The 72089-nt window shown below is 31.5% G+C and overlaps 4 protein-coding genes and 2 long non-coding RNA genes across 6 annotated transcripts in view; 2 read left to right on the top strand and 4 right to left on the bottom strand.

Moving 5' to 3' along the window:
• LOC128195411 (uncharacterized) overlaps positions 1-123 on the bottom strand; it is a 3958-nt gene extending 3835 nt beyond the window's left edge. Inside the window, exon 1 of the long non-coding RNA XR_008246861.1 lies at positions 1-123. This exon is cut by the window's left edge and continues 901 nt beyond it. This is a non-coding gene — a long non-coding RNA (uncharacterized LOC128195411).
• Positions 124-1133: 1010 nt separating this feature from the next.
• Positions 1134-2946, bottom strand: LOC108328042 (GEM-like protein 5). Its single transcript, XM_017561819.2, has 3 exons — positions 2351-2946; positions 1793-2067; positions 1134-1494 (listed from the first exon to the last, which is right to left on the bottom strand). Exons 1-3 carry the CDS (start codon positions 2700-2702, stop codon positions 1261-1263), a joined length of 861 nt encoding a protein of 286 aa, XP_017417308.1. The 5' UTR covers positions 2703-2946; the 3' UTR covers positions 1134-1260.
• Positions 2947-21186: 18240 nt separating this feature from the next.
• Positions 21187-25590, top strand: LOC108328564 (uncharacterized). The gene is made up of 2 exons (XR_001832122.2): positions 21187-22424; positions 25268-25590. It is a non-coding gene; the product is annotated as an uncharacterized LOC108328564 (long non-coding RNA).
• A 2065-nt stretch (positions 25591-27655) lies between these two features.
• Positions 27656-30950, bottom strand: LOC108329149 (protein AUXIN SIGNALING F-BOX 2). The gene is made up of 3 exons (XM_017563210.2): positions 29731-30950; positions 28609-29104; positions 27656-28522 (listed from the first exon to the last, which is right to left on the bottom strand). Exons 1-3 carry the CDS (start codon positions 30183-30185, stop codon positions 27755-27757), a joined length of 1719 nt encoding a protein of 572 aa, XP_017418699.1. The 5' UTR covers positions 30186-30950; the 3' UTR covers positions 27656-27754.
• Positions 30951-63070: 32120 nt separating this feature from the next.
• LOC108328179 (uncharacterized) lies at positions 63071-64053 on the bottom strand. The gene has a single exon (XM_017561999.2). The coding sequence runs from the start codon at positions 63928-63930 to the stop codon at positions 63316-63318; it is 615 nt and encodes a 204-aa protein (XP_017417488.1). The 5' UTR covers positions 63931-64053; the 3' UTR covers positions 63071-63315.
• A 7844-nt stretch (positions 64054-71897) lies between these two features.
• The window catches only part of LOC108328256 (B3 domain-containing transcription factor FUS3), a 4327-nt gene continuing 4135 nt past the window's right edge, over positions 71898-72089 (top strand). The window contains exon 1 of the mRNA XM_017562088.2: positions 71898-72089. This exon is cut by the window's right edge and continues 1070 nt beyond it. The gene's annotated coding sequence lies outside the window, so the exon portion shown is untranslated.

The raw sequence follows: 72089 nt of genomic DNA, 5'->3' as shown, positions 1-72089 counted from the left end.
TAAATGTAAACTTAAAGAGAAATAGAGATGCAAAATTAATTAGAAATAATTTATTCAACATGAATATCCCATATTATCCCACATGTTTAAGAAACGGCCAAGAATACATATACTTTAAATAATTTATCTTTTAAGTTTATCATATTTCAAGAATTTCTAAATTAAAATTTCAATAACTACTTTTTAAATCTATTTATTAAAATGATTTAAATAATAAAATACAAAATATAACATATACTTTCTTCCTCATATAAAGATAATATATACAACACAAATATAGTTTGTCCCAATAATTTTAATTAGAAATATTTGATGCATATTATCACTTTTATATTTAATCTAGTGTTAAAGCATTTAAATTAGTTAAAAGTTTTTGAAAAAAGAAAATAATTGCTTAAAAAAAAAAGAAAAAAAAAGCTTTATCATCTGTCACTTAAACTTAAAGTAAAGCATTGAAATAAAAGCAATTGTCACAAAGAGAAATAATTTTATCATATTAACCATTACAGAAGTCAAGGGATCCCAGACTCTATGCTAACTAAACCAATAGGAAGGTAACAATAGTAAAATTAGGGAGTTGGTTTGAATGAGAACTTCCCTAAATAAAATCTGACACAAGTAATTGAAGAAAAATACCCACATAGAACAAGAGAAGTGTATAGATATGGAAGGATACAGAAACAAAAACATATCATGTTAAGTCAATTTACAAAATACTGCAACATGAGTTAATTGAAGAAGAACACGTTTTTCTCAATTAGTTTTGGAAGGTAAAAGCTTTACCATCTACACACCACTTTTCTTGGAGGGTTTCACACAACAGATTTGCCACAAGGGACTATCTAAATAACAAGGGACTATCGTCATGTATTCTTTTTACCCTATAGAGATATGTATACAGATTGGAGAACTCCACACTTGGCAAATTGTTGATTAGAAAATGGACTCGAAAAAAAAAGAACTTGGAATGAAGCTGCTTTGAAATGTGAAAACTACTCCTTCCTTCCCACTTCAGAATCTCTTCTAATTAATTGCATTTTGATTAGTTTGCATTATTATATTTTACAGATCATTGAAAAATGTAAGATCACATCAGAGGGAGAAAAAAGAAAAGATGCAGAACAGACATCATATTTTAACTGTGTATTATGAAATATATAGCAGCATTCACTCATACAAAAATTTACAATAAAGTATTGGTCCAATGCACTACAAAAAATTTTAAGCAAAATTATACACGAAAATAATTCAATACAGAAATCACTGAAAGTTCTTTCCATTTTCTCCGGAACCAGTGGCTGGCACAGCCACTCCTGGCACTACAAACTGTGAGATACCTTCTGAGAGGTTCTTCACTGCTTTGTCAAAATTTACAAAACCCATGAACCAAAAATCATGTCCATCCACAGTCACAATCTGAATGTACTTTTCTGATGGGTTCTCTCTCATGACCACTGGGTTGACTGTTCCAACCTTCGCCAGAGGCACCATTACCTGTGACGCAGTAACAATTTCATGTCATTTCATGAATTTTGTCTCTGATCAAATCAACATGAAGTATTCCACCAGAGATAACATTTACCACATTTTAGAATTATGAAGAGTAAAACTATCATTTTTAAAGTTTAACTGAATCAAATTTTAATTAAGTCTTGAAGGAATCAAAACCAGTGTTGATCAAATCTTGAGAGAACTAAAACACATAATAACCTTCATGTAGTTTACTCTCTCCCTCTTTCTCTCTGCAAAGATGAACAAATCTTTGATAAAGTATTTTGATTAAAATAAGTACCTTGTAGTAGGTCCAAGTTTCCTGGCCAGAGGGTGCGGTGAAAGACAATGGGCGATCACTGCAAAAGGCTACATGAATATTGGACAGGTAAAGGGTTCCTGCAACAGGACCTGTTGAAGTTGAAAGATAACAAGCAAAGCTCTTCTTGAGCTTCTCATTTTGATAGGTTGAGAATGTTTGCTTGTAAAGGGACTCAAATCCACCCTCTGATATTGCTTTCACAGTCAGATTCATCTTCCCCAGTGCAGCTGAAGACACTGATGGACCAGTTCTAACTGCAAGTAACAGTAGCAGACTAACAATCACATCAAATGAAAAAAAAAACCAACGAGAGATTAATTTGGATCTATGAATCACAATGAAAAGTTCATACAAGGTGTACTTTATAACTTTTTACAGTTTAGTAGGATTTTGAGATGTTCTCATTACTAAAGGAATGAAAGTCTTCTAGAGACAAAATCTATAATAGATTTTTCACTAACAAAAAGATAAAAACATTACTAAAAGCAAAAGATTCCCTATGTTTGAATTAATTAATATAGAGGTTGAAAAACTCACGGTTGTGCCAGACGTTGTGGGCAGTTGCTTCAGCCTTTTTGCTCCACGTATCGAACATGTGAAGGATGGACTCCATGGGACTGTTGCTGGGTTTGTCCACAGGGCTGTGTTGGACGTACGGATGTTGTTGGTAGTATTGAACTGGCAGAGGTTGTCCGCCGGAACCACCGCTCTGTAAAGCTGCTTTTTTGTTATCTGGGTGGCTGCTGGGAACAGCTGGGGTGCCCATGATGTGAGTTCCCCAATTCTCGGTGCTAACGCTGGGCGGAGAAGACGATGAAGATGATGCCACACCTTGTGCTTCTGGAACCGGCTGGTTCTTCTGGGTGGTGTTTTCGCTGTTGGTGTTCATGTTGTTTTATGTGCAAGAGAAAGATCAATGGAATTGAGTTTTTGGGAAATGAGGTGTTTGGGTTGGTTCAGAATGATACATACATAGGAGGTATCATATTAGTAGTTGAGTTTGGAAGGAAAGTTTTACGCGCTTACGCTTTCGAGAAAGATAGTAGTCCTACACCGCCATCGAAACCGTGGGAAAAAGAAAGCTTAGTAACTAAGATGTTAATCAAAGTGAACATACGTGGACCAACTTTGTCGGTCTACTTCGACATATTTTAATGTTGGGTCTTATATATTTTTTTTTTCAAGGAAGATTGCTCTTTCAAACACTTTCTTTTCTTCTACCTTCTTTAAGCTTCTACAAGGCAATTTTAATAATATTTCAAAAATTAATATTTGACAAATATTTTTCTTTGTACATCCATTTTAAACTGTACTTTTATAATAAAATATTATATTAATAAATAAAATAAAACATTATAGCAAAATAATAATTTACTAAATCTGTAATTTAAGTGTAAAAGACAAATTCTCTGTCAAAGAATCAGTTCTCTTATATCTATTTTATTAGATTGTTTAAAAAGTTAAAATTACCTATAACAAGGTTGTAATTAGACATTATTTCTGAAAGGAATGAACCTTATAACGTGATTTTAACATAGAAAAATATCAATATACATTCATATATATATATATATATATATATATATATATATATATATATATATATATATATATATATATATATATATATATATATATATATATATATATATATATATTATTTTTCTTAAACTTGTTTTTAAATTCACATAATAAAACAATAATTAATCTTTTATGATTATGGATTTTTTGCATTTCTAATCATATATAATATAAACTTAATATTTATATTTAGAAATAATATTTGTGATTACAAAATTTCAGCATGAGTGATTATTAATAAAATCAATCAAATTATTATATAGTTTTTATTTAATTAAATGATCATTGAAGAGTATGATAATATTACAATTTTATTGAAAATATGTTAAAAGGTTCATAATATAAACAATAATATATAAAAAATTTAATGTATTTTATTAATATTTGATATCACCGAAATTTTATCTATTACGGGAAAATACAATGATTTTAGATAATAGAAGACTAGTTAGTCTCAACAATATCTTTTTTTATTATGATGACAAATACTAATACAAATTTTCAACTAGCATAAATATATATTATATATAGCAATTGTTTTAACAATGTCAGAGGATATAGATAAAACTTGTAATATCCTATATATGTATAAAACTACTAAAATAAGACATACATAAATAAAAATTGAAAATTTACAAGTAATTTGAGCTATTAGAATAAGAGATTATATCTTTAAAGACCAAAGGCTATCTATTCTATTATTTTTCCCTTTTAACCAAAAGTTGAATCTCTTGAAAGATGTCCTCCCTAAGCTCACACCAGTTAAGATGATCATTGCAAAAGAGAAAACAACACACAACATACAACAAAGAAGCAAGGATAAGCTACTTTACAATTGAGAAACGATATATATCTATAAACTCCTGTAAAACATGTTACATACAACAAACATATCACTCCACAATCATCAAACACTTTATGCAGGACACTTGTTATGAATGGACTGTCTGGACTTAGAATGATTGTCGAGCTATGGCGGGTCGTGCACTCGTGATGGCTTTTACTGCTTTGCAAAGTCATTGCCAATTGGTTTCACCCTACCCCACTCACGAGGTTAGTCTGTTCCGAGCCTTGGAGCATACTAGTTGCCTCCAAGACTAAGACCTTCTGCTACTCCTCACGACATGGATCAATCCTCTCTACGTGACAATGAATAAAACATACTTGAACCTCACCAAGAGGATTCACTTTTGGAACTTACTTTGAAACCAACACCAAGAAGTTCCTCCGTGGAACCCATTTGAATCCATATGAAACCATATACATATAATCTTTCACTTTTACATTGCATACAAACATAGATATAATATTAATTATACTTCAAAAGACCACAAACAACTTAACAAGTCATCAAAAATCACATGAAACCATTCCATGTACATTAATAGACAATAACAGTCCAAGAAGAACCACTAAACAACACAAAACTCCTTAAACTCATACTAAGACAAGGAAAACAACTTTGAAACCATCACCAACAGTTCCAGAAAGGTGCAAAACCCCCTAAAACAACCTAAAGAATGTCCAAAAATGGTACTTGGAACCCCGAAAACCACCAAAAACTGTCGTGGATGATTTTCTGACAACAATAATCGATTATCATATGTGATAATCGATTATTTGCGACCTGATTTTTATGGTTTTGGTGCATCTTAGACATATCCAAATAATTAATTTAGAATCTATAACACTAATATTGATACGAAAACATGTTTATAGATGAAATAGAGTACTATATTGCTCATTTGAATAGGAATTAGATGCACCAAACCAATTCAATAACTCAAAAGTGTCTAAACTCAATTTTATCATGCTAATATCTACTCTTATCTCTTCCACACCAGATTTAACTTATTTAAAAGTCTAGACACATCATAATAGGTCTAACAATACACTCTAAACTTCCCGAGACCGTTCACAACCCTTTCCTCAATATCTCATTACTCAAAACCCCACTTTTACACTAAAAACACTACAAAATTTCCCCAATGAATTACTCCTCTTTATCTCATCTCATATTTAAATCAAAAGATACCTCTAACAAGTTTCAAATGACATAAAACAAGACCTGAAATACCATGTATACAACTTAAACCCTTATCTTTCAAACTTGCCTGTCAAACCTCCACTTTTAACTACACAAATTCAGAACTTTGATAACTCACTGCACCTTGAACATTTTAGTCAAATCACAACATCAACACAACTTAATAACACACAGTTCATCATCACAATAACATCAATATCACATATTATCATAAATCAATCATCAACTAACCAAATATACCCATTCAAATGAACCAACGCAAACATGCAAGTGAAATTCTAATTAAATCAATTTATCCTACATGCAAGCACCAAAATTATACAACCAACATAATTTAAAGATACAAAACTAGCTTCCCTTACCTAAAACTCTTCTTCTTCACGGCAACACTCAAGATCACGAGACGTGGAAGGAAACCCTCTTTGAAACCCTAAACCCCAAATCACCACAAATCAGAAAGAGGAAAGAAACCCCAAATTCAAACCTTAAAACGATCGGGAAAGAACGACGTGTTAGAGTCACCAGAAAATCACCGTGAAGAAGTCGCAACTCCGCTGTCGTGAAGAGAACGCTGTTGTCGTCGCACCCCCGAACGGAGACAATTGCATTGCAAAGAGGAATAAGTTTCCTCCTACAACTCATTTTCCCTCAAGCCCACATCCTTCTATGACCTTAGGGTTTTCAGAGAAATGAAAGAAGAAAAAGGGAAAGTGATGAGAGAAGAGGAAGACAGGAAGGAGAGTGACAGAGGAAAAGAAGAAAAGAACGGGTCTTTACAAAACTAACTAAAATTTGAAAGAAATTAAATTATTCTATTTAAGTTATTTTTGCTTTTTTTTTACTTAATTGACTCACGATTATAGTTGTGGTTGTTAGGATAGGTGATGGAATTATGTCATTAAAGAATATTGGAGAATATTATAGTTCAGAAAGAAAAGAAAATTTGGACTGAAATAGATATTTAGTTGATAAAAAAGATATAAAAAAACAATAATAAGGACTGAATTATTAATCAAGTCTTTTAAAAACATGGGATGCTTATAATGTGTTTAACATGTTTGACATATAAAATTGTGTATTTCTTTCCCTTTTGTGATAATCTTTAGTCCATCATTTTGTGACCATGAAGGTGATGGTATAAGTGGTGTTTTCAATGTAGGAGGTGATGTGGGTATAGGGAAAGATTTAGCATGGGTGTTACGCCTTGTGATTTAGCTGTGTCATTAACCTTTGAAGTTGTGACAAAAATGTTTTCACAAAATTAGTCATTACATTTTTCTTTTGTTCCATCTCAAGTAATTAATTAAGATTGAGTCTTTTTGCGTTATTCTTAGATGGTTTCTTATTGCCAACTGAATCAAGTCTAATATATTCGTAGATGTTACACAATCTACAATGATTTAGTATGGGTGTTATGCTTTGTGATTTAGATGAAGGAGCATATAATAGTAGCAAGTATTACATATGGTTTGTAACAACAATATCTTTCACTTAAGTAAGAGTTTATCTTTCAACTTTGGTTTTTGGCTTCACCAGGAGTGTTTACGTTAGTATTAGCTCTTGAATCAACTTTCACTTTGGCTTCATCTTTGACCTTTTCAATATTTAGCTTTTGATACTCCAACATTTTCCTTTCATGCTTATTAGCTAGATGCTTGTCCTCTAAAGAAGCTTCTATATATTTTCTACAATTAAGAGCTTATTATCTAAGGAGGTATCAAATAGGTAATAATAACCTTGGACAACTACACCTTAGGGTTCTTATGAAGCTCCTACTATAGATAGAAACTAAATTCCTAGAGAAAAAAAGGTGGTAGTGTTGTTGTGCAAGTATGTCTAAACTAGTAGAAAAATGTAGAGATTTGTCAATGCAACCATGTTCTTCTTAATATGAGAAGACTTTGATGATGATTCATTCTTCAAATAATTATTCAGTAATGTATGACAACTTATTATGCCTGTATAATCCAACCAGCATAATAAGTGATGTGGTGGAAAAAATGTAAATATAATAAGACTTTCTATGCTGGTTATCACTAGAACCGATATAGAAAGGGAATGTAGTGATAATTTCATAATAAAGTAGAAGACTTTGTATGCTGGTTAATAATCTGTTTAATTTCCTTCTTCCCCAGCATTCTTGTTTTGCACTCACACTTTCCTCCTTTCGCTCCGCAACTCTCTTGTTTAATGAGTGCTTTCCTCTCATTTAGGGTTCTTTATTCCTATTGAAATAAATGTAGATGTAATAATGTGTTTATTGTGTTTGTGATGTTAGAGCCAAAGTCTTACACCTCCTTGGCGAATAAGTACGCGACGATAGTAGTATTGAAAGCAAATAAAGGGGTGGTGAGAACATAGACCTCGCAGATCTAAACGAAGAGGCGAAGAAAGTATAGTAGAGAGTGAAGGAAAGTGGTGAGCATGAGCCTGTGGTAAAGCACATTGCCTATGAAGAGGCGCGTAATGAAGGCAAGGACATCAATAAGGGCAATTATGGAAAAAAAATGAGTTCTCGTTGCTTGGTCTTGAGCTTTAGGGTTTTGGGGAATGAGAAGGTGTTGGGGGATGGTTTAAGATAAAAAAGTGAGATTTTCTATGTGTAAGACCCAAGAAATATTTTATTTAGTAAAATACAATTAAATGAAACATATAACTATTTATTATATCGTTAATATAACAAGAAGATGAGGTAGTTTAGTTGGTTATATTTATAGGTAGTTGAGGTCATGAGTGCAACTCACTGATAACTCCCAAGTTTTCCCTCTTTTTCTAGTCTTAGAAGTCTATTTTAGTTTCTTAAGATTCTAGAATTAGGATAGTTTTGAGTTTTTCCTTTAAATCTTTAGTTTTGTAAAAATGTAGTTAAAAAAGTGTTTTTAAATATATTTTAGAACTAATAAAATGTCCTTCTTCTTTAGAAAGTGAAAAATTAGTTTTGAAAAAAATGTTTTTGATTATATAGGTTTCTTTTTGCATTAATTAATTTTCGACCCTTATTTCTTTTTCTTATTTGTAGAACAACCCATGGTCAAAGGGGCTGAAATTGGTCAAAAGAGAAGAGCTGAAGTCCTAAAGAGAAATGCCAGTTAATGGAACACAACACTTTAGTGTAAAAGCTACTGGAATGCAAATTGAGGGAAATGCTTGAGCAAGTGGATCTTTCCCCAATTCAATACCCTTCGAGCTAGGGTTCATGAGGGTTGAGAGAAATTGAAAGAGGGTTTGTGAATATGCTAGGAGAGCTCACGATGGAGTGACTAGACCTATTTTCCAAGGGTTTGAAGTTGATCAGAGACTGTTTATAAGGAGAGGGGCTCATGATTAAAGCCAAAGGCTCGAAGGAAAAGAGATGTTTCTCAAGAAGAGAAGATTACAAAGCTTTTAGGATTCAATTTTTCCCTTTTTCCTTTAGTTTCTTTTAAAAATATAATTGTAAAGATTTTTTGGGAGGTTCTATTTTGGCAGGCCAGTTAGAGAGTTTTTCTTTAAAGGGAGTTAGTTAGTTTTCTCTAGGTTTTCTTGATAGTCAAGAAATTAGTTAGGTAGTTTGAGAGTTCTAATTGTAGAGAGACTTCTTCTTTCTAGATTTTTCTGAGGAACCTCACATAAGTGATAGACCATGAGCCTTCTTTGGTGTTTCCAATACCCATTTTGTAATACTTTCTTTCAGTGCAATAAAATGTCGATTTCCCTTTTTATTTCTTGTTCAATTTATAATTTCTACTCTTTACTTGTAGTCTTTGCAATCTTTAATTTTCTAACACTTGTTCTTGAAAGTAAGGATTCATCATTCGTGAAACATTCAGAGGAGGTGTTTATCCCTTGAGGATTTCAGGGGAAGTGAGTTTCATTTCTTGGTGTAGGAAGAAAGTTGTTCTAACCTTAAACTGTGTTATTTTCTTTGTGATTGTAATAGTTTGTTGGTTTGTGATAGTGAAGCGTTAATTCTCGCTTGATATTAACAATTGGATATAAAAATCACTTGTGCAATTTTCTCTCTTCCTTACTCTTTATTTTGTTTAAATTGTTGTTAAGAAATTTATATTTTAGGAGAAATTTACTAAAAGTATTATTTGCGATAAGAAATTAATTCACTCCTCTCTTGATTTGTTGTACACGCTAACCATTCCGCTGCACCGCTATGAAATATCGTAAATTGTATTTTATGGATTCTTTTACTCATAGCTATATTGTTCTTTACTATTCTTGAGTTAGTGCTATTTCTTTTCTTTCACTTTCTTTATATTTCCAACTTTAGATTGTTCCCATTTTGAATTCTGAATTTGTGTTTCTTATTATTCTTACTTGTTATTGTCTTTAATTTCTATCATTGCATGAATTGTCTCTTTCCAACATTTATTTTCATTGCCTATTACCTTATGGAGAATGCATTTTAATTTCCTTGTTCATTGTGTGCCTTGTTTCTATTTACTTGCTTGAGGTTAGATTAGGAAAATGGTTCCTTACCTTTGTTAAACATTGTTGAGTTTAGGTTATGCTATTTTGTTTTGGGTAATTTGTTTACTGTATTTTAGATGTTCTAGTATAGTAAAAAGTGAAATTTTGGTAATTGGAATTAATTTGAGTATTATAGGGAACCATGCACATTTTCTGCATCTGAATCAGATGCCATAAGACTCCAAAGAGGGCCTAACTTTTCAAGATGTCTTCTTGAAGACATGTTATGCTTTAAGTAATTAGGTTAAACTCAATGTCAAATCTGGACTTGGCCGTTTTTACCTTTTCTGAATTGTTCCACTTGTTAGGTGATTAGGATTGGTTTTTTAAATTTTGTTTTCAGTTGCTATTTGATTTTGTATACCTTTTCTGTATTTTCCCCATTTTTCTATTATAAGATTCCTCTTGTAGATCCTTTTAGTCTATAATTTTCTAGAAATAATAAGATAGATTAGTGTAAATAGGATAAAAATAGGTTTTTGATAGAAATAGAGTTAATTTTCCCTTTTTATTTAATTAAATAGGGTTTTAAATAAATAGGTCATTTTCCTTTTTAGAAAAATATTCAGAAAATAAAATTAAAATTCTTTTTGTTGTTATAGGCTTTTGCTTTTTCATTTTATTGTTTAACCTTTCTTACATTACTACGGTTAGATTTTTCATTCATGTATGAATTTTAATGTTGCTTTTCGATTTACACTGTGTTCATATGGACAGAATTTACTGTTGAGAAGAAATTGAGAGCAATAAAATGAGCTAATTTATGTGTTCAAATGAGAAGAAATGGGAGCAATTATTTGATACGATTTGTGGGAGACATAAGTTTTTTATCACCTGCTAAAATGAAGAGATTTGGAAGGATTTACTGTGGAAAGCCTTATTTACCCTTTGTGAATAGTGTTGAGTGTATTAAGGATAAAGAACAACGCTAAGACGGTTCGTTCTTTATCCAATTTTTTTGTTGTTTTTGAGGTTGCAGGGTTGTAGAGTAGGACCAAGAAGGAGCCTTGTGTATCGTAGACGATGATGAAGAAGAACAAAGTGGTTAAAAGACGAAGACAAGTTTTGAAGCTGAAGAAGATAAAAAACAGTGATTTGTTGGAGATGTATTCGGTTCCCACAATACTCGTATTCGGTTCCAATCTTAAGAGGAATTTACATGCAAGCTATATTCGGTTCTCACTTGGTTTTATTCGGTTCCATCATTACTCAAAACCTGCGTATTCGGTTCCCAACCATGGACCACTTTATGCACAACTAAAACAACACGGTGAGATCTTATTTCAGCTATTGCAAATTATGCCATGGCATGGTCTTAATTGACGTGGGAAAGGGTCGCTTTCAGTGTGTGTTCTTGTGTTGTGAGAGTGATGCAAGGCAAGGAGATCCATTTGAGATGAGTTGACAGAGACACCTTTCTCTTTAACGTTCACACTTTTCTCTGCCAATCTCCTAACAAATCCTCTTTCCATGATTATTTTTGAGTTTGTGTGTTTCTATCCTTCAATGCCTTGTTGTTTATTATTTGGAAGGAGCTATCTTTCTTTGCTTTCTTGAAAAGGAATAAAAACAGAGAGAATCATCTCTTCCATGTTCATGTAGTGACTTCAATTAATCCTCCACCACCAGGGTTTCAGTTTTTGTTTCTTTATGGATTGTTGTTTTCTTTTCTTTTTTTATTTTATTATCTATCTTGTTACAAATATTTCGTATGTTTAATGTTTTGATGAAGGAAAGTAGAGGATTGAAAGAAATAAAAATGAAATTATTTAAGTATATATGAGTCTTGTAAGTTATATGAGTGGATGTTATCTTACTACAATTTTTTTAATAACATTAATTTTAAAGCAACATATTTTTTGTATAAAAATTATAAATATTAAATTTCACTTCAATAACAAATAAAAACATACTACTTGGTAATAAATTATATTTAAAAAAAATATTTCATTTTACTAAATTACAAATTTTTAAAATTATTTTTAATAATTAATTTTAATTTTTTTTCTCTTTATAAATATTTTTAAAATTAAATATAACATTAACAATTATTATTTTATATTACTTTTATTACTAAGGACATTTTGGTAATCTTTAATTTTTATTAATTAAATATATTTTTTTATCTATCACATTAATCAAATTTTACACTAATTTTCAAATTTCATTTCCAAATTCATTCTCATTCACCTCCAAATTCACTCAAATAAACAACAAAAAATTTACCCTCAAATTCACTCACTCACTCTCTCCCAAATCATCTCCCCAAAGTAAACACACCCTTAGTCTTGTTCCTTTATAATTTCTGCACTTAATATTGATATTGTTTGATTAGGAATAGCACTTTAGAGATTTTGTTAGACTTTTATTGCTTTGTTCCAGTTTTAACTCAATTTGTTTCTTGCTTCCCTTTACTTGCATTTTCGGAATAAATTTAGCCTTGGATTAGTGTTAATATGAACCCTAAATTTGTGTTGCTATTCTGTCCACTTCCAGTAGCATTCCTTAGTGTCCATTTCTTTTGAAGATCATTTGCTTTGTGTCTTTAACTGATATAGTATAGATAGGAAATCTGTTTAGACATTTTAGAGGTGTTAGAGTATTGGTAAGTGTATTTTTGCAATTGACTTTGACTTGAGACTTAAAGAAAACCATGCCCACTATTAGTGTCTAGGTTAGATACTATAGGATCCAAATAGGTCTAACTTTTCAAGATGTCTTTTTGAGATCATGGGTTGCTTTAAGGATTCAGGTTTAATTCAATAATAAATTTGTGCTTGACCTATATGTTCTCTTTTCTCTAAAATCTTTTATGAGTTCTTTGATATGCCATTAGGATTAGTTTTCAATTCTATTTCTTGGTGTTATTAGTTTTTTAAACTTCCATTCACAATTATTGTTTTAAGTTCTTTCAATTCTGTTCACAATTATTGTTTCTGAGTGCTATTAATTGATTGATGACATTTTCCTTTATTTTCTTTTATTTGTCCATTTACATTTACAATTTTATATTGTTTTGTTTCATTCATTTAGTGTAATACCCAATTGGGGTTTCTTTATAGTAATTGTTCTCCACATTGTGTAAATTGAATTCTAAGTTTAGGTTTTGTTTTCCATTAGTCGAGATTATGTTGGTTGCATTAGTATAGGATATATATCATGCATTGCTTTCTTTCCATTCATTCATTAGTTTTACTTAGATATATGCATTACTTATTAATTACTCTCTTTAGATACCATCTAATTTTTCTTTTCTCCACCTAGCTTTAGTTTTAATAAATAACAATTAGGTTTTAAATCTATAATTCCAGCCTTAACAAGTATCAAGTCCACGAATTAGATCCTAGGTTGCTCTTTATTATATTAGTAAGGAATTTAGATTTTGTTGGTTTTAATGCGACTAAAAGTTCTTCAACACTCATCTTAACCTTTGGCTTGAGCAAACTCATCTCAACTTAAGTCAATGTGACTCAACTTAGCAAATTTTCCTCAACCTTACTTCATCAATAACTATACATTTTATAAATTAATGTCATCTATGTAAAACTTAATTGTTACCAAAATTATTTAAAGTTGTAGAGGGTCATTCACAACTAATAATAATTATTTCTTAACAATCTCTTATAGTTCTTTTTGTGTTCATTGTATAAAAAAACAAATATTTTATCAATTAGAAATATATTAGATGCTTAAGTTTTTAATGAATCAATTTCTTGTGTAATATAATTTATTTTATTAAGTTTAGTAGTTAATGAATGTACATTACTTTTTATAGAGCAGCGAAAGCTCATTTGGGGTTGTAGGGATTTCCACAAGTTGTTAGAAAGAAATTATAGTATGTTACACCAAATATAATTAGTTCATTTTACTACTATTCAACCACAGTGCATCAATTATATTATATTATTTATATTTAACTTCTTGTGTTCATTAACCGAAAAATTATGAGTGTGATATTATGTGATGAAACATATATATATATATATATATATATATATATATATATATATATATATATATATATAATTATATTCACGAATATTATTGACTCATGGAAGGAAGTAATACACCGTTAACTCAAGTATATTAAATATCTAATGTTAATTTCATCTAAATTTATATTACGTGGATTTTCAATAATGCATTTCCAACTCAGGAGCTGTTGACATAATTTCTTTTAATTACTACACAAAGGATCATATATTATGTAATAGATCATTAAGATTGTATTAAAATATCTGTACTTGAGAATTATAAATATTATGTTGGATATATATATATATATATATATATATATATATATATATATATATATATATATATATATATATATATATATATATATATATATATATATATATATATATATATATATATATATATATATATATAGGTTAAGAAATGAATATATCATGAAATTAAAAAAAAAAATACATACATTTTATGATGGTTAAAACTCTAACCATCATAACTATCATACAAAATAACACATTATATGACAATTTAAACTATAAGAGTCATAGAAAGCGGACGCAAAAATATGAATATGAAAAAATTTATAATTTCTTTATCATTTAGCATTGATAAAAAAAGTAGATTTTTTATAATAATTATAAAACATCATAAAAAAAAGTAAAATTTTAGAATTATAACAATTCAATATAAAAAATCTATTTTAACAGTAAAAACAATATTTGCACCAATAAAAAATATAATAAGTCTAAAAGAAGAAAGAAGTAATAGATTTACTACTATGTAAAATTTAATTAAAAATTTAAAAATTATTCAGAAAGATCATAATGATAATAATTAATTAAACTGAATGACTAAATTAAAAATGACACTAATTACAATTATATCTCACGATAAAACTTTGAGACACATTTTTCTCTTAAAAATAGTTGTGCAATTTTTATACTTTTAAATTTTTATTGATAAGAATTTATAAAAACAAAATTAGTTATTTATCCTCCTCCCAACAAGCTCTAGATAAGTTTGAATAGAATAATTATGTATTTTGTAACATCCCAAAAATACAGTAAACAACCATATAAATAAATAATCACATATTAATAATATTACAAATTAGTCTTACAAAAGATCGGAAGCACAGTTATGGTCGAACGACCTTACAAACTAGCAGGGAGTTAAAACTGTACAATGGTTACAACTAAAACGAACGGTTTACAAAATAAACTTATACCGAACGCTATCTACAAAAGAAGAGGCCAATAACTGACCGAACGGTCCTAAGGTTCAGTCTTCACTTCCACCTCTTCCAATGCTTCTTCCAACAACTCTTATCCTTCTTCTCACATTCACACGGATGATCATTGCAACAGGACAAACAACCGAACGTACAACACAGACAAGACAATAAATAGGGTAAGCTTATATAATTTAATTAATTCAATAAAACATACAATTTTCATGATTAAATCAAACAACAACCAAATCATAATTCATACATCATGACATGCAAAGAACGACCACTTGACTCTGACTGTCCAAACTGTATGAATTCTGTGTAGCTACGAGTTTCGTGCACCTGGGTGATGTAGTAACTAGGATACCCTCAACAGTTGTCACCCGAGGTTAATCCATTCCGTCCAAGTTAACCTTATGGACTAGGACCTCCTGCCATTCCCACATATGACTTACTCCTCTCTACGTAAGAATGAGTAATCATGGAATATCAGGATAAACTCCCGCTAAGCTTTGCCCACATTCATACTTTACCATTCAATAATCACTTTATGAGATATTCCTCCCTGAAATATTCTTTCATAACCAAATTATTTCATTCATATCACATTTTAAATTCCCTTATACTTCATCATCAATATATTGAACTGAATAAGATCACACTTTTTCATCATAACACAAGTCCGAAAGGAATAACACTCCTTAGAAACTAACATGACCGAGTTGTATTTATGAATTGATCTGCTTCAATGAACTAACCCTTAAGAGTTCAAATCGAACACCACGAAGCCTAGGCCGAGTACTAAGACTCTAGGCCGAACACCATTTAGAGATCGATATTGTTTGACAAACCGAAGTACTATGAAGAAAACAAACGCTATTGAGTTTGGCCGAACGCTCTTATTTTAAAAATTGTAATAATAGATTACTGAGACGAGACCCAACATTTGGTTTAAGACCGAGCACTGTAGAAACCGACACTATTGAACGAGCGCTGGTCCAAAACCAAGCACTTATCAAGAACGAGCGCTACTAAGATCGAAAGCTTGGTCCAAGAACGAGCACTACTAAACTTAAATTAAAAAAAAAGAAGGAATATATATATATATATATATATATATATATATATATATATATATATATATATATATATATATATGTATATATATATATATATATATATATATGTATATATATATACAATTACGCCACTCTTATTTTTAATGAAAAATAACGATAATATCTATGACTTTACGTATTATAGAATACATTAACTAAATTGTTTAGGAAACCTAAAGAAGGACTATACTTGGAACGAACGCTCATTTACATATATCTAATAATATAAAACGATCGTCATTAACTAAATTCTCTACAGAAGAAGAATTTAATTTAGACGAACGCTCAAAGGAAAACCGAATGGTCAATACTGACTCTCGGTTACAGTTTACATAATTCTGTAGAGTATTACAGAATGACTCTCAGACAATATCACTAAAGCATGAGAATTCAGTTAAGACCCTACACTTCCATGAAGAATCGAACGATCACGAATGACGCTCGACCACAATTACAAAATTTACTCAGAATACTGTAGTTTGAAGATCAAACCCTATTTCCACTCAGTTCACACCATTTATCAATCGTCCACCCACACATCCAAACATGCAGTAACACGAATATTTCATATTCATCAAATAATCAAACAAAGTATCATACAAACATACAACCATTCAGAACAAGAATCTTAATCAAATTATATAAGTTTCCCTTACCTCTAATGTAGCCGAACGCTCAAATGATGCAAGTTATAGCTCACCACTACCAGAGACCTTAGCGTTCTACAATCACGCTTTAAGAAACTAAACCAAACAGAAGACCGGAAATACTCAGAATGAGATAATACACTCATGTAACCAGAAATCTGGGTTTGCATGTGAAAGGAAACGAACGTTCTAGGGAGAAAGTAACTCACCGGCTTGAAACCACAATGTGATCGGTTTAAACGAAAGCTCTTGACGCTGGGAGAGTTCAAACGGTGCCTGAGGGGTGATCGGAAGAAGAAAAGATGAGAATTCTTAGAGAGAAGGTGGAGATGGTAGAGAAAAGGAGGAGATTCAGAAGGTTGAAGATGAAGGGTGCATGTAGAGAAGTGGCACAAAAATTTGAAAGTTTAAGTTTTTCTCCTATCGTCAAAACTGTTCGTCCAATCTGCATCACACACCTGTCTTCCACTTTCTGAATTTCAGACACCCTTTCGCTTACACATGTACTCCACTAAATTGGAGTTTTAAGGATTATGACATATTTCAATGTTATTCTTTATAAAGTTCTTTTAATTATCAACTATAATAAATGTTGAAAAATATTTGATTTTCAAAATATCAATCGCATGTTTTATTTTAAAAGAATAATAAGAGGAAGAAGTTAGGAAGAATATTAACAAAAGAGAATGGTCACATCACATCAATGATCTGTGAATCAATTGACTTGTTACGTGGCAAGCTAACATTGCAACAACGTGAACGTGAGGAATAACGTTGTCCCTTCAACAAAACAGATACATTTGGTTTTTGTCGTTGTTCAAATTTCCGCTCTCACCCAAAAAAAAAATAAGTGTCCTTGATTGCAATTCCCAAATAATGACTAATTACCAAAGAGACCCCTATTATCCTCCTCCGGGTAAATTATTCAATTGGTTTAATACCTATTTTGGTCCCTCTTTTTGTAGGGTCTGTTCAAAGTTGTCCTCCTTTTTTTCAAAAGTTCACTAACATCCTACTTTTCGCAAAAACGATGCACGTCAGTCCTTTTTGGTTACGGCATTAAAAAGACTAACGACACAGCTGCCCAAGTGGCAAAAAACTGATGAGTTGTACAGTTTTGGTTGAGGTGGCACTATGACTTCATTATATGTGTTAAAATAAAATAATTTAAAATGATTTAAAATAATTTAAAAGATAGGGTTAAAAATAATTATAGGATTAACTAATTACATTTGGGGTAAAATCAACTCGCGGTTTTGGGGGATTTAGGGATGTCTAACGATAGGTTTGAGGTAGTGGTTCACCACGGTGAGACCTTGATAAAGGAAGTGCCCTTTAATTATATAGGTGGGGAGATATGTTATTGGGACATTGACCCCGATACATGGAGCTATTTTGGAGTAGTAGGTTCACTTAAAGATTTGGGTTACATTGAAATACATGAGTTATATTACGATATTGAACATGTTTTATATAAGCTATATGACGATAAAGGAGCTTTGAACATGATGAATGTGGAAAAATTGTTGGGGAAAGTCAACTTGTATGTTGTACATAAAGTGAGCGAAGTAGTGGTTGTAGAAAATGAGAATGAAATTCTTTACCTTTGCGAAGGGCCTGTAGAGAGTGGTGAGGGTAGTGGGGTTGAGGTTGGTGTAGAAGGTCCTGTTGAAGTGCAATAGGAGGTTGAGGAAGGTCCTCTTGACTGTGGTTGTGACTTGGAGAGAAATGATGGAGTGCAGATTGACACAGAGGGTAGCGTGAAGGTGCAGGGAGTGGCTGCAGTGGAGGTGGAGGATCTGGGTGGAGTGGAGGAAGAAGTAGAACTGCACAGTGAGGAAGAAGTAGAACTGCACAGTGAGGAAGAAGTAGAACTGCACAGTAAGGATGAAGTGGAAGTGGATACTGAGGATGAAGCACATATTATTGGTGAAGAGAACTTGGAGGAGGTAGGTGATTTGGGTATTGGTTTGGACAATAGTGATTCAGAATACAGGATGGAAGACAGTGATAACGAAGCACAAGGACATGGTAGGGGGTTGTCAGATGATGAATGGAAATCAGATGTGCTGTTAACTCCAGATAATAGTGGAAGTGAGGAGGATGAAACTGAGGACAGACCAAGTAGAGGTCCCTTTCCTACATTAAGGAAATGGAACACCAATGTATCAATTTCTAAAGCAAGAAGGGCGAAGTTAATGGCATCAAGTCAACGTGAAGGGGATTTTAAAGAACAATTTCGAATGATTTATGACTACGCACATGAGGTATTGAGAAGTAACCCAGGGTCAACGGTTAAGGTTAAAGTGAACAGTGATAATGGTCAGTCCATATTCGAGAGATGTTATGTTTGTCTTAAAGCATGTAAGGACAATTTTATTAGTTGTAGGCCCATCATCTGTTTAGATGGGTGTTTTTTGAAAGGTCTTTATAAGGGAGAGTTGCTTACTGCTGTTAGGAGGGATCCAAATGAGCAAATGCTACCCCTTGCATATGCAGTAGTTGAAGTCGAAAATAAAGATAGTTGGTCCTGGTTTTTGCAATTATTGGTTGAAGACCTTGGGGGCAATGAAGTTTGTGGGGCGTACACGTGGACGTCTGACCAGCAAACGGTACATGCACTACTTAAATTATTTTATTATTCATACTTTATTAATCATGTGTGTTTGATTAAAAAATTGATGTTGGCAGGGGTTGGTGCCAGCTATCCAAGAGCTTTTGCCTAGGGCAGAACAAAGATTCTGCATCAGGCACCTTTATGCTAACTTTAGGAAAAGATTTTCTGGTCAGATATTGAAGAATTTGATGTGGAGGGTTGCCACAAACACATACCCCCAAGCTTGGGAGAGAGAGATGTTGAATATCAGAGCAGTGAATGAAGAAGCATATAAATACCTCATAGCCATTCCCCCAAGGTACATTTTTTCCCTTACATGCACAAAGATTCTGCATTACTCATGTTTGGTAACGTATTTTCTTCATTCTTGTGCAATAGGTATTGGTCAAGAAGTAGGTTCAGAACTCAAGCAATGTGTGATACTCTGGATAACAACATCAGTGAAGGTTTCAACAGTGTTCTTGTTCAGTCCAGAGCAAAACCTATTATAACCATGCTGGAGGATATTAGACTGTATTTGATGAAAAGATGGGCCACGAACAGAACAAAGGTGGCATCTATGGATTTCGATGTCTGTCCAAAGATCAAGAAGAGACTTATGAAGGAATGTAATTTGTCAAGATATTGGATCCCAAGGTAATATTGTTCTTCTGCCTTATTTATGTTCATATCCAATTGTTGATGTGCCTTATTTATGTTCATTTATTCAACTGGTCTGCAAGAAGGATTTTTTAGGTTAGGCATGTATCAGTCATTGGGAACAAGTTCACAGTGGACCTGGACAATGAAGAATGTAGCTGCAGGAAGTGAATGATTAGTGACATCCCATGTTGTCATGTAGTTGCATCAATGAACTATTCAAATGTAGATCTAGAAACTTTTATACCAATTTAGTTCAGGAAATCCACATATGAAGAGGCATATGCGTCCATCATCTATCCTGTGAATGGCCACCTCCTATGGGAAAAACCTAGTTCTCCTTATGTACTGCCACCACTTAAGAGGAACATGCCTGGGAGACCAAAGAAAAAAAGAAGAATGGAGCCATGGGAGCTAACGAAGGATGGGACCCAAATGAGTGTTGGTGGGCAGCGAAAGAAATGTAGCATCTGCCGTGAAGTGGGGCACAACAAAAAAGTGTGCCCTTTACGTCCAGCCATCATAGAACCAACAGAACCAGCACATGCACAAAGTTCACAACCTCTTGCACCTTCACAACCATCAAGTCCCCAATCTCCTCACCCACCACAACCAAGTCAAGATTCCATCCGAGATTTAAATATTAGAAGAAAAGATCCATAGATTTAACTAAAAATTTGGATGTATTTGGATGTATTTTGTACTCTTATTAAGTACTTTAATTGTGTATGTTGAATTCTTATTAAGCACTTTAATTATGTATGTTTTACTCTTATTAAGCACTTGAATTTTGTAGTGCTATTAAGCACTTTAATTAAATATGCTATCATAGTTGTAGTGATATTATGTTGTCATATTTGGAAGTAGTGATATTATGTAATTATATATGTTTTTTGCCAGGTATCCTTAATATGTATTACAGTCATATACGTAAGGGACCATCTTGAACAATTTTTAAAGGAAAGAGGGACCATCTTTAACCATTTTTAAAGGAAAGGGGATCATATTTAACATTTTTAAAACGTAGGGGGGACTAAAACGAACTTTATTGCACGAACTCAGATTGTTCACTCATATTACAACACCAACTGATATTACATCAACAAAACATGAAGTTAAACACCTAAGCCATTACATGAACAAAACATACATTGCACATTGCACACCTAAGATCAAGCTAAACACAGCCACAATGTCATAATGTTCAACACAATAACAGCAAACACAACTTCAACTAAGAACTTTATCCTTCTCTGCAACTCTTTGACATTATTTTCCAGATCACATACCTTGTTGCTTTATCTCACAATTGTACCATCTCTATCATCAGCGTTGTCCTCAGAACACCACTTGAAAAAATTACATGACATCCTAGTTGAAAATTCACCCTATTATTCGCCAAGAACACAAAAATGTTAAAACACATAAAATCCAATACACATAAAAGTCACTACGGTATTCAAAACACCTTGTAATGACGACATCCCCAAAATTTCCTCCCAGCATTCCTTGAAATTCTGGCAACTTTCATTACAGCAATATCACCACAGTGGCAAATAGGGGTTATCCCAACTCCCCTCGAAACAGCACTGTGTGAGGATTGTGAAAATCCTTTGGACGTTGCCTTCGAATAGGAAGAACAACTTTGTGATGAAGTCATCCCTAACCTTAACCCTTTGTTTTTAAATTTCGGAACAACAGTAGCACGAATCTCCAACAATCCTAACCTTTACTTTTAGATTTGAGAACAAATGTAGCACGAATCACCAACAACCCTAACTTTGCTTTTTAATTTGGAAAAAACAACCATGAATCTCTTTGCTTTCAAGATGAATCAACAATTCAATTTAACACGTCAACCAAAACTGCACAACTCATCCGCTTTTTGCCAGCTGGGCAGCTGTGTCCGTAGTCCTTTTTAAGATGTTAGTGAACTTTTAAAAAAAAAAAAGGACAACTTTGAACAGATCTACAAAAAGAGTACCAAAGAGCAATTAAACCTATTCAATTAAATTAAACTAAACCCTTTCTTTTGCCGGAACTGTTCTGGTAATTCTCTTTCAATTTAATCAACACAGGCTACGCCCTTCCTTTCCCGCCACCGAGTTACCCATCAGCGCCGCCGCCGCCTCCTGCAGGGTATGAGCCGTTTGCGCCACCGCCTCCGCAGTACCAAGGTTACCAAAGCTATTTGAATCAACAGTACCCTCCGCCACCTCCTTCGCATTACGATTGCCACCACTTACAGTATCATGACGATGGTACCCCCGGTTTTACTTCCTTCTTGGAAGGCTGGTACAATTTTCTCTCCTCTTGATTTTTAATTTTATTTTCCTTATTGTTTGTGGGTTTTTTTTTTTCTTTTAAAAGAAAAATGTAAAGCTCAGAGGTGTTGCTTTCTAATTCAGATATGCATTTCTACAACGTTGTGTGTACAGAAATAAAGCGGTTATCAATTCACATGATGTGTTTAACATTTTTATATTAATTTCTTCCTCCTGTTTTAAATGTTAAACTAATGGATTAGGATCGTATAATTTTGTTTTAGGAAATTGGTTTAGAAATTGGATATTGGGATCTGAGTTCAATGGAGAAAGGGATTTGAAAGATTTAAATTTTCCTGCATGATTTTTAGTTTTTACAATGTCAACTAATTGTTGATTAATATACCATTAATTTTACAAAAGTTACTAAAATCAACAAATTTATCATAACATATAATTAGATGATTATGTAAAAGAGTACTATGTTAGTACATTCTAATTGAATCGAAAGGAAATGTTTCTGAATTAACAATAAATGCAACATGAACCAAAGGAAAACATCCTAACTAACAGAGAATTTTTTACACAATGCAAACAGATAGATGGCACAGGTGCTCCTGTGTTTTACCACAATGAGTAGAGACCCTGTGAATTTTATAGAAAATTTGTTATTGTTACAATATTACCTTTCAAGTAACATCTTTGTTCCTTCCATTTTTCCTTCATTTTTTTCTTTCTGCACAATGAGTTAATGATGCAGAAGTAGAAGTCAATCGTTGCTTTTTTTATCAATGATAACCTTTTAGGTAGAGTATACCTATAAGGTTTCGGTTTCGGTTTCATATACTTCCTGAATAAAAGGGAATCTCAATATTATAACTATGCAGACAAGCTGCCAAATTTTTACACACTGATGGTGTGTTTATAGAATCAACATAGAAAAGCATCATAATAAGATAACCCTGTTCTATACTGGAGTAATTTAATCTCGTTCAACATAGGATAAACTATCTAAATAAAAATAATCACAAGTTAAAAAAAAAACGCTAACTTCAAAATCAAATCCTAGGCTAAAATTGTAAAACCACTCTCTTACTCTGAATAATAACCAAACACATTTTATACATTTTTCCCGCAATACTGTTCCTAGAAATCTCATGATCAGGAAAGTAATTTAGTTGGGAATGAAAGATGAATGATTCCTTGTTCCAAACTATACTTTAGGCTAAAGTTTAGGTTGAAGGCAAATGGAACATAGTCACATTAAAACTTACAGTCTAGCGATGCACACTAACAGTCACTTCATAATTATTTCTATTCAAAGCAAGCTATGTCTAACATTGGCATTCCAATCATAGATATGAGTAGCTAAGGACTTAGTAGAATGTGAAGGAACAACACTCAGCAGGCTAAGGCTAATAATTAAGAGTAATATGGAGAGAGCGTATGTACACTAGGAGATATACCTTTCTGACTGTTAGGATATTAGATAGAGCTTCTGTTGGTGGTTAGAGGTGTAAAGTTAATCACCGAAAATGCAGGGGGCGTATTCTTTTGTGTGGTTTGAATAGATAACCGAGCGCATTGCTCAGTTGTTGCAACTTGTAAGTTCATAAAGTTAAACCAGTGTAGGAAGCTTTTCTACTTCCTTTGTGTTCTGGTATTCAGTAACAGATGTCCTTTTTCGTTGTTCTCTCGTTTCCTGCATCCTAATTGCACTCTCTCCCTGAGTTTCGACACGGTATATACCAATGGAGCCTACATCAGTAAGGAAAGCAACCCCCTTGATAACTTGAAACAGTTTCTAGTATGTTCTGATTTATTGATTTCTTTGGAAATAAGACAATTCTACGTATAAATTGTTGGGAAGTCTTATATCTCCTTGTCTCCATTCTTGAGATGCGGCTTTTATGTTTGTTCCAATTTGTTTTGTGATCTGACATAAATCATCGTAAAACTCATTAGTTAGAAACGATGACACATGTACTATACTTGCCCATGGAATTCATAGATTTTCATTTATAATTCACTTCACATCACCATCAAATAACTTTTTAGAGGTCTTACATGTGACAAGTCTTTTGTTGTGTAAATTTTATGACAGTTCTTTAAAATTGCTTATGACTTGAGACCAAAAGTATTCTGGAAATGTAAAACAAAATCCTTTGGACAACCATGTCCCCTCTTTTGGCTACACCTGTTGGTCAGAATGGTTAACCTGGAGTCAAATCTGTGGTTCAAGAATTATATCAAGTAAATATTGAATTTCTGGAAGAAAAATGACAACAAATAGAATGGCTAGAGTCAGTTTCTCTTTAATCATTAAAGTCAACTTCCAGCTGTTGTATCACTTCATTAATTTCACATTACACTATAACAATTAGATTAAAATATGATCTAAGGTCAAAATTTTCTTAGAAGTTACATTATGTTGATGAGCTTAACCTCTTTTTTCTTTTGAATGCAAGTCTCATACTTCTTTTTATTCGATAATAAAGCTTAATACTTGAGCATTTGTGAAATTTATTAATCCGAAGCCAAGTTTTGAAGTGGCAACAACCAAGTTATTTTTATTTTATAATCCAAAGCCAAGCTTTTTTAGCAACCTTTCATCCAGCTCTAGGGACTAGGGACTAGGGACTGGAGAGAAATATTTGATATGACTAGAAGCTTTCCATAATATGCAGAAATATCATTTGCTTTTCTCACATAGCCTTAAACAAAGGGAAATTCTAAACTTGTTATCTTTCAGCTTGGGAAATAAACTTTTTCAATTAAAAATGGTATTGAATCCTTACCTTCCCTGTTATGTCCTTTTTGAAAAGCCTTTTTGGTTCTACAGACTAAGATTCCTTTGTTCATTTACATGTGCAGCTTGACAGCGCTTTGTTGCTGTTGTTTGCTAGAAGATTGCTTTTTCTGATGATCATTTTAAAAGTTGCATCTGCAGTTTGGTGTACTTGGCCGGTTATAGCTTCTCTGGATAAATGTTGCTCTAATGTCTTCATGTGTGCGGGATCTGGTAAGTGTTAGTCATTGTTGTAACTCTTGGGTCTTTACCTTCTCCCTCACTCGTTTCTGGTTCTTCATAGATTTTCTGATGTGATCATTGTGAATGCTTAATGTTGCTTAATGTATATTGGAAACTGTAAAGAACAATGTTTTTACCTGGAATAACAAACTAATATATTATGGTTGTTCCTTGCTCCCAGTGGCAAACACCACTCATTGTTTCGTTTTTGGTACCAAATGGATTTAAAATCGGTAGTAAAAATTAATTTACGTTCATTGGTTCAATAGTGTATACACAATTAAATGTTTTAAATATATTTTTATCCCTCTAGAATGTTCTTTAGTTTTAATTTTAGTTAGTAGAACAAGACTAATAATATATTTTGTTTTAGTACGAGAAAAAAAAGTATACTCTTAATACAGTCGCTTTAATTCTTTACTTTTATTTATACTCTATTGCTAATTAATTATTTAAGCATGTGTTTAGTCTATTATCATGCGTGTTTATTAAAGAAAAAATAATGTTACTATGTAGTTAATTTTGAAGAAGTATCAAAGATCTTAAATTTTGAAAAAAGAAAGTATAGGAAAGACTTTCTTTTTTAAGGTTAATGACATTAATATCAATTTCATTTAATAACACAATAATTATTAAATACTAAAGACGTATTTAATTATCTTAAACATTAATAAGGTTCAAATAAAATTAATAAATTAAAATTTTTGTATTATTATTATACTAAAATTGAATATATCAATCATTGTTGTATTAAACTAACTATTTATTAAAATTTTATGCCGACCCTTTTTAATTTATAATTTTCTGAAACTTAAAACAGTGTAAGTAGAGATTAATTCACTAGATTCAATGAAAATATATCTAAAGACTATATATTATAATAATTCCAAGTTTGTTACTTATATAAGTTTATTAAAGTTAAAAACCATTATCCAATAAATTTTATTATGATTGAAAGTAGTGCTTACACAAGAAAAGAAATCATGAACGAGAAAAATTAATAAAAAAATATTTTAAATTTTGATATCAAGTCAATTGTGAGACGAATGGAATTATGATAAATTTCACTTTAATAACCTTAATTTGCTGGAGTGAATTTTGTATAGGGTGTTTAAATCTATAAACATTGCTCACAAAAATAAGATAAGTAACTTATTTAAACAACTTTAAATTAAGTCTATCTTAGAAAATTATAAGTAATGAACAAATGGTAGATTGAAACCATTTCACCATAAGAAGCTGAATTTGAAACAGGCAAAATCAAGCATTTTTCAACATTATAAACAGACAAGCCTGTTCAAAGATTCTGGAGTTGGTTTCTGATTCAGTTTTTGCATTTAAGTAGATAAAGGAAAAACACTGATTCACAACTAAACCAGTCAATCCAGATTGATTTTTAAAACACTGTTTAGCACAAGAAGCTAGAATGGAGTTTATTATCTTCGGCTTAAGGACTTCATTATATTATGTATAGAAAAATATATGTGTAGTGTAGCTAACAGATGCATCTACCCAAGAATGAAAATATACTTTTGATCTTCTGAACAAGCTTGAGCAGTGGTTAAAAAAGTACAGCTTATGTCTGCTTAAATTTCACAGTGAAGTATAGTACACATTCAGTTTTAAGACAAATTAATGAGTCTCATCATTATTCGCAAACTTTTACTCAAAAAAACAAAAAGAAACTGTCAATTTATGATGATAGATGGCGCTGCTTCAAGACTATAGCATGTTATTAATTATACTTGTACTTAAGTACAAGGATTTGAAAAACCTATGAATTTATAGGTCAACCAAATAAATACTTGTATTGAATAGATATTTGGAAGTGCTAGGCAGACAAAATTATTTATAAGTGAGTCATTATAGTTTATGATCACGTTGGAAAACTCAACATAGCAGCATTTCTTCATAGGATATTTGTTTTTCAACAAGTTGAACTCATGATTTGTGTCTTTCCATGAAAAAACAAACATGACAAGAACAGTTGAAGAACAAGTTCAAGTGGAGGTCAGTTCAGAAGTATCATATAGAGGGAGAAGAAGAATAAGATAAAGAGTGAAAACTAAGCACTCTTGTATTGAACAAGTAGATCAAAACTAAAATACTGAACTCTACCGAGAATACAAGAGATGAAAAAGTGGCATGATACTTCTGAAAAAGTGGAATAATAATAACGAGGGGAAAAAGGCAAATCTAAGATATGTATAAAAGTAGGAAATGCAAGTAAGTGAGAAAACACTACACCCGGCTAAAATTGCATTAATGAGTCAGCCTAGAAACAAGTACAAACATCTGAATAACAAGAAATTAAATGAGCTAAAATGCACCTAGAGAGTCCATACATATTCTGGTGCATCTTTCCTTTTCCCAGCCAATGTACGATACAAATACATTTTCTCTACCCTTTGCCCATCTTCCAAGATGCAATCTTCTTGCTCACTTTCATTGAAGATCTCCACATTCAACCTTGGCATCTTCTTGGCCAGCAACTTGCAGGCTCCCACAGTCACTTCGCAGGACGACATCCAAAGGGATCGCATTGTTTCATACTTCCCTACGTCTGTCAGAAGTGCCAAGTCACCAAAAGGGCAATCTCTTATCTCAAGCTTCCTCATTTTCTTGCATCCATTCAACACATACAGCATTCCCTTGTCACTGTCTCCAGCAAATGCAATAGACAGCATTTCAAGCTTCTCAGCATACATTCCAATGTAAAGGAAAACCTGGTCTGTCAACTTCCCTGAGAGTGATAGCCGCCTCAGTCGCCGGCAAGACTGCACAATTGCACCAAAACCTTCGTCCAGCGGCTGCATTGTATCAGGGTCAGGTTTTGTTGCATCAAGGATGCATAACCTGAAGCGGATGAAATTGGGGCAGTTCTTGGCCACTGTAATCAGTGCAGCATTTGTCATCTGGTGGCAGAAGTAGAGCAATGAATGAAGCTTGGGGCACCCCACTGATATTGCAACAAGTCCCACTTCTGTGACAGCCAATGCATTTCCAAAGGGAACGGATGGAAACACCCTCAGTTCTTGCAAATCTGTACATGTCTTGGCTACAACACCAAGTCCTTTGTCTCCAATGCAATCCATTATCTGAAAAAGTTGAGGAATTTGTTATATTCAACAATTGAAGAATTAACAAATAAAATTAGAATGTTCTGAAAATTTGATGTATTTACCCATAAGCGCTGTAGTTTCACACAGTGGCGAATTAGTTTTATCAGATCACTGCCCTGAATGCCTGCTGCATAGCTCAAGTTTAAGGATGTTAAATTGGGGCAAATGGGAAATATCGCAGCAAGACAGTGAGGAGCAACTTCCAAAAGTCCTGACAAACTGGTTATGGACTTGCACTTGAGAATGGTGTTCTTGAGCTTTATGAATGCCTCTGATTCAGGATCTTGGACAAACGATCCAATTCCCAAATCCGCTAGTTGAGGTGCTCGTGTCATTATCCTTTGCAGGGCATCAAGGGGAACTGAACGATTCAGCTTCAAACTCTTGAGGTTAGGAGACCTGGCCACAAGTCTCTCTAGAGCTCCCAAACTAACCTCTCCTTTAAGGCAAGCGAAATTCAGAGAGACAAGCGATGTGCAGCTATCAGGAAAGCAACTTAGCCACTGCCCTTTGTGATCTTCAACTTCATTTTCTTGCAGATCCAGCTCCCTAAGATACCTACATTTCAAAACAAGTAAAACACCAGCAACATTGGGAGTCAAGAACACATTCCAAGAATCCTTACTCTATTCTCAATCGGCAAGAGCTTCACCATCCCCACTCGTACCACATGCAAAATGGATATTATTTCACAGGACCATGTTGTTCCAAGATTAAAAAAAAATAAAAAAACTCCTAATCATGTGCAATTCACAGACAGGCAATCAACTTTTGTTAATAACAGATCAGTCAAGCTCCCAAGATCCTCCGGGACCTTTGCTGCATGGCTTGACATGTACCAAAAGCAAGTTCAAAGCCATTCACTCAGCAACTCTTACTCAACTAATTAAACTCCTTTATCCCAAACTGGTACATACAAAGAATACAAGCCAGAAGACACCTTAGAAATGTCGAAAACAACTCAAAACTTTGACAGCACAAGAAGACAAAGACCAAACTAATCAGAATATACCTTCAGCCATATATCCTCCAAGACACAAAAAGCAGTAGGAAGTCATCAAACATGTTCCAAAAAGCCCCCCACGAACCATATATAGTGCAAAGACAGACAAACCAACAAAACTTGTGCAACAAAAGCTTAAATCTAAACCAGCAGAAGACTCAAACTCACAACTTATTCTCACCTGCAATTAGCAGCTACGGCAGCAAGGCCATCGGTGGAGAACCCTTCACAGCTAACAAGAACCAAAGACTTAAAGTTTGTGAAAGAACGAGAAAGTAGCTCCAGGCTCTCATCCGAGACCACCATCCTCTTGAGCCTAAGCTCCTCCAACCCAACTCTGCTCTTGGCCAGAGCCTCAATCCATGGACACACAAAACCACCCCACCCGTAAGGAACCAAACTGAAGTCAGCAAAATGAGGCTTTCCCTTCAAAGTCAAAGACTTGAGACCAGGAAACCTTTGGATCAACCTCTCTGGAGAGATAGAGTAACAGTTCCCTATGAACACCCTCTGCCTCGTACACCTCTCTATCCTGTACCAACTTTTACACACCAAAGACAAAGCGTTCCGGTCACGGTGTGAAACCACATAATCAAATATGTGCTCTATTACCTCGTCGGGGAAATAATTCATCATTTTTTTTCTTGACGTTTCTCTTTCTCTTACTCAGTGATCCAAACTCCCAAACTTTCCAGGAAAGCTTTCATACTCCATACAAGGATAGGAAAAACAAAAACACCCCGGAAAGGTAAGGCTCCTAAATTTGAAGTTCTACCACATCATGGAGAAAACCAAGATCTAAAGCCAGAAAAAGTGGGAACAGATCTAGGCCGAAACAAGAGAGTGAGAAAACAAATCTTGAAATCTAGAACATCAGGGGAGTCTAAAAAGAGGGTACTGATAAAAACTGAAAATTTTATACTCCCCAACTGGGATCTGCTTGGAGGGTAGCCAAAAAAACTCAATTTTTGACAAGGAAAAACCAACCAGAGAAAAAAAAAATGAGCAATGAGGTGGAAGAGAGGAAACCCAAAACAGAAAAATTATGATCTTGCAAATCAAAAGGTGATGATGACGATTTCGAAACAGGATAAAAGGATAAAAAGAGAAGTAGGATAGATCTGAGAAAATCCAAGTTTGGCAGAAATCTTAATTTACACTTTAGACCAAGCCACACAAGAGGTGACTGAGCTTAGAGCTTAGAATGAGAGAAAGACTCAAACCATTGGTGTGACTCACTCACATGTTCTGTGTTAAAAACAAAAGGAGTGAATGAGGTAAGAAGAAGAGGAGCAGAAGAAGAAGGGGAAAGAAGAGAGGGAGGAGGTGGTGGTGAAGTGAAAGAAAGGAAGTAAACCCAACTGGTTGAGTTGAGTGTGGATTTATTTAACCATGGTTACCATATCGTAGGTTAACTCAACCAGGAAGGATGGTTGGTTGGGGGCTTTCGAATGAAATCTGAGAGAGCGCAGGCGTCGATTTTGATGATGGGATATTGAGAGAATCTTGACCGTTGAGTGCGTGAACATGCATCAGTCCTTGTCACTGCTTTCCAAGTGAGCCTCACCCTCTGCTAAAGTCTCACACCCTCTCTGCTAAAAAAAAGAGTTTCTGAGAAAGAGAAAGAGAGAGAGAAAACGGCATGGACAAATCGAAAACGACTGTCGGATTAAAGACACCTGCTTTCGTGAAAAACTACGAAAATGCCACGCCTAGGTCTTAGATAACTATGTAGATAAGATCAAATGTAGACTTGACACGAACCTACTCCGCGCGTCTCACATAATCGCCCCTTTTCAACATGTTTCCCAATGGTACAGTAAAAAAGTGACTCATTCTCATTAATTTTACTTTCGTCATTAATTAAATCTATTATTTTCATACCTTTATTAATTTTAAATTTCAATTCAGAATATTTTGATAAAAATAAATTGAATATATATTAATATCTTATATTTCATTATAAATATGACAGTTTTACACATATTTATGTTTTACATTAAAATGTTTTTACTTTTGGTCGTTTTACAACAAATGATTAATGATGTTAATGAAGATAATTTTTCATTCATATTGTACAATGACAAATAAAAAAGAAATATGAGTTTTTTTTTTTATGTTAAACATCAAACAGCCGAATTAGTCTAAGAATTTGGAAAGAGGAAGACAAACACAATAAAATCTAGTATTTATTACTAATGGCGAGGTTAAAATTTTTACATTATAAAAGTATTTAATTTTTAATTTTAAAAATTCTTAATTATTTTGCTACTTAATTTCGAGAGACATAAAGTAACTTACCGTCCGACAGTCCAATTAATATCACGCATTTAAAGAGAATTTAATTATTCAATTTGGTAAACTCAATTGATGGTATTTCATGAATACAAAAATTTAACTTACATTTTCTAAACCATTAACATCAAATTTAGCATCTAAATAAATGGTAGGACTCTGTATTATTTGAAGATAATTGAAGGATGAAATTCGTCAATTATTTGTCCTATTTTGGTAACGGGAAGACAACGACTTAGGGTTAAAAGATTTATTGGTCAATTGTTTCAAAGGACAGAAGACGATATTTCTGGACTTTTTTTTGTCATATATTTATACGTAGTTTTATTTATTTTATTTTATATTATGCCGAATAAATAAAATTAATATTAACATAGTTTCTTATATTTTAATTGGATATAATGAGTAGAGTGTTTCTGAATAACAAAAATAATAATTTGGAAAGAGATTGATAGAGGAAAGTTGAAAGCAAATAACAAAAAGCAAGAATATTTATTGAAATGATTAGGAAATTAAGTTATGAAAAAGAATAAAAATAAAAAAGAAATGATACAGACAATGAGAGGGAGAAAATGTGTGAGTTGCATGAATGGGAAGAAGTGATAAATGACGATATTAATTGGAGTTAGGGATCCATAAAGATGTTAACACTGCCTACACATGATTTGTTCTTGTTTGTGTTTTTTGCCTTTTGGGTCCTTTGATGATTCGGTGCGTTACGGTGCACCGTACTCCTCGCAACAGCTCCACGTAATTGGTTACATCACTGCGTTCATCACATCAGTCCAAGTCCATGATAGGGACCGTACAGACCACCGCAGTAGATAGAAAGAGAGAGGATTTGTGTTTTGATTGGATAAGGCATCAGAACGCAACCCCTTCGGAATAATACAGCAATCATAGCGGTGGAATTCAAGGATCACACCCAAAAATGGGAATACTCTGCTTCTTTCAATTTCTAAGACTATTTAATTATATTAATATTAATAATAATTATTAAAGATTTGTTTTCAGATACAATGTTGATATTCTGTTTTGAAATCTATTAAAATATTATTACTTACTACGTCTGATATATTACTTAATTTAAAAATTAAAACTCAATTTTATTTCAAAAAATTATAAAAAGTATATTTAAATTATATTTGATTTTAATTTTTAAAGGATATGAGATTATTCTATGCATAGGAAGAAAATGTTTATCATTTTTTTTCTAGTATCAGTTCAATTTTTTTTATGAATTTCAATTTTAAAAATATTATTTGGTGTATTTTGAAAATTAATTATTTTAATTTGGTATATTTTATTTTTCTTAAAAGTTATTCCTATCTAAAAAAATAGTCTTACATTATTATTTAGAAGTAGATATTAATTAAAGTTTAAATATTTTACTTTTTTATTTTTCGAGATATTTTTTTGAAGATAAAATCGTAAAAGAAACTCTAAAATAATAAATATCTTTTATATATATATATATATATATATATATATATATATATATATATATATATATATATATATATATATATATATGTGATTAACTTAATTATAATAAGTTTTTTTATTTGATAAATAAATTTTTATCTCACATTCACTAGTGTAGAATTGGCTTCTATCGTCATCCCGTAGATGTCGCATCACAAAATAACCAACGTAAATTATTGACCGATAGCATTTTCGTAAGTAAGTTGGGCATATAGACGTCGGTTAGGGGGTCCCCGACGTCTATAATATTATAGACGTCGGTGCCCCTCCAAACAGACGTTTATATGTCTGACAGGTAGATGAAAAGTTCTTTTTTTCCGCCATATAGACATCTGATCCCGCCATCCCGACGTCTATATACAATTATCGATGTCGGCCCCCTGTCACAGCCGTCTATATGCCTGACAGGTAGGTGAAAAGTTATTTTTTCCGCCATATAAACGTTTGATCCCGCCATCCGACGTCTAAATAGCCTGACAGGGTAGGCGAAAAGTTGTTTTGGACGTCGACTCCCCTTACGTCCGACGTCTATATACACCACGAATATTAATTTTTAAATTGAATGGACGTCATATTAGTGAGGTCCCCGACGTCAGGCACTAGGGGTTACGTGCGATTAACGGACGTCGTGATTCCTGTTAAATCAGAAATCGCGAACCCGCGGTTACGCGCACTTCATCGTCTTCCTCCTCGCTTTTTCTCTCCACGGCATTGCATTTCCAAGTGCATTTTATCTCTTTTTAACCGTTTAATCTTACTTTTACTCCGATTAAATTAGTCTTTGATGGATTATCTTCCATTTGAACCGATTAAAATGAGTTTTCGTTGTGTTTTGATGCAGTTTTTCTCGTGTCTTTGGGTAACGTAGTAGCACCTTCTCCTTTTGCTAGTTTCCTCGTAAGGAAAGCTTGCGTCTTTTGGATGTCTTACAGCATTTCAATCCAAAACCGAACCTGGGTCCTTGCCTAGTTCTCATGTCACCGTATTCGTTTTCATTGCCGGTTGGAATGGAACTAGGCAAAAACCCAGATTCGGTTTTCGGTTGAAATGTCATAAGAGATCCAAAATACGCAAGCTTTTCAAATGACGAAACCAGCAAAGGAAGAAGGTGCTACTATGCTACCCAAAGACACGAGCTGCAATAGACGTCGGTTAATATCATGTCCGACGTCTATAGAACCCTTAAACGTCGGTTTTTGTGTAAACAGATGTCGTTATAGACGTCGGTTTTGGTGTAATCCGACGTCTATAAAGACGTCAGACCCTATAGAGTCAGACGTTCTATTAACGTCACCCATAAAGACGTCGGATCAGAATTTGACGTTAAAAGCCCAAAATAACAGACTTCTAAAGCCCTTTCTGCACTAGTGATTACATTATAATTATACACTAATATCATTCATGTATATATTTTATTATAATATGTACATATTACACTAATAATATGACATGTTAATAAGTTTTACCATAAGAGATTTTTGTTAAATAAGGTTCACAATTTTCTTATTAGTATTTTAGATTGAATTAATATTGGTTAAAAATTGTTTTAACTATATTTTAAATTCACATTAGTTATCTATAATAATCAAAACATTAAAAAATAATATTAAAAAGTATTAAATATGTTTTTAGTATCTGTATTTTAACACAAAATTAAAATTTGTTCCATCTCAAATTTTAATACAGTTTAATATATAAATTTTAAAAAATAAATAAATATAATCACTCTAATCTAAATGTATTAAAAAAAATTATTTGTATAATATGTTTTAGGATGATTTTTGAAATGTTTACTTAGTTTAAATATCATCACGACGTTTAATAAGTTTGATTAAATTATAACTTAAAAGAAATATATTCATTTATTTTTATAGTTTACAATTAAAATATATCAAAATTTGATATATGGATAAATTCTAATTTAGTGTCTAAGAATAAGAATTAAAAACATATTTTATCCTTAAAAAATATAGCTTTATAATATCAAAATTTAAAATAAAATGTCATTTTGTAAATTTTCAACACTTAAAAAAGTTATAAAAAGTTAAATTAATATATAACCTATCATATAAAATTTTCCATTTACACATCAATATTTACTTAAAAAATAATATTAATCATAATATTATTTTATATTAATCACAAAATCTTTAATATGTAAAAAGAAATAAACAAAACAACAAAATAAAATAACTATCACATTATTCAATTAAAAAAAAAGCTAAACAGCATATATTGAATAAGAAAAATAAAAAACTTGTAAATACTTAATAGATAAAAAAGATTTAGTTAAAAATATTTAAATTTACTATATAATTCAAACTTAATTAACATTTTCTAAAATGATTGATTTGCAACTATTTTTAACAAACTTTTGTTTTGAAATGAATTTGTAGTGGTTAAGATAGAATTGAATGCATGGATGTAAATCCATGGTAAGAAGAGGGTGTTAGTTTGGGGAGAAAAAAAAGAAAAGGTGTGATGGAATATGTTGACTCCATGATTTTGAATGAATGATGATTAGTTGTTGGTTGGGGACACTAGCCGTGGCAAGGGTGTGTGGGATATAGTGATATAGGCATCAGGGATAAATTATTGTTATTATTCAACCTAGATTTCTTCTTTCTCATATGAGAGACCACATGTGCACATCAAAATGCAAATCTACCACAATTCTGTTAAATCAATTTCAACACAATCTTGCCTCTTCCAACATTTTCTAATTCTTGTTATGTAAAAGGGTTTTTCAGCTAAAACAAAAAACCTTTTCCATCCACAACTTTCTTTTTTTCTAATTCTGTCATATTTTCTTCTAAAATATTCTAATTCAAGGATGAAAAGGTTTTTGTGCATCAAAAGGGCTACATAACCAATTCGCTAAAACATGTCTATTTTTTAAATGCATTAAAATTAATTTCAAATAATATTTTCAAAAAGAATGTGATTACAGCGTGATTAGTGTTAAGAAGTAGATTTTAAGTCTAACTCAATTCCACCAAACTAGTTTTTAAGGTGAGATTTGTACCCACTGATTTTATCTTTAGTTGTTGTAGGATTTTCAACACACTTCCTTCACGTCGAGGTACATACATCTCGAACATGAGACTAGACATTAATAGGTGATCCGATACTGATCCGACAACAGGTGAAACAATTTGTCCATACAAATTTCACTCTTAAAAAGTGAAATCTAAACCTAATTACTAGTTGAAGTAGAACTTCTAACAATTATTCCACACAATTGTCATTCTTTACTCAAATTGAATTTTTGTATGAAATTAGCATACTATATTTTTGTTGGCACTAGGTTGAAGAAACGAATAATCATAAGAAATAACATTGAAATTAAATACAATATTATATAATTTCAACAATTCAAAAGGCAATTTTTAGACAAAAGGAAAATGGGTGGTGGGAATTTAATTTAATAACTAAATAATATTAATATTGGTGGAATGGTGGAGTTGATTTTTAATTAATATGTAAAATTTTATTAGAGTGTCGTGACTTTTAATCATGAGATGCTTCTTGATTCATGTTAAACAAATAGTAGAAAATTGTTTTCCTAACTTTTTTAGATGATGATGATAGATTCTCAATTTTTCATTTTAACAAACTCAAATAAATATTAAAATAAGTGATAATGATATTAGTGGTTAAACTATCAATATGTAACATATCCTCCTTATTCGATTACTTTTAAACTTTCAATGTTGAAAAAGAGTAACATTTTTCTATAAACTGTCTTACTAACTAATGTAATATTAGTTTATGATATAAAGATGCTGATTTAATATTTAAATAAAATCACATTACCATTTGACTTGATATTGATACAATAGCTTTAATAATTAACAAACATAAAACAATGTTGGACGTATAACATCGTAATTTTACAACTGTGTAAACCAAAATAAAATACTTCTCAGTAAATCTATATTATGGTACTTTAATTAAAATTTCAAATAATATATATAAAAATTTGTTAATAAAAATAATGAATTTAGATACAGAAGAATGATAAACATTTTAAGTTAATTTTTTTCTTTTTAAATAAAATAAAACTCTAACGTGGTTTTTTGTATTATTGTAGCACGAATAATTTTATTTTGCAAATTCTTGATAAAATTTAAAAAAATAATTTCTCCAATTCACCATAATATGACATAGTGAATGGATATTCTTGATGTTTTGCATATCAACTTTTTATAGCTTGGTTGGGACAAGACCTACGGTGGGGTAAGATGTTTGTGATCTTGATTTCACTGCTTTATTCTTTGGAATATACTTCACAAAATCAATTAATCTCCACCAATTATTCAATAAAGCAAGTTGTTCATATGCTTACTTTTCTTAAGTGAAAAAAAGTCGTTCTTTCCATCTAAGGGTGACACATTCTTAAGGGGTTAGATATTCTCGACCGTTGTTAGATTTATTGTTTTTATTTTTATTTTCAGAGAAACAGGTGTAAAAGAAAAAAAATATAGTTCATATTATCTTATAACGAGAAAATGATAACTTTAATAATTTTATCTAGAGATTAATAATTAAAATTATACTTTAATTTGAGTATTTAATTTGAATTTAAATTATTAATCAATATTATTAAAAATGGAATATGAAATTTTATATAAACTTTATTTGCAAGTATGAGAGTGTAGAAAATAGAATCTTAAAATTCATATCATATTTTAAATAATAAGATTCATTTATTTTAATATTAAAATTTTAACATATAAATAGAAATTCTATTAACGAGTTTTATTATTATATTTTCAAACAATTGTCAATAAGAGTTTTTTATCCTTTCTTTAAGAATTTTGATCCTTTGTTAATCAATTTGAAGATCATAGATCATCCAAGTGATTCAAGAGACAATGTCCTCTATTTTAACCGATCACTATTTACAAAAAATTAAGTTAATTTATGTTCTTTTTCTCAGTTTTTTGCGTTTTTCAATGCATGAGTTATCTAAACTTGCTGTCTTATGTCTTATGTGTCTTCTATAAGACTTTATACTTATCAGTGGTTCTAATAACATATCTTGATTGTGTTTTTGTTATTCGTAGGAACAGATAATGTCCTGCGCTTATGGAGTTATCTTATAGTCATTTTTTAGTTGTTAGTCATTTATAAGGTAAGGAAAGTTAGATACTTTAGTGTATGTGAGTTAGAGATTTTTTATTGAACCTAGTATATTGAATTTGATTGTTGTTTTGGTGTTGAATTGTGTGATGAATTGATTGTCTGAAATGGGTGTTGTATGTGTTTAAACTTTGGTGATTGAGAAAACTGCGATTTATTGATATCTGTGTGTGTGTGTGATTCTAATGGATCCAAGCACTTTAAGATGAGTTTTTCAATCTTTCACGAGGGATTCTTTCCAAGGTTGGAATGAGCAATTCCTCAAGTCCAGGAGCATAACAAAGGCAAACAATGATTGAAGCAGTAGATAAATGAATGAAGGTAAGTGAGTGTTGTATGAAGGGGAATAGAGCACTACTCTAGGTGAAATGAAAAATGAATACTGGTTCGGTGAAAATGAAGCCTAACAGGATTTCCACTAGGGAAGGTGGCTAGAGGAGGTTAATCACTCTCTCTTTGGTCGTGACTCTTGAAGGAGAAGAGCTATGGAGTAATCTCAACAAAATGACTTTACTATATTCATCAAAAATGATGTGGTGGAGTACGAGAGATGACATATGGTTATGGAAATTGTTGGGATTAACATGGTTTGATATAAGATGACAAATGGTTGTAGAGATTGTTGAGGTTGACATGATTTGATATAAGATGACATATGGTTGTAGAGATTGTTTGGTTTTAGCACAATTTATCTGAGGATGATTTGAATTTAACTGACTAGTATTAACTTGATGTTTGAGATAAATATGTTGTACTAATGTTTTGATGTTTATTTTGTTATCTCACCCTTGTTTGTTTGTGTTTGTGTGATGATCGTATAACTCATGTTGTTATATGAGAGGAGATGATCTTACAGATTTTCTAATTCATGAGTAAGGCGGCAAGATTTGGAGAGTGGTTCAAATTTTTTTTGGTTATTTTAAATGATTTTATTTAAGTATAATGTGACAGTTTTATTTACCTTCGAAAGTGTTAGACTTTTATTTATATTTTGTCCCGTTGACATTTAATAAATTAAGATTTTTGTTAAATTGTTTTTTAAAAGGCATTTGAAATTAAATTTTTGCAAATAAAAACGGTTTATACCTTACTCATGGCATCCTAAATAGGGATGTTACACAAAGTAAAATCAAACACTATTTAAAAAAAAGTTTAAAAACACTATTCAAACTTCTCCCGTTTCTAATGTTTTCTCATGTTTTAAGTATTTATGATTTCCAATCTCTTTTAAGATTAGTCAATATAAATACTATGCATCATGTGGTAATTTTCTATTTTATAGAAACCAAAATAAAAAAATGTTTTACATAAAACAAAATCAAAACTCACTTAGCTTCGAAGATTTGGAATATATTTAAGCTTTTTAAAATTTTATAGATATTAAGTTTATATATATATATATATATATATATATATATATATATATTTTATTTAAGTTGATTTAATACATATTATAAAATAAATTTATGTAAATAACAAAAAAATGTCATTTTATCGAGATTTTTTTATTATAATAAAATCATTAAATAATAGTCAATTTTGAAACAAAAAATAATTAGTCATTATTGACTAAGTTAGACATCATTTTACAAACTAAAATTTTTTGGTATCTAAAATAGTCTCAATTATTAAGAACAAATTACAATTAGTGTGTGAATTAAAGTTTAAATTAGCCTTTAACATTAGCTAAATGTATCAAGAATTTTAGCTACTTATTATTATTGATTCTAAATTAAAGACTAATGTTTATCTATGCATATCCATGTTAATTATAGAAAAAAAAATCATGCATGGTTACTATCTTAAATAAATTGTTGAAAATCCTTCATGTTTTATAGAAGTTGGGTCATGAGAAATCAAGAAGCCCACTTTGAATCTGCCTTAATTTCATCTCCAACAAACCTTAACTTTTTTGTATTATCTAAGGAAAAAAAGAGTAGGAATGGAAAACAAATTTAAGTGTTTAGGAATTGATAAAATGATAGATTGTCTTATGGTTAATATCTTCTTAAATAAGGTGGAACTTATTTTCTTGATGATTAAAATACCTTTAATTGTTCTACCTCATTCATTTCCATCTCTCTTTCTCCCCTCCCTCTATCTTTGTATCTTAATTTCAATATATGATCTTTATCCACATGAGATAAAGGTTTCAATTTATCTTATAGAAGCATTTTATGAAAGAGATCTTGGTTCTTGAAGGTCATTGGTTGAATTCTAGCTATTATAAGGATTAGGTTAGGTGTAACTATGGATAAGTAGGCTATGGATGGATTGAAAAAAAAAGTGGAGGCTTTCTTGGATAGATCTTGATAGTAATGAAACAACTACTTTTGGATAGGGAACTTGAATATAGTCTAAGACTTTTTTGGTAAGTGATAAATAGTCTAACAACAAAGCAAAGCATCACAACATTTTATACTAGTTTACCCAAAATACTCAAGCTACTCGTAATTATTTTCTTTTAATCTCCCATTGATTATAACACAAGTATTCTTTAGTTTCCATTCATGGTTACAAACACAAGGATATAAAAATTCTCAAAAGGTTACTTCACAACACTAAAAAAACAAAGGTTTAAACACTACCCACAAAAAACATATTATTGTAACATCCCGATTCCTGAGATGTCACGTGTTATTAAAAATCGGTAAAATTCAAAATTTATCATAGCGCGGAAATGTACTTAAAGAATACCTTATCTTACATTATTTTGAGTAATAACGAAGGAAATACTCCAGAAATGTAATTACGGATATGTAGAGTAATTTCCAGTAAACACTCTACATATCCGTAATTACAAGGCGAAGAAAATTTTATGTCCAATGGGTCTGGAATATCAAAAGATACATGCGTGTCCTAATGATTGTGTTTTGTACATAAAGGAGTTTTCTTCACTAAAGTTGTGTCCAACATGTGGTTTATCACGATTTAAAAAGAAAATTGATAAAGACATTGGTGATGAAGGCAATGATGGTGCACCTATTAAGGTGATGTGGTACTTACCTATAATACTTAGGTTGAAATGATTGTTTTCAGTTAAAGAATATGCAAAGAACCTTAAATGGCAAGTTGGCGGAAGAAAGTGTGATAATCTTCTTCGACACCCATCTGATTCCCCACAGTGGAAGAAGATCGATGAAATATTTTCAAAATTTGGTGTAGATCCAAGAAACTTAAGATTTGTACTTGCAACTGATGGTATGAATCCTTATGGGAACTTAAGTAGCAAACATAGTTCATGGCCATTTATTTTGATTATATACAATCTTTCTCTTTTGTTGTGCATGAAGAGAAAATATCTGATGTTTTTCGTGATAATATCGAGTCCTATAGGATGAGTCAATATTTTCTCATATTCACTTAGCTTCTTGTACTATATTTAATTAGAGAATTGTGCTTAATTTGACCAATATTTCCTTAATTTTGATATTTGGGCTTAATTTGACAAGTAATTCATATTTTAATGAATTTGAATTATTTGAGCTTATTTATTTTCATTATCATTTTCAAGACAAACTTTGGAATCATATTTTGGGACATTAAGAGACCTGTCACGTCATTTTCCACTCTCCATATCAGCATTTTAGTTTAAATTAAATTATAATTTCATTTTTAGTGTATTTTTGGATCAAATTTAGCTATTGGGCCATTTTTGGTCATTTTTAGTATAAGCCCAGTTTAGGGACTAACATAGTTTAGTGTGCCCATGCAACAGCCACTAAGGGACACATTGTCATTCTTCGTGCTTAATGAGACTCCATGCTCGCCTATCGAGCGCTCTATACAACTCCCCTGACCTAGTGAAACTTTCTTTTTGATTAATGAGTGCTTTTTGCAACTTTTTTTCTACCAAAATTGCACCATTTAAGTCCACTAAATTTAAAACCTCTTTTCGCTAAGCGGGAGTTTCACTTGCCTGACAAATAAGGACACCAACTTGCTCATTGAGCATTGTTTACATCCAACGAAAGAAAAATAGTTACTCTTGTTGAGATTCAAACTCGAGACCTCCTACTTACCAAATGGGTGCTCTATTCAAATGAGCTACAACTTCATTTGTTTCTTTTACTAACTATTATAATTTTCCCCAATTGAAGGTCGATTTGAGTTGGTCCAAGTTAGAGGTTGAGTCAAGTCCTCCTATGTCTAAGGTTGAGCCAAGTCATTTTAGAGTCGAAGGTCCAACCGATTCAGCTTGAGGATGGTAGTCAGGACAAGATAGCTTGGGTCGGAGGTCGAGATGAGAAAAACCTAACTAAAGGTATTAATGAGTCAACTTCGATCGAAGGTAAAAAATGAGTGAATCTAAGATGAGGTTCAAGACAAGTTGGTATAGGTTGAAGGTTAAGTCGAGTCGGTCTGGGATGATGTGTTAAGTTGTGTCATCATGGGCCTAGGGTCGAGCCAAGTCATCCCAAACCCAAGGTTAAGTCGAGTTGAGTTGGCACGATCTCAAGTCGAGCTGAGTCAATGCGAACCAAGTCAAGCTGAGTCGATGCAAACCAAATTAAGTTGAGTCAAAACATGCCTAATTGTAGGTAAGTCAGTGTGGGCTGAGGTCAAATCCAATCAGTTTGGGTCTAGTTTGACTCAAGTTAGCTCAGGCCGATGCCAAGATGAGGCGGTCCATACACAAGTCGAGCTGAGTGAACCAGACTCAAATTGGCTCGAGTCAATCTGAGTCTAGAGTGAAGCAATTTGATCTAGTCTATTTCGAATAGATCTAATAGTCAAATATATTAAATTGATCTCACTAGATTCAATTTAATTGACAAAGTAGATTCAATTTGAATTGGATTGAAAAAAAAATCTAAAGCTTTTCTAATTAAAATGAATTTGAATTAGAGATTCAATCTAATGGATCTAGATTAGATTTAGACTAAAATTTAAAAATTGCCACGCTTAATTTTTTATGTTCAAGCAAAACCAACTTATTTTTAAAGAGAAAAAAAAAACACTTTGAACTTCGAGTTTTGAATTCTCTAGGCTATATAAATACCGTGAATTTATGCTATACGGGAGGAACATCTCTCTTATCTTATTGAGATAGTATTCGAAGTTATGAAAAAAAATATTAAAACATAAGTTGATAACTTGATACATTGATTGGTTAGCATTGTTGTTCAATATATTATATGTGGCTTTATATATTAAAATTTGCGTAGATTTTGTTCCCATAATTGTTCTACTTGTTATTAACATAGTGATAAGATTCCAAATAAGAATGATTAGTAACTTAGATATTTCATTATGCCTAAATACCTTAAAGTAGATGTATAATACAAAACAATTATCTAGTACTTTAGTTCTCGTTCAAATTTTCCGTATGTGTATGTAATGAACCAAACTACATTAGCCAATTGTTGTAAGTATTAGTAATATACATGTTAAGTAAACATCTCTTGTATCACAAATAACGATATTCATATATTAATTACGGCCTATTACAATTAGAATATACATATAAATGATCGAATTCAACACGAATAAAAAATTATAACTCATCTTGACACGTCAATAGCCCATATGACAAAACAAAAGAAAAAGTTATTTATTTTATAAAATTAATTTAAATAAATAAATATATTTATAGAATATAAAATATATTAATGATTTAAATGTTGTATTAAAGAATAAGTATATATATATATATATTATAGAATTTTAACAAACAATAATAATAATAAATGTATTTAAGATCAATAAAATAAGTATGTATGTTTATTTTTAAGATCAATAAAATTTAAAAAAAAATCATAAATTTTAAACTTCATTTTTAATAATTTTTTTAATTTAAAAAAAAAAGGAAAACTGGCTATATGAAATAGACAACAGTATATTAAGGAATTGAAATACTTAACCTAGAAGTATCTAAGTTAAAATATTATAATCTCATGGATCTTTGACTTACTTTATTACTAAGTTCTTAGCCATGAATCAATAGTCATTGACATCCTGAAAGTGGCATTTGCCATCATGATGAAGTGAATATAAGTGTTTCCCACTTATCCCCACGTTATAAATTCCTATATCTATGAATTGTGTCTCAATCAAGAGGAAGAAGAATAGAAAAGGTAAGTGGGATAGTGAAAAACTAAAAACAAAAAACAAATAAAAAAGATCATGTACCATGTAGGGCGTGTGTGTGTTTGAATTAGGTGAAGCAATAACCAAATAATAAATACTTACATATACAATTAGTTTTGAATTCAATTTTCAACACTCTTAATAAAAATTCAAGCAACAATCTACTTTACATCTGAACATGCAGACACGGTAGTTATAGATTTAGCAAAAAGAAACAAGCTTCCTTGTTACCGGCTTCACAAACAAAAGTTGAAACATGTAACAATTTTCAAACATTTGCAAGTAACATGTAACATATGGGGTTGTAGGTGTTATCTATGTTTGTTTCCCCTTTTTGGTGTGTAGAGGATATTTGTAACATCCTTTTCTCTAAGGTTTTATTTTGCTTCTGTTTTGCTCTCATTTGTTAAATTCTCAACTGCACTAATTTGTTGTGGACAATTACATGTAGGATCTCATCCTTGCCATGTGAAGGTGGGTCACCCACACTACCCATCAAGACTTCTTTTTTACTTCCAAGAATATATGTCATTCCATGCTACATTTTTACACACTTCCATCACAATCTTGCTTCTATTTAGGTACTATGTTCCATTCTATGAAACCAGAACAGTTATTATTACTTTATACTTATGTATTCATATACCACTTTATAAAACAGAAATATTAGCTATCTAAAAGAAAATTTGACTTGTGAAGAAAAGTGGTTTCACTTAGTTTTGTTTTTCTTCTGAAGAAGTGTTTGGAGTTTTGGGTATATATGATTTAGCTTTTACTGTGGGGAAAATGTGAATGATTGAAGAAAAGTGGTGTTTGAGGAACCCTACCATTAGCATTGTTAATTAAGTTGATGTTGTTGACTCCATTTGTTAATAATGTTAGAGCTTATTACAAAGTGTCTACGTCTGACACAGAAAGTTCCTTTTCCACTTGATAATGAGAGTTCATGTGTAGCAAGTTATTAACGTGACTTTTGTATTTTTCTAATGCTAAAGGTTGTAGAAAGTGTTCATAAGCTGGCAAATTTTGTCTTCAACTTCTACAATTCAACACCCAATACGTACCGATTTGACGTTTATATACTACCACACTAATTGCCCGATTAGACAAATGTAATTTGCATATCTAAAAAATCTCTCGTTAGGCCAAAACCTTTTTTTTAATAATAAAAGGATTGTTGGGATTCCACTTACCAATCATAAATTTTTTATTCCTTTTATAACAATAGGATAAAGATTAATTAATGTTATGGGTAATTAAAGAGGATTTAGGTTTTGTTTTTTCTTTTTTATTTTTCGTTCACTTGTCAAATAAAAGTGATGTAGTATGTGCTTAAGAGATAAAATGCTAGCTTAAAAATTAGATGATATTAAAATTAAATTTAATTATGTTTTTTAATTAAATCATTATTGTTTAATTGTTTTTTCATTTGAGTAATGTAACTATTATCTTCTTATTCCATTATTTTTGTTTTTTTTATCTCCAAGTGTTTAAAAAATATGAGATTTTTTTAATTTGGCTACAATATTATTTTATATTAAATAAAAAAATTATATTTATTGATATAAGAAAATTAGAAAGCAAAATAATGAAACAAAAGTAATTTAATTAACGAAAAAATTAAATAATTTCATACAAATTTATAAAGGTCTTATAACTTAAATTAATCTTTTAATCCCACTACACTCAGTTTAAAAATATTATTTAGACCACCTAAAATTATTTTATTAAGATTTGTTTATTGTTAGAAGAATAAAAAATTAAAGAACAAAGAAAAAGGAAGATAATATTAAAAAAAAAACAAAGGTAATGATCGTTTCCATTTTGATATTGCGCCTTCAATGATTGACTAGAATTGCAGCCATGTGAAGTACATGAGGACTACAAGCATTGCAAGATTATCCAACCACTATGTCTCTGCAAAACTCTATTTTATTCAAACCTTGCAAAATAATCATATCCAATTATCAACGTATAAGGGTCTTTGATTTTTGTGAGATAGTGGAGCACAATTAAATAAATAAATAAATTGCTTCTTTTTCTATTTTCTCACTTACCTTTTTAATTTAAAATTAGTTTTTATTTAATTATATTTATGCGTGGCATGTGATTTGAACACACTTGATTAGTACTAATTCCACCGCCGTAAAACTCCCACCCATTTCCCTCCTTTTATTTATTTTCATTTCACTTTCATCACCTCAAAGTTTTCGTTGCTCCAAAAATACCCTCTTATTTTCCAAAACGTAATAATTAGTGTTCATAACTTTGATAACCCACTTCTAAGAACATTATTTATTTGGACACTTTTTAAGTCAAATTTCAAATAATCATAAGAAAAACAATACAATACAAACTTATAAGTGAAGTATTCGTCATTTTATTTAATGAAATTTGGAGCCATTTCTAATTGAGTGTATTAATTCTTTTTATGAATCTCTTTCATTCAATACCATCGATTTGATATATGAATAATATGGCGAATTATTAATTTAATAGATTTATAATATATGTTCGTACCATATGAAATATGAGTTTGTAATAATTCAATTTTGTACTAATAGACTATACTTGGTTTTTTCCTATTAGAGTGATTACTCCCAAAAAAGAAAACATCATAGGTTAGAGCACTATTTTCTTCCATATTGTTGATTCAAAAAAATGAAACTGCATCGCATCACATCACACATATCCCAAATTGATTATTGTGAACAATAAAGTAATATGAACATATAGATGGCAATGATATAAAGCATGTACATTCTATGATTTTAAGCCATTCCATTAAAAAAAATGAGCTTTTAACTCAATCACTTGTCAAAAACGTGTAAAAAAAGGGTATGCGTTTATAGTTTATGTTTTCAGTTGTTAGATATTTGATCTATAAAGAATATACAAAATATGAAAAAGGAGAAAGACTTTTTTGTTGTGTACCCCATTTGTATTGTTGTTGGTTTCATTTGATATCTTATAACTCAACGTCGTAGAGACCGTTCCAAAAAAAGTTTACTTTATAATTTATAAGGCTATACTACCTTTTTGCGTAAGGTTTTCATGTTTATTGTCATAACCATAGATAAATGGGTTTAAAATATGCTTTTATATATATATATATATATATATATATATATATATATATATATATATATATATATATATATATATATATATATATATATATCATTCCACTTCTAATAGTTCCACATCGATTAGAAGTCGAGACAAAGACAGTTTAATACTTTTTTCTCCTTTAACCTTGATGGAGGAGCACTTGGTTGGATCTATTGGAGAACACAACATACTAGAGACACTCTTTGATTTGGACAGAAAACGCAACGGAAATGGAAACATTGATGTTGATGAAGGATATGAATATGGAGTGTAGTTTCGAACTAAGACAAAATACCTAGCTAGGGAGAGAGGTTGGAGGAGGCTCCAAAACTCTCCCGCAATGACTCTTAAAAGGAGAATTAGACTTTGGAGTGATCTCAACAGAGTGATGTCTCATTCATTTCAAAAGTGTCATTTACAATGGATGAGAGTTGTATTTATAAGTCATTCAACCTTTGGTTCATGTAAGCATAAAATTTTGATCATTAGCTTCAATTAATGGATCACAAACCATGTGTAAGCCCAGGCTTTACATGTGTTACAAACAAGAAAAATGTGGATCAACTCAGCACACTAGTCCTAAGCGAGATGATGCTTCTGCTGGCCATAGGTCTAGTAGCAAGGAGCTAGTGAAGTGTTTGGACAAGTTGTCACTAGGCGAGCTGCTACCTCTACTAGGCGAGACCTTGTTTTGGTTGGGTGAGCTTTAGCTTGCATTGGGCTCTTGGTTGCTTCATCTCCTTTAATATTAAGCTTCCTTGCTACTTGTTGATAGATTTTGGAACCTCTATATGATCTTTGCTGAGTTAGTTTTTATTGTGAGAGGTCCATGGCTTGGACCTAAGTCATCATCATCTCCCTCTTGAGAAAGATTTATCCTTAAATCTGGTGGATCATCTTTATTCTAAGGATACTTGTATTTATTGTGGAAGAAGCTCCTCACAGTCTTGGGAGCAGACCATCTTGTAATGGCTTTATTTCTTTTGAGGTCCATATTAACCCCACTTGGATCAAATATCCTTCTACAATAAGCATTAAATATAATTTGAATTAATTTTGGTCTCACCAATAAGATATATAGAAAGATATTTTGATGGAAACACAAAACCCTCAATCCTCAATTGAAGACCAGCTTCTCAAACACATTTTGAATCTGGACTTGAAATGGAAATGAAGGCAACAAAAGCTTGAACAAATTGGTGATGAACATAGTTTGGAATGTGGTGCGTATGGTGTGATTCAAACTAGGAAAGATTGTTTAGCTAGAAAGAAAGGCTAGATGAAGCTCAAGGACTCTCTGGCCAGTGACTTTCGGACAAAGAGGGGCTGGAGTAATCTCAACAACATAACTCTATTATTTCCAAAAGTGTTTTACAATGGAGGGAGAGGATGAATTTATAGATGCATTTGACCATTTCCATGTTGCATAGGATGCACCTGATGATCAGGCTTCTTTCACAGATCAAATTACACATGTATAGTCACGTTTTACATGAATCAAACACGTGGAAAGCAAGTTAGAAACATGGGTGTAGAGCTATCCATCAGCGCTGAGCGTAGGGTGACTTCCGTTGCATACAAGGTTGCAAGTTGGGTGAAGGAAGCTACTGGAAATCATGGTGTTGAGCGCCCTCTGATTATTGTTGGGTGGTCAAAGCTCGAGAGCTCGAGAGCTTGTCCATGGAGCTTAAAAAGCTCGACCATTTTATCCTAGAGCTCGGTTAGACCGTCCTTAAACTTGGCTAGACAGTCCTACAGCCAGGAAAGTATGTTCATGACCTTATTAGGTCCATTTGAATGGTCTTTAGAGCTTATTATGTTGATCTGGAACTTTTCTTGCTAGATCTTTAGAGTATTGCTCTTGTTAATGGGTCAATTGGTTGGACCCAAGTCATCATCCTCTCCCTCTTGAAAAGGATTTGTCCTCAAATATGGAGGGCCATCTTTATTATGAAGAAACTTGGCTATATTGTTGAGGAAGCTCCTAACATTCTTGGGAGGAGGCCATTCATTAATGGCTTTATTTCTTTTGAGGTCCACATGAACCGCTCTTTGACCAAATTTCATTCTATAATAAGCATCAAATATAATCTTAATTAATTTTGATCTACCAAACAATATATATAAAAAGGTAACACTAGAAGAATGTCTCCATAAAAACTTTTATTTTTGTCTTGAGTTAGCTGTAACCACAGGGTAACACTAACTCAAGATGTGATTTGGAAATTGTTGTTGAGGAGTTTGAAATATTAGAGTATGGAGTTGAAACATTTTCAAAAGAGAAGTTAAAAATTGAATAATTGGAGAAAAGATTAAGGATTGGACGACTCCCTTTAAAGCCCTTGAACCCATTATAATTGTTGGAGTGGTAGGTGCCTTGAATAGCACTTCCTCCTTGAGGATAATCTCTTTACCCTCCTTCTATCTTCTCTCAAGCTCTTCTTCTTCTTTCTTTTTCTTCTTCTTCTTCTCTCCATATTCTCTTCTTTCCTCCTCATTTTTCTTTCTTTTTTCTATTCTCTCATTTTTCCTTCTATCTTCCTCCTCTCTAACTCTTTTTGCTCTTAAAATTTCTACTTCTCTAAGCTTTAGAGCTTCTTTTTCTTTCTCTTCTATCTCTCTTAATTTCTCTTTACTCTTTCTAATTTGTCTTTTTTTTTTTCATCCAAGAAGAGTCTTTCAAGTTTTTCTTCAAACTCAACTTTTGTACGAAAGAACTCACTTACTCCTTTAATGAATTCCTTTCCCTCTTTAATGAATTATCTCATATACCCTTGGTTCAAATGAAGGAGAAACAAAAATGCTTTTCATGCAAACTATTAATTCACTCCAATCTTGAATGGAGAATTTTCTACCTCTCTTAACAATTAACGGCAAAATTACCATAATATTACAATGTGTGTATATAAATATGCACCCTGTCATGGAAAAAAAGGGGACGAAAAAATATAGAGATACTATGAAATAAGAGAGATAGAAAGAGTGAGAGGAAAATAAGTTCTCACGTTAGAGAGACTGCCAAAAGAGACTACCAAGGAAGAACCAGGGGAGTACTAAAAGCTGAAAAAGGTATGTCACCTCTGCACCCTTCTTTTTTTCTCTTTTTATTGCACTTTGAAGGTTTTCTTTCTAAAAGTATTATTTTCTACTACACACAAATAACGTTTTTTTAAAATCATAAATTTTGGAGTATAAGTACTCGTCGGCCCATGGCCGGTTTCTTCCATTTTTCCCCCATTCTTGAAAAAAAAAATACAAGATCTTTAAAACAAAAAAAAATGTCAATCTTGTTAAACCAAATCCTTGTCAGTTTACTTTTCAAACAATCCATAATAATTTTCAAACAAACTCACAAACCTTTTTCTAGATAAAGAATTACGTGATCCCTGATTATCCATAATAAATGGATATACGTAGGAGCAAGGTCAATCCTTGTCGAGTTCATAAAACAAAAAATATTTTTTTTGTTTTTTTTAAAATATTTTTTTAATAGAGTCTTTATATTATTTTTTTTAGGGAAAATTAAATATTTTGAAAAAACCACATCAACTTTATACATTTAATTAAAGGTACTACTTTTGGGCAGGCGCGATAGGGTGCTAATACCTTCCTTATGCGTAACCGATTCCCGAACCTAGTAGATCATGCCTTATTTTATGGTTTTCCATAGTTTTTCCAGAATAAACTATGGTGACGACTCCCAAAATCTTTTCTAAAACCCGTTTGTTTTCGGCTCACCGTCTCGTCGTGATCCCGGTTGCGACATGTATTATGTGTTACATGTTATATGCTTACATGTTATATGCGTATATGAGAACATGATTGTGTTCTTGTTGTGTTGTTCATTGCATTTCACTGCGATGTATATGTGATTTTATACATGAATGCATGACACATGTTTCTAGATGAGAAAAACCACAAGCACCTATGTTGAATTTTGATTGTGCGACAAAACAACATTTTAAGTCGATTTCATTATGGGGTGAGTTGATTAAAACTCGTGTTTTTGCACAAACATTTTTCAAAGTGTGCTGTGAGATTTTCAAAGAGAAAGTTTTTCAAAACTATGATTTACACTGTTACATAGTCAATTATATGCGTGTTGTATTCGACTAAGTATGTTACTGTTTTGAAATTCTGTTAATGCTTGATATAATTGCCTAATAGTCATATTTTTAAATATGTTCACCAAGCTTTAAATGTCATTCGAATGCATTAATTGTGAATTCAATTAATTGCTTTGACTGCTGCTAACTTCTATAACAGAATTGTTATATTCGACTGCATTAGTAGCTTAGTCGATTAAAATGCGTCAGAGATGTGATATACTATAAATTGATGCGAATTTGATTTTTGTAGGAACTTTTGTGAATATAACAGTTTGTATGATATTTTTCAGAAAATGCTATCTTGCAGAAAGAGAAAAAGAGCTCCACGAATCAAGAAGTGACCGTGGTGATCATTTCCTTGTGATTTCTTGAAGAGCAAGTTTGTTGTGTATTTAAAGGACTGATCAATTCTGCACACTTGGGTGTAACTATGAGATCAGAGTTTACAATCTTGTTAAGATTGGATTGAGGTTCCCTGTTGTGACTACATGAAGAAGAGTGTGCGACGTTCTTGACTTTGAGAGGTGTCTCAAAGGGTTTAGATAACAGGAGAGGGGATTCTTGTTGCTGGTCTGGTTACTGTACTTCCTATATTTGATTAAAGGGTTAGAGAGGTGTTTTATATTTTTGACGTGAGGTCTCTATAAAAACCTTGATCATTATAGTGCATTTGCTTCCCGTGGTTGGAAGGGCACTGGATGTAGGCAGGTTAGCCGAACTAGTATAAAAAATAGTGTTTGAATTTTTTTGATCCCTACTCTTTTACTTTTAATCGACTTTACTCTGTACTTATTCAATTAAGTTTTTGCTGCATTAGAAAGTTTTTTGCCTTGCGTTTCAAGAAAGCTTTAAAGGCATCACCTTTTGAGAAAAAGATTTTAAAAAGACTTTGTTTTTAAGTTTCACTAATTCAACCCCCCCTCCTTGGTGTGAGAAATTGAGCCATTATATTTTAGCAAAGAGGATAAATTTTCAAATACAATACAATCTGTGACACTTGAAAGTGTTTCTCTCTTTGCCAAGACTTCTCTCTCAAAAGATATTGAGCATTAGATGATGTAAGAACACTTTGAGGTTTTCTCTCTTTTCTCGTTGATATTCTTCTTATGTTATTTTGTACTTCAACACTTTCAAAAACTTCTAATATGTATGTGTGTATGTGTGTGTGTGGGGGGTGGTGCTTTTGACTGTTGAAGAGTTGGTAGCCTTTAGATCTCTAAAGTCTGACTTTACTCTACTTTTTAGGGTGATTGGTGCATATTTATGCCATTATTTAGCCTTTAATAATGGATTCTTAATTGGTTTTTCTACTTTAAAAGAATATTTTAATTAGAATTTTTTATAATTGGGTTTATTTAGCATGAGATCCAAAAACATGTTAAAAATAACTTTTTATGTTCTTTGGATTTTTTGAGGTGTGTCAATGAAGCTATAGCTATTTGAGCTCATTGAGATGTGAAAATAAATTGGTTAAAGTTTCATGAAACCTTAAACATAAATCAAAAGATAAAAAATAATCAAGACTACAAAAAGTCAATCCAAGCATAACATGAAAAAGTGAAGAAATTTGGCTAAGCCAAAAAGAGGGAACAATTAATAAAAAATGGATCTTGCAATTTTTTCTATTGTTTCTACAATAAGGCTTTGATAATTGATAAATATTTATGATAAAAGATAATTTGGGGAAAATATATCTTAAGATATTTTATTTATATTGTTAAATAATTACCTTATTTAACTATATCAGTAAATATCAAAAGATAATATTTGCCAAATCTTTTTGAATCTAGAAAAGATATTTTGAATTTTTCTTTTTAGATTTCCACAACAATCAAATATATCTTGAAGATATTAGATTATTTAAAAGATAATTGGAGGAGATTACATTATTAGAAAGGATATTATAATAAAAGAAAAGCCCAATCTAATTCCTATATAAAGAGACTTAGGAAAACATGTTAGGGGAGCTTAGGAACCCTTTAGGGGTTCAAATTTCTTCATCCCTCTCTTCTCTCATGTTCTCCACCCTTTCTTATTTTTTTTTCATGTTATTTCTACATTCCATGGAGTATTAAGCCTCTAGGGTTGATTCTTCTGTAATTTCTTAATTGGATTCTAAGGTTAGATGAATAAATTTGTTTGTTCTTTTTTATTCTTGTTGTGATTTATTTTTATCTATGTCTTTTGCTTCTTAATAAAGTTAAAGTAATGATTTTTACATTAAAGTGAGTTAGCATGGTGTTAAGAACTTTTTCTCATAGCCTTAAGAAAAACTTGAACTTTTATGGTGTGACAAGACAAATGACTTCAAGGAAACATTCCCAGAATGTTCTTCTTCTCTCACAACGGTTTTTTTCTTGGATGTCGTGATTCTAATCATATCTTTCTACTTTATTTATCTTCACGGATATCAAGAAACAAAGTATATAAGTACCAAATTATCGAAGAGACTTTATCATTTGTCATTTCACTAATAAATACATCATTTGTGTATATTCATTAGGTATAATCATAAAATGTTTTTCTTCAAGACTAAAGCATTTAGTCGTCACTTATCAAACGATATTCTTCTATAGAAGGCTTTGTTTGATATAAAACTGTTTGGATTGAAACATTTCTTTAATTCGTAATGGTATATAAGAATTGAACTTTTATTTTCATAAGAGGCTAGCTTATTTTGCAGTTTTCTTTATTTTTTCTACCAAAAGGGCTTTGATAATTGATAAATGTTTATGATTAAAGATAATTTGGGAAAAATATATCTTAGGATATTTTATTTGATATTGTTAAATAATTACTTTATTTAACTATATCAATAAATATCAAAAGATAATATTTACCAAATCTTTTTTAATCTAGCAAATATCTTCTCAAATATTTTTAGATCTCCATAATAATCAAATATATCTTGAAAATATTGGATTATTTAGAAGATAATTGAAGGAGATTACATTATCGTAAAGAAATTACAACAACAGAAAAGCCTGAAACAAAGTTCAATCTAATTTTTATATAAAAAGACTTAAGGAAATACATTAGGAAAGATTAGGAACCCTTTGGGGGTTCAAATTTTGTCCTCCTTCTCTTCTCTCATGTTCTCCACCTTATCTTCTGTTTTCATGTTATTTCTATATTTCATGAGTGTTAAGCCTTTGGGATTGATTCTTCTATAATTTCTTGATAGGATTCTAAGGTTAGATGAATAAATTTGTTTGTTCTTTTTTATTCATGTTGTGATTTATTTGTATCTATGTCTTTTGCTTCTTAATCAAGTGAAAGTAATGATTTTAACATTATAGCAAGTTAACATGGTGTTAAATCTACATAACATATCAATCATATGAGTCCAATGGTTTTTATTTTTAATTTAGAATTTACTTTGATTAAAGTTTGGAACTTTCATATGATTAAATGAGTCTTTGCTAATAATTGATAATGTACTTTGATTAGTGGTAAAAACTTTAACAATAATTAATCAAGAATGTACTTTGGTTAATTAACTTTTTGCTTGATATAAGAGGTAAAAGAATAGATATAATTAGGTATAGTAATATTTACTTGAGAATGTAATTTGGTTAAAAGTAATAATATCAACAAACTAATTGAGAATTTACATTGATTAATTTGAAAATCTAACACAATAATTAATTGAAAAGAGAGTTTAAAGTTAAATTACTTTGACTAATTTGAAAATCTAACACAAGGTATTATCTGTTTTGGAGTCTCCAGCTCCGTCACAATTTTTTCCTTTAAAAGTGTTTCAGAGGATGGAAGGTGAATGAGTATTTAAATTGTCTTTGAAGTCGACTCCTAAGTGATGTGAGACTATTAGGCGTATGGGAACATAAACCCTCAATAAGGGTATAAGGGAAATGAGGGTTCATCTCCAATGGAGGGTTTAAGGGAATTGATGGTTCATCTTTAGAACCTCATTTTCGACCTCACGATAGGCGTCAATGTTCCGATCCCAAGTTCATCGACTATTATCGTCAGGGTCAATCACCACCTATATGTGGTGTTGTCCGCTTTGGAATTTGGAGTTCTTTCATAATTTTGTCCTTAAAAGACGCCTTAGATGATGAAAGAAAAAAAAACATTTAAAATCCTTTTAACTTCAACTCCTAAGTGATGTGAGACTAACAAATGTATTTATTTTTTATTTATCTAAAAATATTATTTCTCTAAAATTATCGTTCTTTAGTTTCTTTTCTCTAAAACTTATAACTTTTTATTTACGAAAATTACCATTTACATTGCAATAGAAAATAAATCAAATCTCTTATTATTTTCTTTAATTATGTGAAGTTGTCTTCACATGTGTGAAATTTGATTGAAAAATGACTCTGTACTTCAAGATGACAGTACTTGGAGGTAAGAAATAATTATGTTTGATATAACTCTTTAATCATTTATGTAATCACTAGGTTTATATATATATATATATATATATATATATATATATATATATATATATATATATATATATATATATATATATATATATATATTTTTTTTTTTTTTTTTTTTTTTTCATTGTTGAATAAAACATTAGCTATTATTATAGTTAGAATTGGAAAGATAACCTTTATCCAAAAAAAGAAAAAAAGAGATAAGAAGGGAGAAAGAATACCAAAGAAATCGTAAGAAAGTCATAGAATCCTAAACTTTCTCAATTATAAATTTGATCCTTAAGTTTTATAAAATTTTAATCTCTTAATTTAAATTATATATAATTTTGGTTTGTTAGATTTGTTAATGATTAATTATCTAAAATGTTATTTAATTTAGAATTTTGATTATACAAAATTCTTTTATAACAAAATTAGAGAAAAATGCATTAGATGAATATAAGATGTTACGAGGTTGAGGTGAAATATGAGAATGTGATAGCATGCGGTATGATAACGCATGAGGAATGCATGGTGGTCCTGCATTTATGAGAGAAGATCATTAAACAGTTGAAATTGAAAGATCTCAGAATGAAACACAACAAGTCCCCACTTCTGTTGCCCCAAACTAAACCCTAAATCCCAAATTAATGTCAATGGATTGGATGATTGTGTGCTATTCAAAAAGGTAGAAATGGATGGATACAATCACCCACCACACAAATGCTCTGCTCATGTCACCCACTGAAAAAAAAAAAAAAAAAAAAAAAAAAAAAACACCCTCCAATGCATATTTCTCATCTTCATTTCATCCCTCCATCTTTCATTCAAAACAATTCTTTTAGAATCTGTGCATAGATTGTGTTTGAACTTTTTCCAAGGAGATGAGAAATTGAATTCAATGTTTGAAATTGATGAGAAAAGGTCCATCTACATGAACATGGCAGCCATTTGTTTTTCAGTGGTTTGTAAGTTAGTGGAGGTTGAGAAGTTCTCAATTGCTTTGAAGTGTACCATGTTTATTCTCCATGGTCAAACTGAAAGGTACATGGTCCACACAAACACCTCAAAATCTGTAACAAAAACACATCAAATGGGCTTTGAAGTGGACTTTTACCGAATTTCTCTCTTCCGGAGAAACATGGGTAGGCCCACTCAAGACCCACAGGTTAAAAGAAAACATTAGTCAAAGGCTGCTACATCAGAAAAAAAAGAAGAAGCTACTAACAAGAATATTATGGACCACGAAATTCAATTTTTTCAAGATCAATTCTAATGTGACAAACTACTAACATGAAACATTCTGTAAACACAGTTTGTATTTCAAAAATAATCACAGTGTGTGTGCGTAAATTATTGTTACAAGAAGGAAACAAAAAGATTATTCTTAAAAGACATTTAATTCGTTATGTGAGAATTAATATTTTCTAAAGGGAAAAATAAGAGTGACCAAACATTGCCCCAGCAGCCATTGCAATAACTTTATATTGCTCTTCTTCATAACGATACTTAGATACTGGTAACATAGGATGGCATTATCTAGGATTAATCGCTAATGTATGATTATCTTAACTCCATTACGTTTATGAAGTATAAATTATATATATATATCTATATAATATGTCATACTTTAAGAGTTAAAATATCTTTTGTAAGTAATAAAAACATTTCATAGTGACAACTTGAAAATTAACATAAAGACTATCAACTTAGTAATAGTGTTACGAGAAATCTTGCTCTTATAAGAATATCTCTACTCTTATAGTGAAAAGATTTAACTAGTTTTCGAAAACAATAAGAAAAGAGAGTTGAATTAACTAGGTTTTAGGACTTAATTTGTAAGACTTATATCTAAGAAATAGTTTATATATTCTCAAAATATTACCAAAAACATTAAAATTTTATTATTATTGTTGTTATTATTATTATTTATTATTTAATTAGTTAATTAGATTGTTGAGTTGTTTTGAACAACCTAAGAATAACATTTTTAATTGTTTTACTTCGACTTATTAGCTAAATAGGTTGGTATAACTTATGTTTGATGTGAGTTACGTTGCATACCTCTAATGAGTGGTCTAGTTTATTTTCTCTTGTATTATGAAATAACATATACTACAAGACAAAAGAATGGACACAGGTTGAGTTTGGAGTGATATTTTAGGTTTAAAGACTACTTTAGAAATGAAAGTTTAAAACATTTTTTTCAATATTATATATCTAACATTAGGATAATATATCTAACATATATGCAAATGTTTGAATTGACAGATATGAGATAGGAAAGATGAGAAGAGAGAGAAAAAAAAGAGAGAAGGGAGATTATGTTTTCTTTAAAATTTCATTCATGTATCTATATTTATAAAACTTCTTTTTTATAGATTTGAAAGTTATTATGAAATTAAAACTCTAACTAAATAAGTTATAAATAAAAAAAAAAGTTATTTGACAACTTTCATTTTTCTTAATTTAATCAAGAAGAGTGAGATAAAAGGAAGAAAAGGAATAAGAGTTGAATATACGGTTAATTGATATGAGAAACAGTGAAAAAAACAGAAAAAAAAAAGCAAAGTGGGAATTAGAGGGAAAAGAGTTTTTCTATAAGTATGCTTAATTTAAAAGAAAATAACGAAAAAGAAAGTAAAAGAAAAGAAAGAAAGAAAAATTAAGAGTATTTTTAGGGTGTTTGATCGAACAAAAATGAATGAAAAGAATGTTTTTTTTCTTGCTTGAATGTGTAGAAAGTGAATAATAGAATGTTTATAAAAAAACATAAATATTCATTTAAAAAAAGAAGAAGAAAAGTAATAGAAAGTTATTACTCTTGTTATTCACACCTCTCTCCTTACCTTTTTGTTCCAAATATGGATGAAATAATTTTTCATGAGGGTCTCAAACAAGAATCCTCCCTCATTTGTTATTGATTGAGGGAGAAAAAACAAAAGTTCCATTGCAACCACCATAATATAAAATTTTATTCACCCTCAATTTTCACATAGCTTTTTTTTGCTCAAAGTTTACATTGAAATTTTAACTACTTATTTAGAAAAACGATGTAAAAATTATTTGAGAGTTTTGATTTTACCCAACTGAAAAGAGATAGGCACAAACAGAAAAGAAAGTATGCAGGCCAAGTAGACACAGAGAACTAGAGTAGGAGGAAACAAAAAGAGAAAAGAATGAGAGAGAAAGAGAGCAGGAAATGGTTCTTTCCATAATATTTGTTCTACCATTTTGAAAAAGCAAATAAATTTTTATTCTTCTTTGAGAATTAAGCTACTAAATATGCTAAGAGCTTCTTTTTTTCCTAATTCTATTTTTACTAAAAATAAAACATTACCATAAGAGGGGGTTTTGTAACAGTTAATATATTGAGAGAACATAAAAAACGTCCACGCCTGAAACTGGAACTAAAACTGAAACTGAAACGTATTGAGTCAATTCTTGCCATTTTATGCAATAGTAAAAGCAGTGCTTTTTGTGTACCAAACCTTCACTCCAATGCTGCTGTTTTGTGTATATAGGTGGCTCAAAAGATGATTGAAAATCGGTCCCACTCTTTATTGGACGCAATTCTGAGTGGTTGTAAACCCAAACTTTACGAACCAAAACCTTCTGAATTTCGGCAAATTAGGCGACGCAAAAGAATATAAGAGTGTTAAATGCATCAAACTCTTCCTTTGTGATAGTCTCATATGTCATAAAAATCTTCAATAGAATGAGTATTTGTCATGTTTAACTAACTTGTTGCCACTTAAAGCATACCTTCCGTAGTCAAGATAGATAAAATTATTCTGAAAGGTATCTTCAATTTACATAAAGCCGAAGTAATCGTCTTGCAATGAAATTCTGCAAACCAGTTGTTGTAAGCTATTTACATGTCTTCAACAACATAATACTCTTTTGCTATTTCCATATATAGATTAAACTTTTCAAAATGAGTTCAACACTGTTTGTCTTGAACATCAACTATTGTAAGATTTGAGGGTTTTCGTCCTCCTCTATAAATTCAAATCTTGTATCGGAGAGCTTCTTTCTGCACCTCCATACATTTCTACTTGCATTGCCATATAGTTGTATAATGACTTATTTGCCCTTGTTTTCTTCCTTCTCCACCAGGCACCCCTCCCCCTTGCTTCACCTTCTTCCCCACCAACGCACCCCTCTTTCCCAATCTTCATCTTTTTCTTATTAAAAAATGCATTTCAGATTGCACAATTGTAATCCAAATTGTACATTCTGGAATTCAAGGATTGTGCATTTCGGAACTCATGAAAATCCTAAACTAGAGGGTAAAATTAAAATTTTCAAGTGTATGGAGTGCATGATGAAATTATGGAGTTGCAGGAAGAACCAGCCCTGACAGGGTATGGAGACCAATGATAATAAAACAAGGTCAACCTGATACTAATAGAGCTCCTTCCATGCAAGGGTCTATGAAAGGGGGTTGGGCTTGGACCCATATGTAAAACCTTTGTGACTCGGCAACAACCCTGATGTTAAAACTTTGGAATCGTCTGACATTAGGCATTGATCTTTTCTACATGCACCACTAATAATTTTCTCCTTCGATTCAATAGTTAGATTGATTATTTATAGAAGATTATTTAGTGACCTTAAAGCATATATATAAGTTTGACACCTGGTATTAATTATGTGTGTAATCTTTTAGGACACCTAGTATTAATTGTGTGTTTAAACTTTTAGAGAAAGGGGCTGGAATCTACCAATATTACCACCCATCATTAACCAATGGGTAGATTTTACTCCTTTTCTCTACAAGATTATGCCAAATTTTCGATTCAATTACAGATATATGAGGGACTCTTAGCATCATTGAGATTTTAGAAGATGAAATTAAGTTAAAGAAATACATTTCGTCTTCTATAATCCGAAAGTTTATATCAGGGAGTTCAACAGAGAGGAAAATGCTCATGGTAGCTGAAAGATACGAAAATAATCAATCTAACTATTGAATCGAAGGAGTGTAATATAACAGTTCTTCCTCGAGAAAGGAAATTGTAACTTTTCAGAACAGAGAAAAATATTGGTGTAATTTAAGAACCTTTACGAAGCATAATGTACACCAATCCATGAAGATTTCTGGTCACGAACCGTACAACAACCAAACACGTACAAATGCTCAGCCATTATTTATGTCACTCAGCAAGACAAACATATTATGTCCTATAGATAAAGTAAATGCAACCAATAGTCGAAAAGTCTAGACCCAATACTCCCCCTCAACTGCCCTCCACAAAATGATGAGTCTGCTGATAGAAACAAAAAAAGCTCACATAATTGAAATCCTTAAACAGAAGCTCTCAGTGTAACAAAGTATCTGCTTGGCATTGTTGTGAAAGTTATTGCTTCTTGAAGAACACTTTCTTCTTTAATTATTTATTTTCTATAAAGCTTCTACAAAAATAACCTATTATGTTTAAAAATCTGTTTGTACCGTTAGATGGTGAAGCTTGGTGTAACAAGGTCAATACATTTTCCCTTCAATGTCATTGGTTCAGTTGCCAAAATAGCTTTTCTGCTCATGGGAGTAAGGGTGTATAAATCTAACCCTTCAGAGACCTGGCATAATGGCAGTCTTGTGTGGCATGCACAAGGTTGTAGTTTTTCTTTTCTCCTATTTCTATTTTTACTTCCTTAGAAAAGCACCGATTTCATGTTTATCTTTAATATGCTTCTGATGTCATGCCACTTAAAAGTGCCTTTATATTTTTGGCTCTTTTGAGAAATAAAACAAGTTCCTTTACCTCAACTGAAAAAGCAACATTTGTTAATTGTTTGTGGGCTTATTTCAAACACACGTTCAGATGTAAAATTTGATAAACAAGTCATAAAATTTTACGCTAATTTGTTTTCAATATATATATAGCAGAGAATAGCATTATACTAACAGAAAGGTGTACTTGTTCACATAAACTTAAAGTATGAAGGCGATATAATTTATTATTGCTTATTTTGAACTTAGGCTCCCTATTGCAGCAGATTACTCGACAGTAACTTTTTTCCAAGCACATAGTGCGATCAGGAATATCTTCATTTTCTTTATTAAATACCTATTAACACCTATGAATACTGTCTTCAATGAACACAATAAGAATTATTTTGCAGAAAATTTGGCTATAGAGGGTCTACATCTGAACTAATTACCTGTAAAATTTATTTAAAGTTTATCAGACAGCATTAAAATAAATTGTGTAGATCATACAAAACATTGAAGTTCTCACACACTTATTTTTGGAATATATGTGAAAGTCAAATGATGAGTTCACCTTGCAAACAATGTCGCAGAAAATGGAAGAATTATGATGAATATATAACAGAGCTTCAGAGAAGAAACTGAGGCAAGACTTTATTTTAGTAGTTTAGTCATTAGAAACATCTCTAGTTGATAAAATTCATTGAACCATATGAACTAAGCTCAGCACATTTAAACGGCATCTAGGATAGGCTCAACAACAGGGATAGTGGGGGAGGATTTTGGATTTTGCTCAACTAGACCTTGCCCCACATCTTATGTGATGAAGACCCAAGATTCCAAACCTAACAGATTCCGATGCCCCCTCATATCATATAACTTCACAGTTTGCGATCACTAGCAAACTAGAGAAGCCCAGCTACAATCTACAAAATGGTATAACTAAGTACACAAACACAGAATCAAACAAGATATGCATATTTCTAACACAATGGGTCTGTAAGAATTTATGAAACAGTAAGAAATACAGACTTCATTCATAAGAAGTACACTACATTCCTATTAAATTCAATATTTAAAATGGGGCAAGGAATCTTCTTCTCAAGTATTTTGCCATTCACAGAATCAATTGGAGTCAGTTTAGAAGAATATAGGCCTCAGAAATTTCTCTAAAACCAAACATTCTCTCTCAGTTTAGTGTTCGTTCCAATTACCTCAAAACATCACTATCCATACACTACCTACCAAGAACGGCAAAGTTAAAAAGAAAAAAAAGGCTACATCTAGCACTTGCACAAATTTATCTGAGCAGAATTTCTGAACAAAAAGCGCATTGTGCGCGAAGAAAACAAAGAACTCTTCTTTCTCACTGTAGACAAAGCTATATCTCTTTACTCCAGAAAAACCCTCACTAACCTGTGCAGAACTCAAGCATCACTGTCGTCGCTATCGTCTTCATCATCGCCGAGGCCGCCTACGGCCGCTTTCCCCGCGTCATCAGAAATGCGCACTCCTGCACTCGCCGCCCCTGTCCGTCCCCGAGTCCTGGACGGCAGAATGTTATTCAAATCGACCTCCGTGAGCGGGTCGTCGGAGAAGTCACTTCCGTCGTCATCGGAAGCGTCGTCATCATCGTCGTCGGAATCATCATCATCCTCGTCTTCTTGTACCATTTTCCCTTTTCCCTTGTCTTGACGCGAAATCCCTTTCCCCTTTCGGTCCTCTTCCTCTTCCTCGTCGTCGTCGTCATCGTCGTCTTCATCCTCGTCGTCGTTTTGGTGCTCCTCGTCGTCGTGTTGGGGGTTCTTTTCTTCGACGTCGTCGTTTTGGATTTCTTTGTCGTCTTTGTCGGGTTCCTTAGGGTCGGAGGAAGAAGTGGGAGGCTGGGAAGTGCAGTGGTCAGCACTAGGTTGGGGTTCGTGGGTTTGTTTGAGGCCGGGAGTAGCGAGCTTTGCAATTTTGGATGGGAGATCTAGAAGATCAGGATCGGACTTACGCTTCGGGGGTAATGTGGGTTCATTGGGGTCGTTTGGTCCAGCCATGAATGTGTGAATGTGAAATAAAAATGGTGAATAAGAGGAATTAGGGTTTTGTGGAGAAGGAGGCTAAGTAGAATTAGAATCGGCGACAACAGTCTGGTAAGTACAAATAGTTTCACTGACTGTCACCGAATGGCTTTAACCCAAACAGCGGAACCTAACTAAAGGTAAAATTTTCTTACACCCTTTCGTAAGCAACATTTCCCGGAACTTAAATAACACCAGATAAAGAAAAGGTAAAATTAAACTTAAAATATAGGTACTTCTAAAAATGAAATAATTAAATTAAGATTATACAAAATTGATTTTTTTTCCCTTATAATTAACCATTTCATAGTGGTAATATATATATATATATATATATATATATATATATATATATATATATATATATACTGTTATTACTTTGCATAGCTTGTTTTATTGAAATTAATGAATTATTTTGTTTTTATTTGGTTTGGATTTTGAGTATGATGAAACTGGTTAAATTTTAAATGTCCTTTTCACCTGGTGTTTATGACATAAGTGAAAGTATAAAAAAATATTCAATGGTGATATACTTTTTTATTTGAGTTCTTTATATAATTTTGAAAAAATATGATCGTTTGTCTCTTGAGGCAATAATAATAATCATCTCATAAAATATGAGTACAACAATTATATATATTGAATACTTATTAATTAGTTAAAATTATCGTGAGGAGTTTAAAGTCTCCTTTCTTAGATCAGGTATAGATAAGGGTTAGATATGTACATAAGATCCCAAACTAAAAAGTTTTGAAACACGTGACAAATGTCCTTGAATGATTTTCTTAACCTACTTTGTTTCTATCTACTAAAAAATGAATAAAGTTTTTTGTTGTAGCATTGGCGGTTTGGCTGAGGTAAACTTGACTGCTATAGACAGGTGGATTGTGAGTAGGTCGGGTTTTAAATGGTTGACTTTAGTTAGAATGATGTTTGACGTTTGTCCTTTCAATTTATGCGTTGTATTAATGAGGGGTTTTGAGTAATGATTCCTCTAAGCGTGTAAAGTACTTTTTCACATTTAATGCAATTGACTTCCTTGTTGATGTGTCATCCATTTATTGGCGTGATAGGGAAGGCTTGAAACGCCAAGGGTCGCGATTGTTTGGAGGGAAACCTCGTTTAAGAACCCCTCTTTTAAACTTTGTCCTTTTTAAGTTTCACCTTCATCTTGCTTCACCTCTTCTCTATTATGGAGTCTTCCTCTGCGTGTGATTCTATCTTTGACCCTTTCTTCTGCACACTTTTTTACTTTCTTTCCCTTTTAATAGGTATGTCAAGAAAACACAAATCTAATGATATGTCAACAAAAAAAATTAACCAAAAATGTAATTCTCTTTGTTTTTGTTTCCTTTTGATTTATTTTGTGTTTAAAGATGATAGTGTCCTCATTGAGCTAGGTTGGACCAAAGCTTAAACAGAAGCAAGGAGGTGGTCCCTAAGGTGATTATGGTTGCGGAAATAAGGTGAGAGAGGTGTTTTGGTTATGCAAATAGTGGTGGTGAGATGGTAAGCTCACTACTTTGAGTGGTATGGTGAAGATGGTGTGTAGTTTGATGGTTCAAGGAGAGGTTAGGCCAACTCCATGAGGTAGGTGACTAGAAGGGCCTTTGGGGTTGTTTTAGTCTTGATCAAGGAAGTTTATGGCTACAATTTGGCAGTATAACATTACTTAAATCCAAGATAAAATACAAGGGTGAATACACATCTATTTATAGGCCAAGGGTGTCTCCTTCTAACCCTAAAAGCATTATCTCTCACCTTTGCTCTCATTGGCAAAAAATGAGGCCTTTCTATGGAGTGGATAAGTGTCCACAAATCCTCTCCAATGATGGGAGGACATGTGGCCACTCATAAAACAAAATCATTTCCATTCCTAGAGTGTTATTTGGCCACTACTAAAAGAAAATTCTCTCCAATGGTGGAAGGACATGTGGCCACTACCAAGAAGAAATCCTCTCCACTCCTAGGGTGTCATGTGGCCACTTCTAAAAAGCAAATTCACTCTAATTGAAGCATGACACATGACACACACTTTCCACTTGGTTTGTATGTCTAACTTAAGGAAAATCTTATCCTACTTTAGGCCTTAATACTAGCCTTAAATAAACATACACTATATGGTTGAATACAATGGCATAGATATCATACACTACTCTTCAATACATGATCCATGATGGTTCCAAAGGTGGCCCACAAAGTAGAGTTGATACCATCTTCATGGATGACTTCCAATCTCTTGAAAGTGCTTGATCATGGCTAGGGGATTTGTCATCATTCCCTCCCTCTTGAAAATGATTTGTCCTCAAATCTTCAACATAGAACAAGGTAAACTTCATTATCTTCTTTGGAGTTTTGTGCGCTTCTCCACCAGGGTCAAATATGTTAAGATATGTCAAATATTCTATTAACGGATATTAGGCAATCAAATATTGTGTTAGTTATAATTTAGCTATTATTATAATTTGTCTATATTTGTGCACATGTCATTCCTTTAATAGATGAGGAATTATATGATCTTGTATGTATATATATGATACTCTACTCTTTAGAATAAGACATCAGAATTATTCTTTAAACCTTTTAATATGGTATCAAAGTCAGGTTAGAGTCTATCATAACAATATTTGTGTGGACATATTGTTTCACCCGCTATCAGGCTACTATCAGACCACCCATTAATGTTTAGTTTCACGTTTGAAATGTATATATCTCGTCGTAAAAGATGTGTTGGAAGTCGCACTAGAGATAAGACTAATTTAGAATATACAAATGAATGCAGACCTTACCTTATAATTACTTTATTAAATAAAATAATTTGGCTAAAGAAACTAAAAAAACTACCCATGATTTAATTATGACTACAATCCAGGAAATAATAAAGAAATAACTACTCTTAAATAACAATAAAATTCTAACAAAATTAACATATCACAACTGAATTTTATTAATGTATTATGACTTTGTTAAGAGTTGTTGAAAAAATGTTAAAATTTGTTTCAAAATTCACAAACTTCATTAAAGAAAACGTTATTTCTACTTTTTGGTTGGTTTTGTAGATATATTTCGCATTTAATGCTGCTTTTAATTAGATATATTCATATTTGATTCGTAGAATGGATATAGTACAAATTAATTAGATTAAATGTTAGAAATGATAAATTAACTTACAACAAGAAATTCAAGAAATTAATTGTCATAGGAAAAAACTTGTTTGATAATCGCAAGTAGAAATATGATTCACATTAATTGATTAAATGTCAGAAAATATATATTATGTATAACATAAAATAAAGTTTAATTATTACCATCTAAAAATATTTCATAATTAATTGTATCACTAAAAAAAATATTTCATAATTATTACCTTACAAGCTGGTTTTATTTTGATGTGTTGTTTGATCATTTTATCCTTCCTCCCATAGTTTATTTACTATCTCATGTTTTTGGATATATTATATATGTTTACTTACACTTACATCATCGTACAAAGCTTGAAGAAATAACGGTCAAATGTGTTTTTGTAAAGTATGGATCAACTCAAAAAGGTTATTGTGCTTACCATCTACCATCAAATAAATTTTATATCTCTATGGATGTGACATTTAATGAGCATGATTTTTTTTGTGTTGATTATCCACTTCAACGAGACAATGAAAGTGAAGTGCATAATTATGATGTTAGTATGATTGATATCTCAGACATAAAATTACATTGTGAAGATAAATTATCTTTTGAGGATCATTCTGTAGGAAGTGAGTCAATCTTAAATATGGGACACTTCTTTTCTGGATAATACAATGTCTTTTGATAATAACCAATTGGCTCAATCTTCTCCACAGGTTCGGCTTGACTCTTCAAAGGTACCTTTTGATCCTATCTCTGATAATACAAATTTAGATGAAACTGATCATGGAATTGATTCTTGTCTGCGTGAGACCACCAACACACCAAACATTAAGTCTACTACTGTTCAATATAATCTTCCACCTCGTCCTAACTGTGGTCAACCTTCAGTTAAATGTGAACTAAAACTCCAAGCCAAAGTTAAATATCTCATTAGTAAATATGTGTCACCTTACAGGTTATCCCAGTCATATGCATAATTTGTATCTCAATTATCTTCAATTTCTATTCCTAGTAATATACAGGAAGCTTTGGTAGATCCTAGATGGACCAAAGCAATGGTTGAGGAGATGACAGCTTTAGAAAAAAACAACATTTGGGGTCTTATGTCCTTACCAAGAGGGAAGAAAATTGTGGGTTGCAAATGGGTATTTACAATTAAGTATAAAGTTGATGGAACTATTGAGAGGTATAAAGCACGACTTGTGATTAAAGGTTACACTCAGTCTTATGGTGTAGATTACCAAGACACGTTCGCACTAGTAACCAAGCTCAACATTGTGAGAATATTTTGTCGCTAGCAGCAAACCAAAATTAGCCTCTTCTACAATTTGATGTGAAAAATATTTTTCTACATGGAGAAATTTTAGAAGAATTTATATGGATTCTCCCCCATACGTGACATATTCAATTGGAATGAAAAAGAAAGCTCTATATGGATTAAAACAATCCCCAGTATGGTTTGAAATGTTTACCAAGTCTAATAAAGAAATCCATCTTTATTATTTAATAATCTTAGATGCACATTGACATATCATAAGAATTTGCATTTTAATTTTTTTTGCGAGCATACTTGTATATTTCTAAGCATATTTGCATATTTTTGCATCTCATTCACATTTGTTCATTTTAATTACATTAGACGTGTAGTTTTATCCTTTTTATTTTCATTTTTGCATGTTAATTTTAGCATAACTATTTATCTTGTTTTAGGCGTGTGTTTATCTTTAGTTTTAGAGTAACTCTTTATTTTATTTATCTTTTTATTTTATTTGTACTTTATTCTTTTAATCTATAATATAAATTTGTAAGAACTAATTTATTAGAAATCAATTTTATATTTAAAAACAAAGTTGGATTAACTTACTAGTCTTGTTTTACCACTTTCTTAACAATGCTTAAATTAATGTAGTTATCAATTTTATATTTAAAAACAAAGTTGGATTAACTTACTATAGTCTTTTTTTAGCACTTTCTTAAGAATGCTTAAATTAATGTAGTTAAGTAATATTAATTTGATAGTATAATGTTATCAAGCATCTAATTTAATTTGGCCACTTGTAAAAGAAAAGAAAATCTTTAATTTTGTGTAATACAATTTACTTATGCTATTTCTAATAATATTATATTTACTATTTTGAACCTTACTAACTAATTAAAGGATATATTTTTAAAAAATACATTAAAATTATAATATTACTTTTATCAACAAATATTAGAAATGAACGTTGAAGAACATTCAACTTTTATCCAACAACTTTATAAAGTTGGATATTGTAATAAGTATCCAAATAAGTATATGGCTTAAAATCTGAAAAATGTGGTTGTTGTTGAATGTATGGTAATGGAAGTGTTGGGGGAATGAACAAAAGCATTAGTAGGTACATCATTATAATCACCTCTATGGAAACAAAACTTGCACATGCAAGTGAAATAAAAAACTAGATGTATAATAGAATTAATCTTATAAAATCACAAGTTCAGTTTAAAATTTGATATATATAGTTTATGTCATTCTCTTTTCTTGAATTTGGGTGCAAGTACTATAAAAATTTGTTTTTTTGTCATTGAAAATATATGACTTTGAAGTAAAAAAAAAAATCACCTTATTGTTGTTTTATTTATTAAATATTAGCTAGTTAGATTTCAATAACCTATCTAGGTGAGTTAGTGATATGATGGAAACTATCACGGATTCAAGTGATGTTATTGAGGGTAGAAAAGAAATCTATCAACTCATAAGGTGCTAGAGAATATAAAACCCCATAAAAAAATATGATAAGTTTGTTGAAGCATCATCATGGCTGTGACACTTCATTCAATTTTTATTTCATTCATTCAACTTTAAGTATTAAAAAAAAGTTTGATCTTATTTATTAGTATAGAATTTTAGCCAAAAAAAGAATTAAATGAGTTTTAATCAACACGAATACAATAAAAGGATTGAGAATCCACAAGTAATTATTACGTGAAGTGTAGAATAATACTGATATTTGAATTAAATTAATATGTACCATCTTATATTAAGATAAAATTAACTCTTTAATCTTAGTTTAGTACATAAATAACCTTAAAGATGAGGAGACATGATGAAAAGTATACCAAAAAAACCATTTCATTGTGTCTTTTTTTCTTTTTATTTTTATCTCCTCCTGATTTTAAGTTGTTTTCATCCCTACATGTGTTCACTAGTTTTGCAAACTATACGTATAACAAAAAAAACTATGTTTATTTCTTTCATATACAAAAACTCTTGTAATGTTATTGATGCATGATGAGTAAAGGAAAATAAATTATGAAAATAAATATTATTATATTATAAAAATAAGATGCTTTGAATTAATACAATTCATTCTATGAATGTGAACATGGTAGATATGTAGTTACATCTCCATTCTTTCTATGACTGAAGAACCATTCAGTGGCCACTGCTTGCTGCAAGTTTCCGCGTAGAATAGTTAACATTAATTGGATGGTAATAGCTACATTAAATAGTTTTTGGAAATTTCTTCACATTCATAGGAAGCCAACTGAGATAAAAAAATACAAAAGAAGAGTTAAAGATTAAAGAGAAAAACCAATCCACTCTAAATAATTAAATAATTAGTAATTACAATTTTCAATCTAAAGACAATCACCCTGTTCAATCTTACTTACGCGTCATTCAATAATCCAATAACTTTCATTTGCATAATTACAATGCACACAACTTAGAGAATAAAGTTCGGAAATAATCATTGAGGTACTTTTCAATTACCAGTTTTCCAATAAAAAAATATTTATTTTTATTTGTTATTTGAAGATTTTAAAGTAACTAATTTTTTTAATTGTATCCTGAATTTAATTAATCTAAAGAGAAAAAGATCATTTATGATAACAGAGAAAGAAGATATAATAGCACATAAATGTACATTGAATAAAAAAACTGAAAAAGAGTAAACTTAAAACAAATTAAATGATTTTCCTTGTTTAAAAGAGAAAATTTAGTTATAAATAAACATAGGAAGAATACATGGGTAAAAAATTGAAAGAATTAAAATGTAGCATTAATTTATCTTAACTAATCTAAAGAGTGTGTAAGAAAAACTGATCTAAAAGGTAAAAAAAAAAAAAGATTGGAAGTAATTGTAATATTTAGTTTCGAGAAAATAGTTGAGTCGATAGAGAAACGGTGGTAGGTATGTGGCGAAGAAAAGTCAAACGAATGAGTGTTGCTGTTTCTCCTGCAGAATTGATGAGTGAAATTGGCCTTAAAAGATGTTTGGGGAGGGATTTGGAGCAAGTGGGAAGAGATAAAAGCAAAAGGGTATTAATAAGAAAGCTTAGTTGAAGTTAATATTATCATTAATTGGGTTTCTCACAGCACCTGTGCATGGTGTCCAAGTGGAGTGCTGAGCGAGTTTGGGAATCCACATATGACCTCAGAAGTGAAGCAACTGTACAAGTAAAGGAACAGCAAAATCCGCAATTATACTCTGCTGCGCGCCCCACAGGCACAAAAAATAAAAAAACAATCACGTGGTTCATATCCCTTCCATCAGGCCAACTTCCATTCAAATCAAATCACCATGTGCTCACCTCATCACACTCTCTGCCACATGGCTCACTCTCAGTGAACCACTGCACCATGCACAAAGGCACTCCACAGTACTGTAAAATACTCAAGTGGGTGGTATCAGAGAGAACCCATGCAATGCACCCCAGTTTTGAAGGGCAAAGAGAGAACCCTCCCTCCCACACTCCTGCTGCTATTCTACCGAGGAGAGAATGCGTGTGAGTGTGTATGAGATAATGTGGTGGTGGGTGGGTGTGGTTGGGTTTATTACAAGATGAAAGAAGGAGAGAGAGAGATGAAAATGAAAAACGCCATTGATTTCTGTTGTAAGTTTTCAGAACTTTTGCAACAGGTGGAGGGCGTTATCGAGCCCCATGTTTCCTGTGTCTTCACCATCCATCCGTCACTCCCTGCTTGGCTACTATCTAACCACCACCATCACCACCACAACAGC

Source organism: Vigna angularis, chromosome 2 (assembly GCF_016808095.1).
Source record: "Vigna angularis cultivar LongXiaoDou No.4 chromosome 2, ASM1680809v1, whole genome shotgun sequence".
Classification (NCBI taxonomy): Eukaryota; Viridiplantae; Streptophyta; class Magnoliopsida; order Fabales; family Fabaceae; genus Vigna; species Vigna angularis.
This window is presented reverse-complemented; position numbering and strand designations above follow the sequence as displayed.

Bases quoted from the DNA above. Each gene is read 5' to 3' on its own strand.
- LOC108328042 (XM_017561819.2), bottom strand. From the start codon at position 2,702: ATGAACACCAACAGCGAAAACACCACCCAGAAGAACCAGCCGGTTCCA. The intron at 2,068-2,350 runs GTGAGTTTTTCA...TGTTACTTGCAG, and splicing joins CCACAACGTCTGGCACAACC to TTAGAACTGGTCCATCAGTG. The intron at 1,495-1,792 runs GTACTTATTTTA...ACTGCGTCACAG, and splicing joins AAACTTGGACCTACTACAAG to GTAATGGTGCCTCTGGCGAA.
- LOC108329149 (XM_017563210.2), bottom strand. From the start codon at position 30,185: ATGATGAATTATTTCCCCGACGAGGTAATAGAGCACATATTTGATTAT. The intron at 29,105-29,730 runs GTGAGAATAAGT...TTTGAAATGTAG, and splicing joins GCCGTAGCTGCTAATTGCAG to GTATCTTAGGGAGCTGGATC. The intron at 28,523-28,608 runs GTAAATACATCA...CAACTTTTTCAG, and splicing joins TGAAACTACAGCGCTTATGG to ATAATGGATTGCATTGGAGA.
- LOC108328179 (XM_017561999.2), bottom strand. From the start codon at position 63,930: ATGGCTGGACCAAACGACCCCAATGAACCCACATTACCCCCGAAGCGT.